The sequence below is a fragment of the Oncorhynchus masou genome, chromosome 14 (assembly GCF_036934945.1).
Source record: "Oncorhynchus masou masou isolate Uvic2021 chromosome 14, UVic_Omas_1.1, whole genome shotgun sequence".
Lineage (NCBI taxonomy): Eukaryota > Metazoa > Chordata > Actinopteri > Salmoniformes > Salmonidae > Oncorhynchus > Oncorhynchus masou.
Window position 1 is genome coordinate 13,030,489 of NC_088225.1, and position 50,772 is coordinate 13,081,260.

General features: G+C 43.1%; 2 protein-coding genes and 1 non-coding gene across 3 annotated transcripts; all 3 read left to right on the forward strand.

Annotated features, from left to right (window-relative positions):
* The first annotated feature begins 1,542 nt into the window (after window positions 1-1,542).
* On the forward strand, window positions 1,543-5,711 carry LOC135554274 (uncharacterized). The gene is made up of 2 exons (XM_064986473.1): window positions 1,543-1,985; window positions 3,287-5,711. Exon 2 carries the CDS (start codon window positions 3,382-3,384, stop codon window positions 4,552-4,554), a length of 1,173 nt encoding a protein of 390 aa, XP_064842545.1. The 5' UTR covers window positions 1,543-1,985; window positions 3,287-3,381; the 3' UTR covers window positions 4,555-5,711.
* Window positions 5,712-10,849: 5,138 nt separating this feature from the next.
* LOC135554275 (filaggrin-like) lies at window positions 10,850-21,506 on the forward strand. The gene is made up of 2 exons (XM_064986474.1): window positions 10,850-11,111; window positions 17,281-21,506. The coding sequence occupies exon 2, from the start codon at window positions 17,785-17,787 to the stop codon at window positions 19,432-19,434; it is 1,650 nt and encodes a 549-aa protein (XP_064842546.1). The 5' UTR covers window positions 10,850-11,111; window positions 17,281-17,784; the 3' UTR covers window positions 19,435-21,506.
* Window positions 21,507-35,875: 14,369 nt separating this feature from the next.
* On the forward strand, window positions 35,876-35,951 carry trnaa-ugc (transfer RNA alanine (anticodon UGC)). The gene has a single exon. It is a non-coding gene; the product is annotated as a tRNA-Ala (tRNA).
* The last annotated feature ends 14,821 nt before the right edge of the window (window positions 35,952-50,772 follow it).

Consider the following 50,772-nt stretch of genomic DNA (forward strand, 5'->3'; position numbering starts at 1 on the left):
CGTACAAAACATTAATAACAACACCTGCTCTTTCCATGACATAGACTTGCCAGGTGAATTAAGGTGAAAGCTATGATCCCTTATTGATGTCACTTGTTAAATCCACTTCAAATTGGTGTAGATGAAGGGGAAGAGACAGGTTAAAGAAGGATTTTTACACCTTGAGACAATTGAGACATGGATTGTGTATGTGTATGTGTCTAGTGGTTAGAGCGTTGGACTAGTAACCGGAAGGTTGCAAGTTCAAACCCCTGAGCTGACAAGGTACAAATCTGTCATTCTGCCCCTGAACAGGCAGTTTACCCACTGTTCCCAGGCTGTCATTGAAAATAAGAATTTGTTCTTTAACTGACTTGCCTAGTTAAATAAAGGTAAAAATAAAATAAAAAAGAGGGTGAATGGCCAAGACTAGATAATTAAGTACCTTTAAACAGGGAATGGTACTGGGTGCCAGGTTGTACCGGTTTGTCAAGAACTGCAACGCTGCTGCATTTTTCATGCTCAACCGTTTTCTGTGTGTATCAAGAATGGTCTACCACCCAAAGGAGATCTGGACAATTTGACACAACTATGGGAAGCATTGGAGTCAACATGGGCCAGCATCCCTGTGGAACGCTTTCCACACCTTGTATACTCCTTGCCTGATGAATTGAGGTTGTTCTGAGGGCAACTAAATACTAAGAAGATTTTCCTAATGTTTGGTATACTCCATGTATGTGTGTAGTTTAACCAATTTAGATTTGAAAAATGTGTCTATCTAATTCCAGATAAAATTCCATAGATGGAAGAAAATGGTTTTAAAATCTATTAATCCTATAGGAACACGACTGACAGCGGGGGAAATCATTTCCTAAAGTCTCAAGCTATTGCCTATGGTCTGGATTTGAAACTAATTCAAGAGAGTCTTTTTTTAAACCCAGGATTTATTTTCATAAGATGCTTGGTGGTCATTTGACTGATGCATACAGTATGTTCCCCTCTAAAAGCTCATGTGACTGCTGAATTCTGCTGTTTTCATGGAACCCCTATGGTTGCAGCCTGGTCTCAGAGCATTTTGTATTATTCTGTAAGTAAATCCAAAACACTTCTTTAGTATGTTCCATTGTGTTATGTAATAGGCCTATACTGTGTTTTTCTGAGATTCTGAGGATATTTCACAAGGCTGGGTCAATCTCTTGGCTTATGTTAAGGAGTTCATTGACACTGTGAAAGATGGATCATTGCATAAGAAGCAATATGGGAAACAGAAAGTATTTCCCTGAACTATATCCCTCCAGACACATACAGGTTTTATTTAGGGATATCTCCTTTATAATGAGAATGGATTCAGTGGAGATCATCATATGCTAGAAAACTGTGAAGTGCTTACATAATGACTGCTGGCATTTTCTTTCTCAATTCTATTCCAACAACTCTGATCTGTCACTCACTCTGACGTGATACCGCGTTTGCCATCCTTTAAAGCTGATTTTTGGTTGAAGAGCATAGGTCTATTGGAAATCTGCAGGGAGAGTGAGAGGGAGCCAGGGATGGCAATATTACTTCATTGTTACGAAAGGATGGGCTAGCGAGTTCAGTTGATGATGCATGAGCAGGATAACGTTATGTGAGCTGTCCCTTGCGGGGTGGGTCTTGGCAGGGAGAGAGGCGGTCTCAGTGAGCGCACCACACATATGCGGCCCATTGGTTCAAGTGAGGATAGGAAACGTCCTCAGCTGAACTTCACCGGGAAAGAAACAAATAGGAGCTGCAGCATTCCAAGTGGAGCAGAAACGCGAGACGCAAGGTGTCAGGGAGACTAGTAGCCTAATATTGAGTAGGCTAACAGTAACCTACTCCGTACAGGAAACAAAGTATCCTGTGTATTCGATGACCCAGTGCTGAATCGAAGCTGCTGAATTATTACGATCGCTCTGTTAAATTGTGACACGTTTCTGAAATTGAAAGATCGGTGTTTTTCTGAGACAACGAGAATCCAACTCAAGGTAATTTCACAATTTTCACTCATGAGGTGTATTTCAACAGTGCCTTCTTTATACTACAGAGAGTATAAATGTAACATTGTTGCCTACAACAGAAGCCTATCAATTATGTAGGCTACGATGATTTGAGGTTAAATAATATAAAATATACCAAGTAAAGAAAACTATAGCCAACTTTCGATTCAGCTTTAGAAGTAAAATAAATGTTATATATACATACATACATACATACATACATACATACATACATACATACATACATACATACATACATACATACATACATACATACACACACACATACATACATACACACACACACACAACTACTCCACAAATGTCATTATTAGGCATCGCCAGTGATCTATTCAGTAGATCACTTTACAGTCAAAATGATGATGAATTGAGATGATCTGAATAGATTTAGTGGAACAGGTGTGCAATTATGCTTAAAAGGACCTTCATTGCAATAGTTTGTTGTAACTTCCATTGCTGTTTCAATACGTTATTTCGTTCCCTTTGTATATCTGACTGGAATTTAGAATGACATCCACTAAACGGTTTAGAGAAGAACCAGTTCAGTCTTCGTTTAGGGATGTACTGTAGCTCGGTTCACAGTTCGATCTATACAGCGAACCAATTGTAAATGAACGGAGGGAATAGCAGTTGGGCGCGGAGTATTATCAACTTGCAAACTAGGCTAGTGCTCTAATAAATGTCCTTGATGCAATTCGATTCCTGAAAGATATAACGTCTGATCGTGAACTCAAACTGTTAAGCCATTTTGTTTTGGTGAAATAAAAAATAGACAAGGCAATCAATGCAGTCATTGCACAGATTGTTCTAGAGATTGATACGGTGTGTTATATAACACTATGTTATTAACCTACATGTAGGGTAACACTGATTTAGTCTGATGAAGCGACTGCAGTTCCAGTCATTGCGTCAGAACAGGGATAATAAATAAAAGCTTTCTTTAGAATTGGGAGGGGAAAAAACAAACCTTTTAGCCTCTTATTTATTAAAGTAATACGAATATAGATCTTATAAGTAACCCTTTAACCTTTAGACTGGCAGGAGCCAACTTTGATTATTATATTGTAAACATTTTCAAAAGAGATCAACATGTCTGTCTAGCACTTAGTACATCATGGTTCTTATTCAATAGTCATGTGGGTTTGTTGTGCAAGTAGCTCCAGTTTAACTGGAAAGATATAATGGGGTTACATAACATTGTGTTGTAACTGGTCTTGCATAACAACTAAATTCCCCTCTCCATTTATTCTTCCTCTTTTGAACGCTAGGTGGGGCTATTGAAACAATTTACCACCATAACATTCCACGACACTGGGTTTTGAGACACTATCTGAAGAACAGAACATCTCAACACAGCAAAATCATGAGTGTGACCAGTGAGATGTTTGAAGAAGATTCTCAAGACATGAGGGAGCAGAGCGGTGGGGAGTCCAGTGCTACACCTGGTGAGACCCTGTCCTTCACAGACGAGGCTGTGTCCATCCTGACCTCTAGCAGTCTATTGGCCCACTCTCTGCTCGGACGCACCTCTGCTCTGAAGCGCACCAATGACCCGCCCACCTCTGGAAACGCCCTCAGACGGAAGCGTGAGTTCATTCCCAGCGAGAAGAAGGATGACGGCTATTGGGACAAGCGCAAGAAGAACAACGAGGCGGCCAAGCGCTCCAGGGAGAAGCGCCGCGTCAACGACATGGTGGTGGAGAATCGCGTGCTGGCGCTGCTGGAGGAGAATGCACGTCTCAGGGCCGAGCTGCTGGCACTCAAGTTCCGCTTCGGCCTGGTCAAAGATCCCTCCAACACACCCATCCTGCCCCTCCCCACAGCCCCCTGTGCTCCACAGACCTTGGCTCCACACTACTATCTGCCCAGTGGACCAGGGAGCCACCCTGCTGCCCACGGGGGCCAGTTCAGCGTGCAAGGCTCCAGGGACGCTGGCAGCATGTCAGAGGACTCTGGATTCTCCACCCCTGGCAGCTCCAGTTTAGGGAGCCCCCTCTCCTTTGAGGACCGACTGAGTGATCATGGCAAACTGTCCCCACACAGAGCAGAGGAGCTGGGCTACGAGCTCCACCACTCCCCTTCAGAGGCCCAGGTGCACCACGGTGGACACTTCCCTGGGGAGCTCTCCAGAGTGATGATGGGGAAAGTGGAGTCTGGGGAGGGCATAAAGAACTTTCCTCACAAAATGCGCTTCAAGATCCTCAGCAGTGGAGAGGACAACAGGCACAGCCCCATACAGTCAATGGGAGTAAGAGATGGTCCCCGGGAGGCAGCCAGCGGACACATCATGTTGGGTGGAGCTGAGGGGGCAGGAGTCTGGCCACATAAGCAGGAGGGAGAGGAGACCAGGAGGGGGCGACAACAGCAAGAGTCCACTCAGTATGTCCACTCAGTATGTACACCCCTACAGGGCCAGACAGAGTCTCATTACCATACAGAGAACAATGTCCTCAAGTCCCACCTCAGCTCCCTCAGTGAAGAGGTGGCCCAGCTCAAGAAGTTGTTCTCAGAGCAGCTGCTGGCTAAAGTGAACTGAGCCCAGGACTGGGTCAGTGGATGCTTGGTGAACTGTCCCATCTCAGAAGAGGAAGCTCAATCTGAGCTAGCATACTAACATAAGCACACACACATAGTGAAAATGAGATGGGGGGAACAGAGACTCTAAACACCACAGTACCATGGCACACTGAGCTGCTACGGTGACAAACCAATGCCCTGGGCCAACTGGACTATGATCCACCCCAACTACTCAATTCCAACTATTTACCTATATGTTTAGGAGTGTGTGTATTTTTACCCTCTAATTTTGAGTTGTCCTGATTTTCTACTCTTAAATCCTAAATGCGTATCTGCGTCTCAATTGAGAACAGTTTCTGTAACAGGGACAAAGTACCATCATCACCTTATTAAAGCACAAAGCTATATGTGTTGGTTCACTTGTGGCCATCTGCCCCATACACTGTGAGACCCTCAAAAACACTCGGACACAAGAGGACACTGCCTCACCTCTCCAGAGGATGCTGTATTATTGACTGTCATCTCCACTCTGCATGTACAACAATGCTGCTTCTCAAGGTCTCACAGCCACAGAAAAACAATGTCAGTGATTGAGACATTGAGGTGAACTGGTGCTGAACTAATGTACACTGTAATTCAACTGGAGCTTCAACAAACTCATTATTAGTGCTGTGGCATTGGCACTAATTGGTTTTGAATATGCATGAGGAAAGAATTGTTTTCAACTGTAAACACAACCATAGAAAGGGCACTGAGGACAGATAACCTGAAAGGTGACGGTCTCCAGTCCCTGAATGGGGACTTTGAACTATTGTCATCTCTTTAATGTATTGCAACACAATGGACTTTGGATGATGACAATTGGAAATCAACTAATACTCTATCATTCCATTGCACAGTCAACAGCATAGCTGTGAGGACAGACACACACCATGTCAATCATTGAAATGTGATATGCTTCATGTAGGACAACACACTGTGTCTGGCAACTAGTGAAAGTGTTTTCATGTCTCAGATGAATACTGTTTGTTAGCCTTGTCCAAAGAATACATGGTCTGTGTAATTACTCGACATGCACTGTAAACTGTATCTAGGTGATGAAAACATTTGTTGTTCTGTGAATATCTGTATGAAAATACATTTTTTTGTACTTGTGAATAAATCTTTGAAATTAAATATTTGTGTCTCATTTTGATTATACACTTTCTAATCATCTAAAAGTCAAGCAGCCACTTGATCAGGGATGGCAGTATCAGGGATGGGCAATGACCTGTGAGCCCATTCAATCTGACCCGCGGGAGGTTTGATTAAAGAGAAAATGTGTGCGACCGTCTGTTGAATTTTGAAATCCCAATGGGGCTCTCAAGCAAAAATGATTGCCCACCCCTGCACTTGATCCTCCCACTGTTAGGACACCATTATATCCACTAAAGCATGCATTATCATAGATTTCCTCCATCTTTTAAGTCACTGAGAAAACAACATGTTGCAGTCTCCACTTAAACTGTGTAAATATGTATCCTGTTTAAAAAAAATATGTATCTTGCTTTGTCTCACATAATCTAACAGATGAGGAGTGATTGTTCTACATTGACTCAAAGATTTCTTCAGGGATTAAGTAGCAGCCTTTTGAGAACATATTTCATCAGTAAACACAAAAGTCAACTATTTAGAATATTCAACCTAAATGAATATCCTCTGTCACATCTTTCTCCTGTCTGAGACCTAACTTACACATAGCTACGTATGTAGGAAGAGCAGCAGTGCAAGACAGATTGGACAAGTAAGACTATAGAGCTTCGTCTATCCAGACAGGAGCAAACGAGTCCTGAGGGGTGGAGTCTGCATGCCAGTCATGAGCTAGTGTGTGTTCGAGGTCACAGCTACAGAGGAATTGCAATTATAGACATTACAGGGGATTTCAGGGGATGTGGGTGGTATGAGCTAGACTGGGTCTGAAGACACATTCACATTAACGAAATAAGATTTCATCATAACAAAATTAATTACACTCCCTACACGGCACCCATAGATTCACTCATCATGCAGATTTTTTACTAAGATATTTACCTACTTAGTCTCAGATGTGTCATACCAATGACATTTTAAAACTATAATTTGTCTGAACAGTATTCATTTCCCATATGAAATCCCTTGACAAACCAAAGTAAATCAGAGCGCAGTTATAAATTTGGTAGCATAATAACTTTAAAAGCCACTAGGTGGCAGCAAAGACTACCATTTGTTGAGTAGGCGAGCTGATGGTACGATTGTTGTCATTCAGAGCACACAGATCGTGACATAGTAGCCTGTGTGTTTATTTCAGTGTCGCAGATTTTATTTGGTGCAGGTGTAGTGGCAAAATTACACCAAGGTTTAATTGCTATGTCACTCAATAACAACACTCAACCCATGAAGTCATTTTATTATTATTTGCCCCTAGTAACCAACCCCTACATTGAATGAGATAGGCCTATCTAAACCAGCATGTGTGTCAATGTGGACAAGTCAAATCAATCAAGATGAAGAGAAAACAAGCTGACAGTAGAACTCTGTACAGGTTCCATGTACTCCATGTATCCACCAGTGCAGAACATCTGCCATTCACTGAGCCCTGTGCTGTTCCAATCTCATTACAAAGGAGAGGCTCTCCTCAACCTGCAGCTGGATTCACAGGTTCCTCAGTCAAATTGGGGATTCCTGTAGTGAGAGTGGGAGGAAGAGGAAGGGTGGGGGTGGAGGAGAGGAGTGAGGCTGGTTAATGAAGCTACTACTGCAGCAGCTCACTACTACACAACAACCCCCAATAACACACCCCTTAAACCGCAACCCCCCTGCTTACTCCCGTTTCCATTCTGTCCCCCCTGTTCATCAGCGGGAGATAACGCCGGTTGCTAGGCAGGAAGTGCGACAGTTACCATGGGAACCCATGCATATGTAGCTAGGAGGGGGAATGGTTGGGTGGGGTACAGAGGGAGTGGGGGGGGGGGGTGCGTCAAGTTCACGGCCAATGCTTCAGCTCTGAACAAAGAGGAATGGGAGAGAGAGGGGTATAATGGAAGCATGGCGGTGCTTGGACCATGTTTGGGGTTCTCTCCAGGTGATGAGATGGCCATAGAGTAGGCAATGAGTGGCATCTTCAGGTAAACAGCAATTACTAGACATAGAAAAATGAGGACCAATCCTCTAAGCCTCCATATGACCCAAATGAATAAAACATGCATTTGCTCTTAAGGTTGTTTCTATCATTGACATGTTTGAGGAAGGTATTGCTGCATGCTCCTCCATTCATTATCCACAATACAAAGAAACACATAGAAAACCTTTCACGAATGGTGAGTCAACCTGCTCATTTGTGAAACAAATGAGGCACATGGAGCTGCACTTGTGTCTGTGACTCTGTGTTCAATAGCACAATGATAAACAATCAAAGGCATGGCATTGCAGGTAGATCCGCAAAATGCATTTGAAAGCTCAAGTGGGTCGGTTGAAGAAAGAGAGAAAGAGAGAGAGAGAAAGACAGAGACAGAGACAGAGAGCATATGCTGAACAAAGATTGAGCCTGAAGTCAGATTTCAACCCTCCATGCCCTGCTGCTCTCTCCGGTCACATGAGAAGGAACCAGGGCCTTGAAGATAATGAGAGAGATCAAATAAAAGCATCTGCAATTGGAAACAGCCCTCTAGGCACCCAGCCAGTCCTTTTGTTCCAATCAAAACTGCCGTGGACACAAAAAATGCATTAAATAATACCATTATCGCTCCAGTTGTTTCCATGGCTCTCTGTGACGCAAGACAGAATAGGCACAGGTTGTAAGGTCAGATAGTGGAGGGCAGCCAACAGGGGGCTTTAATGATCAACTAAGACTTTCATTACTGAATGGTCATGTTTTGCATGTAATGTGCAATGCACATCATTCAGTAATGAAAGTCTTAGTTGATCATTAAAGCCCCCTGTCGTCTTACACCATATAGAAGGTAGCACTTTACATAGTTTTAAATACACAATTGTAACACATTGGTTGTAACATATTGTGTGTTTTCGGTACTTCCCAAATATTGAACTAAAATATGACTGCAATTGTATTTATTGCTGTTATTGCCAGCTCAGAAATGTGTTACCCAGTACAGTAATGACAGTTTAGACTTTTGGAATGTAATCTGTGACCCGTGACAAAAATTATTTGTCTGAAATATCCATATCCTTTTGCTCATTTAATGCATATCTTGACATGGAATGAGCAATATATCTTAGGCCTATGTCCTAGCTGGATATGAAGATGCCATGTAGCTACAGCACGGGGAAGGTTGACTGCTCATTTTCACTCTCATTCTGCTTTTTTCCTGGTAAATGAATTCCAGGTGGGACAGGCTCATGCTTAGGATGTAGACTGTGACCTCCTGTGCTTTGTGATGATTACACCCTCTTCCTCTCTCCAGTCCATCTGCCCTCCACTATCTGACCTTACAACCTGTGCCTATTCTGTCTTGCGTCACAGAGAGCCATGGAAACAACTGGAGCGATAACGGTATTATTTAATGCATTTTGTTGTGTCCACGGCAGTTTTTTTCATTGGAACAAAAGGACTGGCTGGATGCCTCATAAGAGGGAGGATGCCAATAAAGTAGCCTACGGTATAAAGAGGTTTCAATGTCTTTATAAGATGAGAATGAGGTACTGAGCTCTTGAGATTCAAGTGGTTATGCAAAAACTATAACCAGATGCATCGAACCACAAGGCCACAGCTGCTGGAAATGAGATGTCACAACAAAATCAGACAATTTACTGCAATATGTCTACAAATTACTAAAACTAATTTTCATCCTGTTCTTGCTTGGCATAAGTGATCAACCTGGTCTCAGACTAGACGTAAAATGGTAAACGGAAATCTGGAACACTCAAAATAGCATGACATGTTACGTTTGGTATGGTTGCATTTGATTTATTTTTTACATTTTAGTCATTCAGCTGATGCTCTTATCCAGAGCGACTTACAGTAGTGAGTGCATACATTTGAATACTTTTTCGTAGGGTGGATAGGTGGGCATGTAACACGTGATCGAAACTCATCACAAACAACTTGAACATTTTAGCTAATTAGCAACTATTTATTACTTTTTAGCTACATCCATCCCCAAACCCTAACTTTAACTCTTTAACCTAACTCCTAACCTTCACCTCACAGGAGGCTGGTGAGGGGAGAACAACTCATAATAATGTCTGGAAAGGAGTAAATGGAATGGTATCAAACACATGGAAACCATGAGTTTGATTAGTTCGATACCATTCAATTAATTCCATTCCAGACATTACTATCAGCCCATCCTCCCCAATTAAGGTGCCACCAGCCTCCTGTGCTTAACCCTAACCATAACCCCTAACCTAGCTTACGTTAGCCACCTAGCTAACATTAGCGTTAGCCACCTAGCTAATGTTAGCCACAACAAATTGGAATTCATAACATATCTAATGTATTGCAAATTCGTAACATTTTGTACGAATTGCAAATCGTAACATATTGGACGAATTGCAATTTGTAACATATACGAAATGTTATTTGGAACATATCATACGAAATGTAATTCGGAACATATCATACGAAATTGATGATGGACATCCACAAATGAATACATACCATACCAAACATAGCTAATTTGAGTGTCCTGTATTTTTGTTTACTATATTATGTCTACCCCTGAATCCAGGTTGCAGCTATGTGTATGTCACAATTGTATGTGGCCATGTCACAATTGTAACTGATCATTGTAGCTCCTGATAAATGTGTACATTGGATTCAAACCCATGTCACCTGCTCCACATTAAGCTAAAGCCTAGGCCATGTAGACTATGCCTTCAATCTTCTGAATATGAAGAAATAATGCTATGCTAATGGGGGACAATGTGAATAGATTTTGGTTTGCGGATTAGAATAAAACTGAAAAAAATAAAGCTATATTTAAAAAGGAAAAACTGAGCCGTCTGGAGTGATTAGGCCTATCCATTCAATAAAGGGGCACACACTTCTCACCCAAACAACAGCTGTTTATTTATATATCTTCTGCTGAAGGCTTGTTTCTAAAAATGGCTCCCCACCATTCCATTTTTCCAAGTCTCTCTCTCACTCTCTCTATTAACCTAATTAGGGGTATCTCACCCTACATCTCAGCAAGTCTGGCTTATTCCCTCCCCTCTCTCCTCTTCCCCATCTCTCCGCAACAGAATTCGAAGGAGAAGAAAGGGGAGGGGGCAGATACGGAGCGCGCGAGCGAGAAACAAAACGTGACTATGCACCCAAAGACTCCTGTTATGCAACTGCTGACCTACTAACATACAATTGGAGACATTGAGAGAGCAAGGAGGAAATTGTAGCAAGTCCCTAACGTAATAAGAGAACAGATTCAAATTAAGCGACACAGAATTCATGCTCACATACAGGCAATAATCACAGAGCTCGCACTATACTTGAAGGACGATCGCACATTTGAATTCGATAGTAGTCAGAAATAGGAATTGTTGAACAGAAACGTGGCTGTTATATTAGACATCGCACTGTGGGATTTTATTTACACATACACGGTAAGCATTTATTTGATATGGATTGCTTTTAAATGTCCAGTCGATTCATGTATATAATGTGACTTATTATTAGTGAAAACAATTCAATCCAATTGTTTAATAATACTAATTTCACTGTTATTTAGTGGCACATCGATTAGACTATATAATTGTAGTTTTGCATGACTTTCAAGTTCACTGATATATTGTTGCAAACATTTTGGCACAACGGGAAGTGTTTATAATTTTGGTGACGGACGTTGAACCATATGTATGTTCTGTCAAGGCAAGGCGAGGCGTCCCCCCCCGGGGGGTGGATGGAATTCCTTCAGAACAAGGAACGCTGTGTGGCAGAGGCCACAGAAAACACACATATTTGGAGTAGCTTCGCCCCGCCCATCATAGTAGAGTTTTGAAAATATTGAAAGATACAATAACTTGAAATACGGTAAAATTATTTTTCTTTGGATTAATTCCTCTATTATTTAGTAACATAAGTATGGACATTTATTTGAGCAAAATAAACCCATTAATGATGGTCTGAGGACACACTTCTCTCCATCACATGTAGTAAGTAGTTATTTGTGAAAGGTTAGCCAACCCGTTAACCCTTCCTCTGCTCTGTGGGGCAAGCTGAATCTAGAGTAAAGGCTACTGGAGTATTGTGCTGTCCTGCATCTCTGAAAACATTGTTTTGGATATGAATGATAGTCTATAGTATTGTCTGTTTTTGTAAAGTGAGCTGGATATACCGGGCATGTTTATTTCTGTGCTTATTTAGGCTACTGGGTCAAATGTAGGCTACTGGGTCAAAATCTCAAAGTCGTGACAAATTGTTGGATTAGCCTATGGGTAGCGAATGCAACAGGGCAACAAGCTATGTGCAAGAAACTTGCTTTTGCCTTGAATGACTTCCCCGGGGATCTGTTATAATTTGCAAAAGGTACATTTATCAGAGACAAAGGTGGTATGTTCTGAGACACCACAAAGAGTAGTGGTATGTTCAGAGACACCACAAAGAGTAGTGGTATGTTGAAGAGGGCAGAACACTTATGATGTGATGTGGATATGTGCCTGCCGTGTAGGTTATTAGTTATATTGGGAAACAATTTTCGACAGCAACTATGTAACGTGCATTATAGTCTCCAATTCCGTATCAGCAACACTGTTGCGCACTGCATGACCATCTCAACGTTTAACCTATTCAGTTATGAGGCTACATGCATATAAGAATTAATACTGCACACACACTTGTTGTAACTTGTCGTATAAAAGACCACCCTGCTCAGTCTGAATGTTGAAAGTACCCCCACGTGGGAATGATTGTGGAATGTGTGCCCCCGCCAGGTGCTCATACATTTGTTGTTTAGTGATGGCATGCGCTCTTGTGTCTAGCCTACTTTTGGTGCCGTGGTAAGGGTGTAGGCTATTCACGCTATTCATGTTTTTATGAAAAGTCATACCGGGATTATATCTCACGAAAGTTCATCAATACCGTGTGGTTTAGAATTTAGCCTATGGTACAGGTGTGCTATGGTACAGGTGCTATGGTACAGGTGCTATGCACAATGGGAAATTACGCAAAGCATTTGGTTATGCGTTACATTTTTGTAACACATTACACTAAAGGCTGTAGTAATGGTGCGGGCTGCATAATAAATCATTAAAGTAAATTAAAACAGATATAGGAAGGGGAGATGACGGAATCAGCGGAAACCCATTGGTTGGAGCATAAGGTGGACCGCTATGCCAGCTCCAAATGTAGGTCACATTAGTCATAAAGGGGAGGGGTTGTGCTGCAGAGCCCCTTATAATACCAGAATAAAAACCTACCAAAATAAATCCTAGCTGGCTTGGCAAATACACCCAACCCATTCATGCAAAACAGAAACACTGATGGGCAGCAGATAAATGTGCCTAATAAACATTTAGGTTTCCTTCATATCATAGTGATACACAATTAGAAACATATTCATTTTGCCTCACCCTTCTGTGCCACACCCCATTTCTGTAGGATTCATGAATCATCCCTTTAAATTGCTTGTAATTGCAATGATCAGCTACTATATTCCTTATTGTATTAGTAGGCTTACTTATTTTATTGCTAAAAACATGGTAATAACATGGCTATAATTATCATGAGGATGAGATTGCCTATGTTTCACTAGAGCAGCGTGCACTATGTCTTGTTTCACTACTATCGTAGTTGATGGTGAACAATGTGGAGTGGGGTTTACCCTGACCTGCCTGACATTCTCAGGGTTTCCTGGCACAATGAAAGATAATGAAGGATATAGTAGGTGCTTTGTTATTGTGCTGCTGTGGCTGGGAGGGAGAGGCAGAGAAGTAGGTCAAGGGAGCACATGTGACGGGGAAACACATGGACTGCACTGGGTCACTCCCTTTTCCCCTGTTTAACGGAGGCTGATATGGCTGTGTTTATGGAACAAGGAGTTGGCTTGGAACTCCGCCTTCATGTCCAAGAATTTGTACTTTTTCTTGGGAAGATAAACCCAGTCTTGGAATCAGGGTTGGACGATATTTGGGGAGACCCCTTCTACGATGTGCTACTCCAAATATCGCGATATCGTCGTTCTGCACCGTTAATGACTAAATCATTCTAGACTTTACAATTTTTGTACTTATTTGCAATGGTATAGTCGCATTCTCATTAATTAAAAAATAAGGCTTATTCATTTACACGTCATTTTCAACATATTGATACAGCACATCACGATATATCGTCTTGCACTTCACAATATATCGTCAATGTCAAATGTCACTATTCTATTTAATCATATATCAGCCCAACCCTACTTGGAATTTGGGGAAAAGCCATCTATTTGCATTGTTCCCCCCTGGGGGCAGTTCAGTTCCTTAGTCTCAGTAAAATATTGCACCCAGGTCTGGGGGCCTCCTCCTTATTTTACTCCTGCTCCCATTAAGAGCGCAACAAAAACAAGCTTTTGAACTCAAGCCCCATCAAATATAGCTTTGTGTGGTTGTTTGGACCCAATAATTGTAAATGGCATACATTTAGATTCTCTTTGATCACTTCACAAATGTAACCAAGCCCTTTCCTGTGTTAGAATGACTTTATATGTAGTATGTATAACAAGGATGTGTGCTAATGTTAAACAGAGCTATCAGTAACAGATTCATACTCTGAGATGCAGCTTTGGAATAATGGAATTCATTATGGTCTACCACAAGCGTAGGAGTGTTCCATTGAAACACAGAGCCTCGTAAGCATATTAGATGGGTGAAAAGGGAAGCAGTAGAATTTCTTACTATTTGACATTTGTTCTGGCAGGTCACACTACATTTTTCATAAAAACAAACTTTCATTGGCAATCACTCTCAGTACCCTGCAGTTAGATATTTGATACACTATATTGAAGTGGAAAGGTTTGATGCTTAGATGTTCTGATTAGCAGGTAAGGGTGGCATGCAGTGCCCTATTCCTGTAGCAGTAGTGGGAGACTAAGAGCTTGTGATGCATTAATCAGCAAACACTCCAGCTGCATTCATGTCTCCAGCTAATTCCAGCCGCCCGCAGAGGAGATGAGCAGCTTGTTTTGTTTTTTTTACAGTCAATCTGTTTGCGCAGTGGAAGTGTGTTGTTCGATGAGGAGGGATTGATGTTGAGATGATTAGTTGCCCCCTTTTTTACTTTTGTTTCCATAGGTGATATGTTGTTAACGCTGGTACAGTACCCCGTTTGTTTACATCCTGCGAGGGGCTATCATCTGAGCTCATTTCCCCCTTTCTTTTGTCTACCTTCTCTCAATCTCTTCATCCCTCTCGCCGTGCATCTTTCACCTCTATAAATCGAGTACTCTCTAATTCTCTGTATCTCTCTCCCTGCCTCGCCCGTGGTTCCACTGACCTATATTCCAGCTTGCTGTTTAGGCACTTGTCACAGCCAAGTGTTTACTGGGTGATCCCTGGTTTCTGTGGTCTTTCCACTCTTTCCCTCCTGCCCATGAGCCACATGCAAATGGCTTGTGGGAATGAGGACCTTAAAGTACTGCATTTAGAAGTGCGTTATCAGGCCCTGTCTCAACCATTTTCCCAGGCATAATTGTAGCCTGTATCCCTATTTAGTCTCTACTGGGACCCAAATGACCCATACCTAGAAGGCTTGTCATCATTTTGTGGGAAGCAAAACATTTTTAAATATCCCATCTAGATTTGCGCTAATTTTGTTGCTGAATTGTGCCTGGAAAGAAGAATTGTGTTGAACCCACATTTGAAAAGTGCAGAGCAATTGGCAGTTACATAATTTTACCCCAGACTCATGGGAGAATATAACCCATGGAGAAAAAAACAGAATATGAGGTTACAGAGGCAGAGAGAATCAGTGTGTCTCAACTCATGTTGTTCAGTAAGCAAAGTAGAATAAATTAGGTAGGGAGGCAGGGATGAAACAACTCCTGTTGGCCAGCAACTAATTTGATTTAAGTAATTTGATTTTAAAGCATACAAGACCAGTTTAATGGAACCATGGAACAAGGGAACATAGTCTGAATGAGTTCTCAAATGTTCCAGGAAGACTCCATCCTCGATGCCTGTTGAATTCCTTTGCTTGCCTCAAGTCACCTGTATGGAATGTAATTGATATTGAACCAGTTAGTCAGCAACACAGATAAAATAACTGGTACACAACCAGCAGAGACAAATTGGAAACATGAAAAGAGACAGTGCAAAAGCCATTTGGCTTATTCATGAAAATCATACTTAAGTTGTTTGGCTAGTGACACATCTACCTCTGTTTACCTCATTACCAGGAGATTCCCTGCTGAGCAGGTTCCCAGACACTTCATAGTTATGAGGCTGACCACCCTGGTGTCATAATTCAGGAGAGCTTGGTACATTCTCCAGACCCGTCCTTCCTGAGACTTGACCTATATTCATTAATTAACCCCCAACATCCTTACCTTAAATTCCCGTACCCTCTCCACCTCTTTTCCTTGGCACGGATCCATTGTCTTCGTTCACCGCCAGGAACTGGTTGTCCAAATAGAATGTGAATTTTTACATTCATGATAATTTCTATGTAAACGTAGTGGGCTGTTTTGGAATGGTTGTTTTGGAATCTTTCTAGAATCTAGAATTCTAAAATGGAATGAGGGGAAGCCTACAACCACTGCACCTATGTGATTCACTGTCCTGGCTCTTAAAATAAATCTGCCTGAAGGACAATTTAGAACAGCCATGATATAAGTCAATAATGGCTGTTTAAAGCTTACAAATTCAATGTCCAATCATTCCATGTGTTTGAAGGATGTAATTTCGGGGAGCTTACATGGTAGTCATGTGCTCTCGACTTGGTTGCCAGACATGCAGTTATGATTACAAAGGCGGAGGAATAATGTCACAAATAGCAAATGTGTAAGGTCTTACTCAGAAAAAGATAGTACCTCAGAAACTACTATATTGGCCTCATGTTTATTACACCATGCAAGTCAACGTCAACATGCGAGGCTAAACGCGTCCACATGCTTCCCAGCCGAAACAGTTGGGAAGAGTTTGTGCATAAATTGTGTAAGGGTACAGAATCATTTTCATGCACATTTTGTCATTGAGAAATACTGCACCAAACACCCCAGTTAGATGTAAAATTGCTTGACTAAGATCTCTTCTGCAAAAACATCAAAATGATTGACAGAGTTCTTGATTTATCATAGATTCATTCTGACTATTTTGAGGAAGTGTATATTGGCTACGGCATCTCAATATGGACAAAGTACTATTGCCACTTTTTTCCCTAGTTTTCCAAGCGAAGGTATTTTAAGGGAGTTTGCAAGCACACTTGTTCAGTTTGGCAAGTCGCCAGCCGAACTGAAGCATGCTGACACCTTAAGGGGTCATGGACCACCGACAGAGAAGATCAATAGAAGGGCCATGAGGTCAGACAGTGGTTACTAGGGTCTAGTGAATATTCACTGGTTGCCAGGGGTAACAAAGCCAGACATGCAGAACATAGATGAAAAGCAGAAGGATGTGAGAAGGAGCGTATTATTAATTATTCCTCAAAATGATTTGATCACCAGTCATGCCAAAAACTAAAATGGATTTCATTAACAATGACATAAAGAAGATATTACACCTTCAATCTGAATGCATAGTGGTGGACAGCAGTCCACGAGGATTAAGAGTTTTGCCTTTTCTTTCTTTGTCTCCTCAGCCTTTCATCTTGCAACCTACTGGAGAAGGAGAGAGGTAGCGCCCCTCCCAAGGGACTGACAAGCCGAGATAGACTGAGTGACCTACATCCTGCAACACGCCTGGAGCAGTACAACACTTCTCTGTCTGCACAGCACAGCGCTCTCACAGAAAGATAGAAAAGCAAAACAGAGAAAAGAAGGTTAGAGAATTGCTCAGTGAAGCTTGTCACATTCTCCACTCCAGGAACTCTTTTTTTCTCTACAAGGCAGCGTTGACCCACTTTTCTGTCAGAAAGCTGAAGAGACTTGCCTAGAGAAAGGCTGAACATACATTGGATAAATGAGGGGAATTAACGCAGAGTTCCACTGTTTCTTGATCTTCTTGGCCAGTTTAGACACTTGAACTATAAGCTCATTCATTCAGTGAGATATAGCTGAATCCCACTGTTCCTTATCACCCCATTCCTTGAGTTTCCTTTCCAGTGGTTGTAGCAATATTCCAAACCGTCCTCCACTGAGCAACAATGGAATGCCTGAATTCACAACTCCAATCAGCAAGCTCAGAAAAGAACCTGGACAGCCTAGAGACATACTCTAACTACGCAGAGTCTCTCCCATCACCTCAAGGAACCCCCTCTCGCCAGGGGCGTCTCGTCAAGCCCAGCATGAGTTGCAGACGCAAGCGTGAGTTTATCTCTGATGAAAAGAAGGATGCATCCTACTGGGAGAAGCGCCGTAAGAACAACGAGGCGGCCAAACGCTCCAGGGAGAAGCGACGACTGAACGACATGGTGTTGGAAAACCGCGTCATGGTGCTGAATGACGAGAACTGCCGCCTGAAGACGGAGCTGCTGCAGCTGAAGCTGCGCTTTGGCCTTATCAGCACTGCCTCCTACATGGAGAAGAGCCAGCAGCTCACTAGTGGAGGCAACAATGGAGGTACCGGGAGATCCTCCACATCCAATTACTACTCCAGCGGCTACTCCAGCAGCTCCCAGGTGATGATGAACTCTGACTCCTCGGAGACTGAGCAGTCAGGCAGCGGGGGGGGGCATAGTCAACTGGTGACGTACTCCCCCCATGGGTCCCTTTCAGACATGTCAGACGGGTCCTCCCGGGACAGCCCGGAGCCTGCGGTCTACGGGATCAAGCAGGAGGAAAGCAGCCTGGAGATGGACATTGGAAGCAGCATGTTCAACGTCCACCATAGCCTGTCCTCCACACACCACCAGGAGGAGATGGAGTCGGTCTACCACAGCCAACAGCACCACTCCTACCACCACCAGGAGAGCATCACAAGCCAGACCAGTCAGGTCCCTCCACCCACCCAACAGAGGAGTGTCATCCTCTACCGCTCCAGTAGTGCCTCCTACCCTGGGGAGAGCCAAAGGCAGCAGGACATAGATCAACAGACAGCCCAACAGCAGAGTGCTCAGGCCGGCCATCTGGCCCAGGCTCGAGAGAGCCACACAGAAAGCTCAGAGAGACTGGCAGAGGTGACCAATCAGATGGAGAGGAAGACACTAGACTCCCCTCCGTACCACTACTCAGACTGCCACAGCGAGGCAGGAGAGGGGCAGGTGTACAGAGCTCTGCAACAGGAGCAAAAGACCCAGACGGGCCTCGCTCCAGACATCCTCCAAAAACAGGAGGCCGTCACATCCCACCTGTGCCACAACCAGGCGAGTCACTGCTATCTTAGCACCCAGGACGAGGAGCCCCCCATACTGACCTATGAGGGCGGGGCCAGGAGTGAGGGGTACTACCAAGAACATTCAACCTCAGGCAAAGACACCTCCTCTAGTGACAATGACCCCCGCAGCTCTGACAAGGAGACCTCCACGGACGACGAGTCCCCGTCCTCCTCCTTATCTGACACCGGGAGTTACCTCCAGCACCTGTCTGTCTCACACCAGCCAGGGTCCCCTCTGCCCTCCCCGCAGGACTCCTCCCAATGCCAAAGCGGGGACACCCAGGCAGAGGTTAAGGGCACTGCCCTGCCTCACAAACTGCGTCTCAAACACAAAGCCATGAGCTCCCAGCAGGACTCTCCCACCACCCCTCCTCCTTCCTCTATCCTACCCCTGCCCCAGCACCCTTACCTGGCCCTCACGCAACAGCAGAGCGGGAAAGAGAGGGAGAGTGAGAGCCAGCCCCCCCACAGGGTTCTATAAGCAGCCGTCCTCACCTGAGTCAAGGAAGGCGAGTGGGGAAAGGGAGTCGTCAAGCGGACGCCATAACAACAGCCGAGACTAAGTGCCTATAGAACACTTGAGGGCAACACAAATTTGTTGAGGTTCCTTACATTGTGAGGTGTCTCTGATGCTGCCTTAGATCAAAATACGCTCTTTCCCTTTCCCCTCCTCAATCTCAATCCACTATCGTCCCTTTACCCCATCTACACCTCCCTCACCTTCATGTCCTGGGACTAAAAAGCTGTACTGAAGCCCAAAACAGGGCTGGACTTCTGGGGGAACAGTATTCTATGTGTATATATTGTATATACACTTTTCAGTTCTTGCATCTTCTCCATAATTACAGAAGGACTTTTGTTTCTAAATGTGAGGAGGGATGAGACTCTTTCATATCGTTTTTTGTCAAACCACAGTTGGTCATTTCAAATGAGAATATAAGTTGACCATTATAGGAATTGTATTGTCAGCTTTCAGTGCCCCTTCTATGGTGCACATCTGGCTTTAGACAAACATAGCAGCAACATTCTGGGAACATTCCCTTGACCAAAGATGCAACACAATGAGAAGTTCCATCTCTCTTCTCTAACTCTACCTCTACCAATCCATATTTCCCTTCCCATCTCCATGATCTCACACAGCCCCATCCGTCATCTATCTTGTTCAAGCACTCGGTTTGTATATTACTGTAAATTTACCAATAATTTATAAATATATATTTTTGAAGAAAACAAACAAATGTCACAACAATGCGACAAACTGTTGAGGCAAGAAAGGACTTGGCCGTTATCATCCTGTTTTTGTCAGAATTACTGTACAGTCACATTGTGTCTACTGTTGCAAACTCCACTTAAGTTAAAATGCCTTTAATGTCATCACTTCAACTCTGTTTACAGAAACATGGCCGATAGCTTTTGAAATGCAGCTAACCTGTTATTGCAGTAGATCTTTAAGATCTTAGACAGCATTCAATCAAAGTCAATCAGAGACAGAACTAGGCTGCTGGCCTAAAGTTGAGCATCATCAACAGTCTAGACTTCCACTGTTCGTTCCCATCTCTTAGCCCAATGTATTTATTCCTATGCCCACATCTGCAGAAAAGCCAATAGGAACATAGACTAAAATGTGAATGTGTATAAACCTTAACGTATAAAAGCTCAAGTTAAAACCGCAAAGTGGGGAAGTATAGGGGAGGGAGTTATTTTAAATATAGTAATATAATCTAAATGATATCTGTATGATATTTGAACTCTGAGTGAGGCCACCTAGTCTCCTCTGCAAATCAACACACTACACAATGCACTGAGCTCAGAACCTCAGGCTTCTGACCTGACGTCGATCCACTGCCCTTGAGACACGGCGTTAAACCCAGATACTAGGTCATTGGATCTCTGAAACAGAAGCTCACAATTAGCTCATGACATTAGAAAAACCTGGTTTAGAATAATCAGAGCTATTGCAATTAAGTTTTGTAAAAACTAAGGACAATCTCTACTTTGTTAATGAAATAGGGATTTCCCCTTTTTCGAATGTGCCTCTGTAGTGTAATACATGGGGCATCTACCCCCGGCCTTTATTGTCCTCGTATTGGGTGACAATGAGAAGCCTACACTGTACCACACAGTTTATAAAGTATATGTACCATGTTGAGCTTCTTTGCCACTTGTGTATAAATGTAAAGCTTTCCCTCTCTCAGACAACACTGTAATGTTAATGTCATTGTTTTATTTGTTCTGTGTTCTGTTACTATCTTCGTGTGTCTTTCTCCTATTGACCGTGATGATGGATTTGCGCCATACCCCCATCCTCCCTTTTTTCCCAATGTGTTTTAAATCAGTGATGCTTGTGTTTTTGCTGATGGTTTTATGAAAAAGATTCTAAAAAGACAAAGATGCAGATGAGACTTGTGTGGTGTTTAGCAGTAGGTGGTGTCTAGGTCGCCACCACCACCCCTTTTTGACATGGCTGTGTATGTAAAGACACTAATATTCATCATGGAAGATGGATGCATTTCAAGATTGAAAACAATAAAAAAGGATGTTGAATTTCTCAACAAATCGTAAAAATATTGTTAGATTGATCCTTTCTTTACTCGTGTCTATGTGGGTTACACACAGTTCATGATGGGTCTGTTTGAAAATCAGCTGTGCATATGCCAGACAGATAAAGACCAACACCTCTCTGTAGTTATCACTTGATACTGAATACAAACGGGTTCATAGGTTAGATATAACACTGCAAAGAATAATAATAACCATATGCCAACCAGCGTAATAAACAAAAACTAACTCGAATTTATACCAGAGCAGCTGCTGACAACCAACATTCTTCTATGGTCATTTAAATCACTGCCTACTAATTGAACACAGCCACATAGCAGAGCCGCAAGGTACAATGATTAGACAGACACAATCTAAATCAAGACAAGACGCAACTGATGGCCTAACCTAGGTGTTTGTAACCACAGGCATGTTTAACAGAGACTCTGAGTCCTCATCTCTTTCAGCAGGTGTGGGGACACCCTGTTTCCAGTCCTCACAAATAGCTTAGTTACAGTCACTCCCTGGGCTCCTTACTTTCCTGACACACAGGATTAATTTGAAATGAGAGGAGCTTTGGAGTGACACACTGACACATTTTCTAGACAGACCGCCTGTCCGACCCCCCTGATGTAACAGTGGCCCACTTTCTGCCACTAACTCTCTATAAGCCCGTAGACCTACGCACGCAGGGTAGAGATGTCCCGTACGACCACACTAAACACACAAACGCCCTCAGATGTATGAGCACGCACATACACCTACAGATTATGACCCCCCCCCAACAGAACAGAGGACCTCTCTTATGCCCCAGTCCACTTTATAAAGGCCTCATTCAACCTGACACAAACCACTTTACCCAGAGGGAAAACTGGGCAAGCTTCCTCTCCTTCTCTAAGCCCAGTCATAACATACCTCACAGCCTATTCTTATAGGCTCTCACTCAGCAGGCATGTCCATGGCTCTTTGACCTACAAAGTAAGGGCAGAAAAAGTCCATCCCTGCTGCCAACTCTCCAGGCCCAAGTTCAGTGTCACAGCAGACCTGTCAAGAGAAGAATACATGGGGCTGTAAATCAAGGCAGAGCCCGGGTGGCAGCGTCTATTCCTCATCATATCTTCTCTGCCGCCCTCCCAAAACACACAACAACAAGGTTATGTTCATAACAACACAAAGACAAACGGAGGGAGTGACCTGGACTAAGCCTGCAAACAAAGCAGCTCTTTGAGGGCTGACACCTCAATGCCCTTCACAAACGCACAGAAAATATTTTTGACTTGCATTCACCCCATGCATGGTCTGGGTGGTGCGACTGATGTCACCCTGCAATAGTGTCAAGGTGAGATGCCCTGACAACTGCAGCACTCGTCTACTGGATTCTGCTGTTTCCCCTTTTCCTGATTTGATTGGAGTATGGGGTCGCTTGCATAAACAGGTTAGGAGAAAAGTAGGTCAACGTAAGTGAGTGGAACGAGAGAAGGAGGAAGGCATGAGGAAACGAGGGAGAGAGGAGAGAGAGGTGGGGGCTGGGGGACTGGATGTGCGTGTCACAAAATGATTCCTGCAGAATAGACCTCCTGGAAAACAGCACAAACAAGGCTCTCCAGTTACCTGGCTGTCCCTCCCAGCCTGGGGAAGAGGGTCAGTGGAGCAGCCAGCGTGGGAGGGGGCCACAGGATTACACAGCACTGTCTCATGTCCAGTGTGACACGCTGCAACCTTTTCACAAATTTCTGGGGCAGGTTGCAGACACCTCTGGGTTTCACTGCAGGGCAAATCAAAGTCAGATATTAATGTTATAGAGTGGAATTCCCCCAGCTTCTACAGCATGCAACACCTGAACCACACACTGTGGTTGTGAAAGACTATGATACTTACAGTACATATGGACCTACTCGTTTGATGAAAGACGTGTTTAATGGTTAAATACACTGCTCAAAAAAAGGGAACACTTAAACAACACAATGTAACTCCAAGTCAATCACACTTCTGTGAAATCAAACTGTCCACTTAGGAAGCAACACTGATTGACAATAAATGTCACATGCTGTTGTGCAAATGGAATAGACAACAGGTGGAAATTATAGGCAATTAGCAAGACACCCCCAATAAAGGAGTGGTTCTGCAGGTGGGGACCACAGACCACTTCACAGTTCCTATGCTTCCTGGCTGATGTTTTGGTCATTTTTGAATGCTGGCGGTGCTCTCACTCTAGTGGTAGCATGAGACGGAGTCTACAACCCACACAAGTGGCTCAGGTAGTGCAGCTCATCCAGGATGGCACATCAATGCGAGCTGTGGCAAGAAGGTTTGCTGTGTCTGTCAGCGTAGTGTCCAGAGCATGGAGGCGCTACCAGGAGACAGGACAGTACATCAGGAGACATGGAGGAGGCCGTAGGAGGGCAACAACCCAGCAGCAGGACCGCTACCTCCACCTTTGTGCAAGGAGGAGCAGGAGGAGCACTGCCAGAGCCCTGCAAAATGACCTCCAGCAGGCCACAAATGTGCATGTGTCTGCTCAAACGGTCAGAAACAGACTCCATGAGGGTAGTGTGAGGGCCCGACGTCCACAGGTGGGGGTTGTGCTTACAGCCCAACACCATGCAGGACGTTTAGCATTTGCCAGAGAACACCAAGATTTCCACAAAGCATGACCTAAAGGGGCAATTCCTTGCGGTTCATTATTTGAAAAAGACTCAAGCATGGCTGTTATCATACACATTGCTGACAGTGATGGAATAAACATGACTATTAAATAAACATATGAGTATACAAATCTCTGTTTTGAAAACAGTACTCAAACAGGTTACATGGCTCATGCTTCAATATCCTGGTATTGTTTGCCTCTATGCATCAAATCAAAAGAGCATTGGAATTGAATGGAAAGACTCAAACAATTCCTAGCAATAGACATACATTTAACTGTGCAAAAAACGTGAGTAGGTGGAAGGCAGGGGGAGGGAATGAGGGGCTGTGTGTCCCAACTCTGTTACATTATGGTTACGCAATATAACAGCACTCAAACTGGTCCAGAGCGGCTCAGTGAATAGACCTGGGGAGTGGCCCATCTCAAGGTCTACTTCTAACCCCTCCATCCCTGCGTTCAGACCAATTCCTCTCCAGTCACAACCCAACCTCCAATCACAAGTTTAATTTACATAGGTGTGTCTATTGACGTGATATAAGGAGGAGTGTCGTAATGTAAATAAGATAAACGATATGGTTTATACACTGAGTATACAAAGCATTAAGATCTGTTCTTTCCAAGATGTAGGCTGACCAGGTGAATCCAGGTGAAAGCATTGGTGTCAACATGGGCCAGGATCCTTGTGGAATGCTTTCGACACCTTGTGTAGATGCCCCACGAATTGAGGCTGTTCTGGGGGCAAAAGTATTTCAATGATATGTTGGGGTGTTCATTTATTTAATTTCACTTTAGTTGACTGCCAGAGTCCTGGAATTGAATGGTAGGCAGGTGAGGGCTAGAGATTTTACAAAGGAATAAGAGCTCACACTTTCATAATTCCTTACTAAGGACTTACGTGCGCCCAAATCTGTAGCCTCAGGCACTATGGTGCTGGGAGTCTTCTAGTGCCAGCACCCCCTCTGTGAGACAGAACACACAGCAGAGCTGGACTGAATCAGGGTATCAACTGCAGAGACAGTCTTGCTCTTATGTAACCATATAATGTAGCTCTTATTAGAAAGTAGGTCAGAATATATAACAGAGAGAGGGGAACATGTGGAAAACTGAGTCCTACATGGGGAATCAGGGGATGATAGAGAGCGAGAGCGAGAGAGAGAGAGAGAGAGAGAGAGAGAGAGAGAGAGAGAGAGAGAGAGAGAGAGAGAGAGAGAGAGAGAGAGAGAGAGAGAGAGAGAGAGAGAGAGAGAGAGAGAGAGAGAGAGAGAGAGAGAGAGAGAGAGAGAGAGAGAGAGTGAGAGAGAGTGAGAGAGAGAGAGAGAGAGAGAGAGAGAGAGAGAGAGAGAGAGAGAGAGAGAGATCAATGGGGAAAGGAGGGTCAGTAATAGAGTGGAGCATAAGTCTGCGTAATAAAGAGCTGGCTGTGTTGTCTTCCAGTTGGACCCTAGGAGAGTTTCATGAGCTCAGAGGCCATGCGTCACCTAACAGGTGGTGGTGCCCCACCTAAACAACCCTCCCTCTCAGCCAGGTGATCTCTGCTGTTTGGTTTACCCACAGCAGGGGGACAATGGAGAGATTGTGGGCCTCGTGACTTCTATCCTCCATGGCCTCATTTTATACTGGGAAGGAAGTCCCCTACAGAGGAGATGTGCTTATCACTGCAAACAAACACTTTCAATGTGATGAAATCACAGATTAAAACGATAGCTAGCTCTGTAACACTTGGCTACACAAACTAGTACAGCATTGTCAATATGACGCAACTTGTTATGCACAACAAAAACAAATGTGATGTTGAAAACCTTCAAAAGTTACCTTGAAAAGCACTAATAGATACAATTAGTACATTAGTAGACATTTCCAAGACAATATTAAAACTGTCACAATCACGTCCTAGTCTAAAGTGTGATCATTTGCAACTGACAAAAACAAAAGCAGGCAAGCAGCACTATAAAAGTAGTCAAAGTCATAAACAGGACTCTGACAATCTCCTTCAAACATATACTTTATGGTCATCATAACAGTTTATGATACACATTAAAATGTCAGGGATAACCGGTAATGTAGAATAGTTTATTATGCAACCAGACACAACAACAACCAACCAGATATGAAGTTTGTCACTGAGATCAGGGCATACGCCAGACCTAGTTTCGGTGGGGCCTTGGCAATCCTCCAAAAATGTGTGCAATATGCCTGTGAATAGGCAATTTATGAAGGGTTTACTGATCTGGTGTAGAAAACATTACGGGGGTATTAAACAACCTGCTACTGTGTGTTGAGTAACACAGGGCCCTGTGTTTCAGTGTGAAGTGTTACATAGTGTTGTTTTCCATTCATATGGCTCAGTTTTGAAGCCCAGAACAAAGTTCCTCAGCCTGTTGATGGTTGTGTGCATGTGCATGTGTGCAGCGTGTGTGTGCATGTGTGCATAGGGGTCATGCCCATAGGGGGCCCAGGGGCACGTGCTCCATTAAGATTAGTCACATTTGGCTTTTTTCTCTCTGTAATACTAGGCTACTAGCCACTTAGCAATTTTAGAACTTTGGCTATAGCTAGCCCAGGTAGCTTCCCAATTTCCAACCTTACAACTAGCTACCAGGAAACCATTTCCGGCTATCAATCAAGTTACAGTAGCTAGCTTGTCTATCTATTTTAGCTAGCATGCTTGCTGGCAAGGTTGGTAGATTTTAGGACATGGGTATTCAACCGGAGGTCCAGTTATATTAGGAACACCTTCCTAATATTGAGTTGCCCTCAGAACAGCCTCAATTTGTCTGGTCATGGACACTACAAGGTGTAGAAAGAGTTCCTTAGGGATGCTGGACGATGTAGATTCCAACACAGTTGTGTCAAGTTGACTGGATGTCCTTTGGGTGGTGGACCATTCTTGATACACACACAGAACACTGTTGAGTGTGGAAAAACTCAGCAGCACTTAAATATGTTTTCTTGCCCATTTACCTGCTGAATGGCACACATACACAATCCATGTCTCAATTGTCTTCAAGGCTTAAAAATCCGTCTTTAACCTGTCTTCTCCCCTTCATCTACACTGATTGAAGTGGATTTAACAGGTGACATCAATAAGCTTTCACCTGGATTCACCTGGTCAGTCTATGCCATGGAAAGAGTCCCTAATGTTTTGTACACACAGAGTGTGAGTGTGTTTGTGTACACACACACAGTCTTGTACAGTTAACCTTGTGGGAACACACTATTCAGTATCATTCAAAATCCTATTTTCCCTAGCCTACTCTTACCCTAACCTTGACCCGAAACCTAACCCGTACTCTTACCCTAACCTTAACGCAAAAACCTAAACTTAACCCTAAACCTAACCCTAACCTGTACTCTTACTCTTACCCTTACCCTAACCTTAACCCAAAAACCTAACCATCGAAAATGTCCCCAGTTGGTCAGATTTCTGTTTGTTTACTATTCTTTTGGGGACTTCTGGTCCTGGCCGGACCCGAGGAAGAGTAGCTGATACCTTGGCAGCAGCTAATGAAGATCCATAATAAATACAAATATAACAGACTAGTAGAAAATAAGTGCAAAACTTCTAATATTGAGCAAATTACACTAATTGGAGATAATTACACTTGCTGTAACAGCGGGTACTCTGGCTGCTGGCAAGCTTTCTTGACCCGGACATTAACATTTGTCCAAAAAAAAAAAATTGTCACGTGCTGAATACAACAGGTATACAACCTTACAGTGAAATGCTTACTTAACTGCACTTCTAAGGGCTTCTAAGAAAAATACCTTAAAAAAAAAGAAGAAATAAAAGTAACAAATCATTAAAGAGTAGCCTTAGCGAGGCTATATACATGGGGTACCGGTACAGAGTCAATGTGCGGGACTGGTTAGTTGAGGTAATTAAGGTAATATGTACATGTAGGTAGAGTTATTAAAGTAACTATGCATAGATAATAACAGAGAGTAGCAGCAGCTTAAAGGGGGGGGGGATGCAAATAGTCTGGGTAGCCATTTGATTAGATGTTCATGAGACTTATGGCTTGGGGGTAGAAGCTGTTTAGAAGCCTCTTGGACCGAGACTTGGCACTCCGGTACCGCTTGCTGTGTGGTAGCAGAGAGAACAGTCTATAATAGGGTGGCTGGAGTCTTTGACACCACCTGGTCTCTAACACCACCTGGTATAAAGGTCCTGGATGACAGGAAGCTTGGCCCCAGTGATGTACTGAGCCGTACGTACTACCCTCTGTAGTGACTTGCGTTCGGAGGTCGAGCAGTTGCCATAACAGGCAGTGATGCAACACGTCAGGATGATCTCGATGGTGCAGCTGTAGAAACTTTTGAGGATCTGAGAACCCATGCCAAATCTTTTCAGTCTCCTGAGGGGGAATAGGTTTTGTCGTACCCACTTCACAACTGTGTTGGTGTGCTTGGACCACGTTAGTTTGTTGGTGATGTGGACCCCAAGGAACTTGAAGCTCTCAACCTGCTCCACTATAGCCCCATCGATGAGAATGGGGAGTGCTCGGTCCTCCTTTTCCTGTAGTCCACAATCATCTCCTTTGTCTTGATCACATTGAGGGAGAGGTTATTGTCCTGGCATCACATGGCCAGATCTCAAATCAAATTTATTTATATAGCCCTTCGTACATCAGCTGATATCTCAAAGTGCTGTGCAGAAACCCAGCCTAAAACTCCAAACAGCGAGCAATGCAGGTGTAGAAGCACGGGGGCTAGGAAAAACTCCCTAGAAAGGCCAAAACCTAGGAAGAAACCTAGAGAGGAACCAGACTATGAGGGGTGGCCAGTCCTCTAATAGTGTTGATGTGAGCCATGACCAGCCTTTCAAAGCACTTCATGGCTACAGACATGAGTGCTACGGGTTGGTAGTAATTTAGGCATGTTACCTTAGTGTTCTTGGGCACAGGGACTATGGTGGTCTGCTTGAAACATCTAGGTATTACAGACTCGGACAGGGAGAGGTTGAAAATGTCAGTGAAGACACTTGCCAGTTAGTCAACACATGCTCGGAGTACACGTCCTGGTAATCTGTCTGGCCCTGCGGCCTTGTGAATGTTGACCTGTTTAAAGTTTTTACTCACATCGGCTGTGGAAAGCATGATCACACAGTCTTCTGGAACAGCTAATGCTCTCATGCATGTTTCAGTGTTATTTACCTCGAAGCAAGCAATAGAAGTAGTTTTGCTCATCTGGTAGGCTTGTGTCACTGTGGAGCTCTCGGCTGTGTTTCCCTTTGTAGTCTGTAATAGTTTGCAAGCCCTGCCACATCCAACAAGCGTCAGAACCGGTGTAGTATGATTCGATCGTAATCCTGTATTGACGCTTTGCCTGTTTGATGGTTCATCGGAGGGCATAGCGGGATTTCTTAGTCCCACTCCTTTAAAGCGGCAGCTCTGCCCTTTAGCTCAGTAAGGATGTTGCCTGTAATCCATGGCTTCTGGTTGGGGTATGTACGTATAGTCACTGTGGGGACAACGTCATTGATGCACTTGTTGATGAAGCTAGTGACTGATGTGGTGTACTCCTCAATGCCATTGGAGGAATCCCAGAACATATTCCAGTCTGTGCTAGCAAAACAGTCCGGTAGCTTAGCATCTGCGTCATCTGACCACATTGTTTTACCGAGTCACTGGTGCTTCCTGCTTTCATTTTTGCTTTTAAGCAGGAATCAGGAGGATATAATTATGGTCAGATTTGCCAAATGGAGGGAGAGGGGAGCTTTGTACGAGTCTTTGTGTGTGGAGTAAAGGTGGTCTAGAGTTTACAGTCCCCGGCCACTAGGAGTGCCACCTCTGGATGAATGTTTTCCTGTTTGCTTATGGCCGTATACAGCTCATTGAGTGCGGTCTTAGTGCCAGCATCGATTTGTGGTGGTAAATAGACTATAGATGAAAACTCCCTAGGTAGATAGTGCAGTCTACAACTTATCATGTGATACTCTACCTCAGGCGTGCAAAACCTTGAGACTTCCTTAGATATCATGGACCAGCTGTTGTATAGAAATATTAGTAGACGCCCACCCCTTGTCTTACCAGAGGTTGCTGTTCTCTCCTGCCGATACAGTGTATAACCCACCAGCTGTATGTTATTCATGTCATCGTTCAGCCACAAGTTGGTGAAACATAGGATATTACAGTTTTTAATGTCCAGTTGGTAGGATATGCATGCTTTTAGTTTGTCCACTTTATTAGCCAACGATTGTACATTGGCCAATAGTATCGATTGCAAAGACAGATTAGCCACTCATTGCCGGATCCTCACAAGGCACCCTGATCTCCTTCTGCAATACCTCCATCTCCTTCTGCGGATGATGGGGATGAGGGCCTGTTCAGGTGTTTGGAGTAAATCCCTCTCGTCCGACTCATTAAAGAAAAAAATAGGTGAGTAATTGCTGTTCTGATGTCCAGAAGCTCTTTTCAGTATAAGAGATGGTAGCAGTAACATTATGTACAAAATAAGTTACAAACAATGCGAAAAAAAACGGGCCCATAAAACAGCAGCCATCCCCTCCATCGCAAATCTTTCCACAACACATTGCTAAACTTTGTTTAACCAGTAAAACAGCTGCTATTAGCAAACAGCAAGATTATCATATATATCATATACAGGGGTGTCACTAAAGCTGTATTGTATGCATTAGGTATGTTGTAGCTACAATAAAAGTTTGAAGACTCCTGCTTTAGAAAAGCAAGCAATAACTACATGTACTGAATATGACTCAAATTCCTTTGTCTTTTACCCAGACTTTAGCTGAGATGTAGAGAAGCATCTTTAATTTATATATATATAAAAAACACCAGTCAAGAGGCTACAGACAGCTCAAGAGGTATGCTTAGATACGCAGAAAATTTTACATAGTCTTTACGTAGAATTAAGCATAATGATTATGACTACAGGAATTGCATTAAAAAAGCTGTTTCATGTGTTTGAAAAATGCTAAATACCTGGGTGGCCTGCCCCCGTTAGGGCCATCCCACATCCATCCTCACATGCTTTGTGCCCCCTAATATTTTTCGGGGTGCATGATGCCTCTTGCATGTGTGAAAGGGGGCGGGTGTAAAGCAGATTACCCTCCCTTCCCTTTGTTTTCATTTCCTCACCTTTGGCACAAAAATTGTGTCAGCCGTCATGTGTATATATATATGTGTGTGTGTGTGTGTGTGTGTGTGTGTGTGTGTGTGTGTGTGTGTGTGTGTGTGTGTGTGTGTGTGTGTGTGTGTGTGTGTGTGTGTGTGTGTGTGTGTGTGTGTGTGTGTGTGAGAGAGAGAGAGTGAGAGAGTGAGAGTGAGAGGCCCAAACCCCACTCTTACACAAGCCCAAGCCAATGGCAAATACCAGATGCTCAGCAGGCTCTGCTCACACTTACTGGCCTGAGGCCAAACCACACGACCAACAACATTGGACACTTTATGGAACACAAAGCCCTCACTATATCATCCTGGAATATCCAAGGCCTGAGATCATCTGCCTTTGGCCTAAAGAGCAGGAACTCAGACTTCACCAAAGAAATCGGTAATACAGACATTATCATCCTGCAAGAAACCTGGTATGGGGAGACGGACCCATTGGTTGCCCTCTAGGTCACAGAGAGCTGGTAGACCCATCCACCAAACTACCAGGTGTGAAACAGGGAAGAGACTCAGGGGGTATGCTAATTTGGTATAGAGCAGACCTAACTCACTCCATTAAATTAATAAAAACAGGAACATTTTACATGTGGCTAGAAATTCAAAAGGAAATTATTTTAACAGAGAAAAATGTCCTCCTGTGTGCTACCTACAGTGGGGCAAAAAAGTATTTAGTCAGCCACCAATTGTGTAAGTTCTCCCACTTAAAAAGATGAGAGAGGCCTGTAATTTTCATCATAGGTACACTTCAACTATGAAATGAAATCCAGAAAATCACATTGTAGGATTTTTAATCAATTTATTTGCAAATTATGGTGGAAATAAGTATTTGGTCAATAACAAAAGTTTATCTCAATACTTTGTTACATACCCTTTGTTGGCAATGACAGAGGTAAAATGTTTTCTGTAAGTCTTCACAAGGTTTTCACACGCTGTTACTGGTATTTTGGCCCATTCCTCCATGCAGATCTCCTCTAGAGCAGTGATGTTTTGGGGCTGTTGCTGGGCAACACAGACTTTCAACTCCCTCCAAAGATTTTCTATGGGGTTGAGATCTGGAGACTGGCTAGGCCACTCCAGGACCTTGAAATGCTTCTTACGAAGCCACTCCTTCGTTGCCCGGGCGGTGTGATTGGGATCATTGTCATGCTGAAAGACCCAGCCACATTTCATCTTTAATGCCCTCTCATCTTTTTAAGTGGGAGAACTTGCACAATTAGGCAACAACAAATTCAATCCCTTTTAGACAATTTCCTGGGTAAAACGTTCCACTGCAATAGTGAAGGTGTAAACCTGGCCGTAGAAAATCTTAACAGTATATTTGACCTCTCAGCTTCCCTATCAAATATAAAAAATCTCAAATAGAAAACCGAAGAAAATTAACAACACTGACAAATGGTTTGATGAAGAATGCAAAAATCTAAGAAAGACATTGAGAAACCCGTCCAACCAAAAACATAGAGACCCAGAAAACCTGAGTCTACGCCTTCACTATGGTGAATCATTAAAACAACACAGGAATACACTACGGAAAAAGAAGGAACAGCACGTCAGATATCATCTCAATGTAATTGAAGAATCCATAGACTCTAACCACTTCTGAGAAAATTGGAAAACACTAAACAACAACACAAATAATTATCTATCCAAAATGTAGATGTCAGGTTAAACAACTTCTCCAATCTTTTTGGCTCTATAACAAAGAATAAAGAGCAAAAACCTATACAGGATCAAATACAAATCTTAGAATCAACTATTAAAGACTACCAGAACCCACTGGATTCTCCAATTACCGTGAATGAGCTACAGGACCAAATAAAAACCCTCCAACCCCAAAAGGCATGTGGTGTTGATGGTATCCTTAATGAAATTATAAAATATACAGACAACAAATTCCAATTGGCTATACTGAAACTCTAACATCATCCTTAGCTCTGGCATCTTCCCCAATATTTGGAACCAAGGACTGATCACCCCAATGCACACAAGTGGAGACAAATTTGACCCCAATAACTACTGTGGGATATGCGTCAACAGTAACCTTGGGAAAATCCTCTGCATTATCATTAACAGCAGACTCGTACATTTCCTCAATGAAAACAATGTACTGAGCAAATGTCAAATTGGCTTTTTACCAAATTACCGTACAACAGACCATGTATTCACCCTGCACACCCTAATTGACAACCAAACAAACCAAAACAAAGGCAAAGTCTTCTCATGCTTTGTTGATTTCAAAAAAGCCTTCGACTCAATTTGGCATGAGGGTCTGCTATAGAAATAGATGGAAAGTGGTGTTGTGGGTAAAACATACTACATTATAAAATCCATGTACACAAACAACAAGTGTGCGGTTAAAATTGGCAAAAAACACACACATTTCTTCCCACAGGGCCGTGGGGTGAGACAGGGATGCAGCTTAAGCCCCACCCTCTTCAACACATATATCCACGAATTGGCACGGGCACTAGAAAAGTCTGCAGCACCCGACCTCACCCTACTAGAATCTGAAGTCAAATGTCTACTGTTTGCTTGTAACTATCGTCTTCCTCTTCTGATGAGGAATAAGAAGGATCGGACCAAAATGCAGCGTGGTACGTGTCCATGATAACTTTAATAACTCAGAACACGAGAAAATACCAAAAGAACAAAGTGCAGGAAAGAAATGAAAATCGAAACAGTCCCGTATGGTGCAAACACAGAAACGGAAAACAACTACCCACACCTCATAGTGGGAAAACAGGCTGCCTAAGTATGGTTCTCAATCAGAGACAAAGATAAACAGCTGCCTCTGATTGGGAACCATACCAGGCCAAACACAGAAATACAAAAACATAGAACAACACATAGAATACCCACCCCAACTCACGCTCTGAACAAACTAAAATAAAGACATAAAAAAGCAACTAAGGTCAGAACGTGACATTGCTGATGATCTGGTGCTTCTGTCACCAACCAAGGAGGGCCTACAGCAGCACCTAGATATTCTGCACAGATTCTGCCAGACCTGGGCCCTGACAGTAAATCTCAGTAAGACCAAAATAATGGTGTTCCAAAAAAGGTCCAGTCGCCAGGACCACAAATACAGATTCCAAATTCCACCAATTCCATGGCCTAAACATCAACGCCACAGGTAACTTCCACAAATCTGTGAACGATCTGAGACAAGGCAAGAAGGGCATTCTATGCCATCAAAAGGAACATAATTCAACATACCAATTAGGATCTGGCTAAAAATACTTGAATCAGTCATAGAGACAATTGCCCTTTATGGTTGTGAGGTCTGGGGTCCGCTCACCAACCAAGACTTCACAAAATGGAACAAACACCAAATTGAGACTCTGCATGCAAAATTCTGCAAAAATGTCCTCCGTGTACAACGTAGAACACCAAATAATGCATGCAGAGCAGAATTAAGCCAATACCCACTAATTATCAAAATCCAGAAAAGAGCCATTCAATTCTACAACCACCTAAAAGGAAGCGATTCCCAAACCTTCCATAACAAAGCCGTCACCTACAGAGAGATGAACCTGGAGAAGAGTCCCCGAAGCAAGCTGGTCCTGGGGCTCTGTTCACAAACACACCCCACAGAGCCCCAGGACAGCAGCACAATTAGACGCAATCAAATCATGATAAACAAAAAGATAACTACTTGACACATTGGAAAAAAATTACAAAAAAATAGAACAAACTAGAATGCTATTTGGCCCTAAACAGAGAGTACACCGTGGCAGAATACCTGACCACTGTGACTGACCCAAACTTAAGGAAAGCTTTGACTATGTACAGACTCAATGAGTATAGCCTTGCCATTGAGAAAGGCCACTGTTGGCAAACATGGCTCTCAAGAGAAGACAGGCTATATGCACACTGCCTACAAAATGAGGTGGAAACTGAGCTGTACTTCCTAACCTCCTGTCCGATGTATGACCATATTAGAGACACATATTTCCCTCGGATTACACAGATCCACAAAGAATTCAAAAACAATCCCAATTTTGATAAACTCCCATATCTACTGGGTGAAAGTCCACAATGTGCCATCACAGCAGCAAGATTTGTGACCTGTTGCCACAAGAAAAGGGCAACCAGTGAAGAACAAACACCATTGTAAATACAACCCATATTTATGCATATTTATTTTCCCTTGTGAACCCTTAACCATTTGTACATCGTTGCAACACTGTATATATACGTAATATGACATTTGTAATGTCTTTGTTGTTTTGAAACTTCTGTATGTGTAATGTTTACTGTTAATTTGTATTGTTTATTTCACTTTTGTATATTATCTACCTCACTTGCTTTGGTAATGTTAACACGTTTCCCATGCCAATAACGCCCCTCGGCGGTGGAAGGAGATGAGGACCAATACGCAGCGTGGTAAGTGTCCATGATACTTTAATAATCACTGAACACGACAAAATACCCCCCAAAAAAGAAAGTGAATGAAAACCAAAACAGTCCTGCGTTGGTATCAGAAGTCTGATAGCACTATGGTGTGATAAAAGCGTCTGCCAAATGAACTAAATATAAATACTGTATATATATATAAATGAACTATATATATATAAATGAACTATATAAATGTGTGTCCTGTGTGGCTCAGGGGTCCTGTGTGGCTCAGTCGGTAGAGCATGGCGCTTGCAACGCCAAGCGTCGTGGGTTCGATTCCCACTGGGACCACCCATATGTAAAAGTAGTGGCCCCAGCCGACTTGTAAGTCGCTTTGGACAAAAGCGTCTGCTAAATGGGATATATTATTATTATTATTATATTATAAAAATGAACAATTGCAAAGCATGCTAAGTATTATTCTAATGAGTTCCGCCCCAAAACAATACACAATGTGCTTTTTTACATTTCGGTCATTTAGCAGACAGCTTATCCAGAGTGACTTGCTCAACTAAGGTAGATAAACAACAACATATAACATTCATAGCAAGTAAAACTTTTTGTAACCATTACTGAGAATATTGTTGCTGTTTGGGCTGGCTACTTGTAAGTAATTTGTGGTTTATTTTGATACATTGATCTTTATGGTATTCTGTATTTTGTAATTGTATTTTGTCATTTTTGCCCATCCCTGGCTCTGACAGTGTTGACCCACTGGACACAGACGTCAAGTCCACATCTATTCCACGTTGGTTCAAACAACATTGATTCAACCAGTTTGTGCCCAGTGGGACTTTGGAAATGGCCCAGCCATCTTCCCTTTCACTGTGGCAACAGGTGGTATGTGTCCGCATTGAATATAGCCCTGATGAGTGTATTTAGTGGGTGGAACAGGGAGAGACAGTGAGCCTTTTTGAGGGACACAGAGACAAGTTCAACAACTTAACATTCAATACGAAAGAGATTTTTAGCATCCCTCAGACCAGCTGTTATTTTAGAGGTTCCAGAGTGTGTGGAATAACTGGGAATGTGTGTGTGTTGGAGTTCCAGTGAGTCCTGGCTGTTCTTCAGTCTGAGAGACTTTCTGTTAAGGGGAACCCTGTTCTCTTTGTGGTTTTCCTGAGGATCTGCTACAGTACAGTGCTGCTGCAGGCCCAGGCAGAATGTAGGTCAGCCGCACCCTCCCTGTCCATGGCCACGCCTCTCACACCACCACAAAACAAGTTTTCACCAGCAGAACCTTGAGTGAACCCGCTCCATGGCAACGCAGCTGTGGCCTGTCTGGCTGGGGGTAAAAAGGGGGGTTCCCGGCAAAATAGGCCATGGCAGACACTACTCACAATGCCTTCACCCCCTCCGATTTGTCTTCTTTACTTCTGAGGAACTGGTCTCTGGTCTCACTTATCCAGGAATCCTGTCCATATACAGCTCCTAGATTATATATATTGTCACGTTCTGACCTTAGTTCCTTTGTGATGTCTTTGTTTTAGTATGGTCAGGGCGTGAGTTGGGTGGGCAGTCTATGTTCTTTTTTCTATGATTTGGTATTTCTGTGTTTGGCCAGGTATGGTTCTCAATCAGAGGCAGCTGTCAATCGTTGTCCCCGTTTGAGAACTATACTTAGGCAGCCTGTTTTCACCCTTGAGTTGTGGGTGATTATACTTTCTGTTTAGTGTGTGGTGCACCTGACGGAGCTGTTTCGGGTGTGCGGTTTGTTTCTTTGTTAGATGTTGTTCCGTTTTAAATAAATAACATGAACAAATACCACGCTGCACTTTGGTCCTCACCTTCTTCCACCGACGACCGTTACAGATATGCATGTTCTGTTCTGTGTAGTAGAAGAATGTGTTGTCGTGGCCCCTCTCAGGCGAGGCACCCATTATCTCTCAACAGTGTTTTATTTCTCCGTCGTGTTGATACTGTGCCATAACTGTTTGTCTTTTGGGAAATGCGAGAGTGGTAAAACAAGGCAACCTTTTAAGGAGACAAAAACAAAGGGGCGTTTGAGTCTGGTTCATTGAAGGGGAGAGGTGAGTCAGAAGAGGAGAAAAATCAACCTCCCTCACCAAGGGTGGAATGTGAGCAGGCCACTTTTGGGTTGCTGGCAGCTGACTGTCAGGGAGTAGATGAATGACTTCCACTATGAGGCCAGGTCAAACAGTTTCTTAATCAGACCATCATAGGTACTGGGAAAACACCCCATCATCATAGAAATGGCTGCAAGAAATGCTGTATGGCTACGAAGACGGTTGTCTCTGTCTTGCTGATAAAATACACAAACACACACACAGTCTTGTACATCTAACCTTGTGGGGACACACAATTCCGTCCCATTCCAAATCCTATTTTCCCTAGCCTACTCTTACCCTAACCCAAAAATGTAACATTAGCCCTAACACTAGCTCTCAATCCTAACCCTAAAACTTATCCTAGCTCCTAAACCTAATTCTAACCTTAATCCTAAACCCCCTAGAAATATATTTTTGACCTTTTTGACAAAATGTCTCCAGTTGGTCAAATTTTTGGTCCCCACAAGAATAGTTAAAATTGTCCACGCACACACACATGAAATCAGGAAAGCAACACATTGCTGATAGTATGCTTCACCAGATATTTAAATATTTACAGTAGAGGAAGTGTGCAAAATGACTTGTGCGTCACGAGTGTGATTCTAAAATTCTAAATAATTCTTGCAGTTCAAGAATGACAAGGATAAAGCAAAGGCAGAGGCATAGGAGATACAAAACAACAGAAGGGTGCAACAAAAGGTAGATTTTATGATTCAGTCACGTGTGGGTGATTTAGGACCCGTCTTTGCGAACCTGCAGTAGTTCCCACTTGTTGGGTAACAAGGCCAAGCTGGTACCTGAGCTCTTCGATGTACTGCCCCCACTGTTCATCAACACTCAAAACAAAGTGTCTAATTTCAGCCCGGAATTTGAGGCAAATGGCAATAAAAACAAGCATTAATCATATTGAAGTGATGACAGAAGTGCCATTCAAAGCAGCAGACACCAGCACAGCCGTGGTTTACAGATGGAATACGATACCCCGGGAGGAAGGAGGATCTCAAGATAGGCCTGCCTCAATGGAGAATATGATCCCATAGTGAGATACCAGTATGAAACTCCAGAGGCTTGACTGAAAGTCAATCTCATGTTATGTAATATATATATATATTATTATTATTATTTTTTTTACTGTTTTGGGTGTGAAAAGAGGAAGCCTACACTGATCCAGCAGATGGTCATTACAGTAGAGCTTGGTGCTGTATCCCTTCCAAATCAACCAGGCATTGTACATCTAGTTAGTGTAACCAGTCCACTACTTCTTCTGGTGGAGAGACCGGTTATAACTAGTACAACTTGTACATCTGTAAATGAGTAGCAAAGTGTTCTCCGTAATGTCGCTGTGGATGCACATTTATAAACGCCTGCAGATGAATGAGACCTGAGAAAAAATTGAGAAATTCCAGAGCACTCAACCTTGGGGGGTTAGATGTCAGGACAAACCCACACAGACCTTTTCCATTTAAAGCATAGAGGTCACTGCAACTTCAAATATCTCTGTCCGAAGCAGAGCAGCTACTCCACCGGACCACAGTCACACAACACTGACTAGAGTTTGCTTCCCCATGCACGTACAAGATATGACAAGTTATAGCTAGCCTGATTCACAGAGAGACCCTTCACTGTGCTGTATAGTGAAATATCAGTTCTTCTCAACAGATTACAGCCCAAACCACCTGTGAGTGCAGGTGCAACGAACATCATGCTGATTGACATCTTGCAGGATATCTCATCCAGGATATCTTATCTCATCCAGAGGCTGGCTCTCTGACCAACACAAAGGCCTGGGCTGGGGGCCTGAATTCCAGGGGAGCCTCCATGTGGATCTGTGCTATTGTGCCACTGGCAGGCAGTCTCAGGGTCTCACACAAAGCTGTCTCTGTGTGAGACAGTGTCCCTAGTCTCTCTCCTTCTCGCTGACCTACATTCCCTCTCACCAGCCACACAGTCATGCTATCTGCATTAGCTCTCCTCACAGCTTGCAGCATGTGGTTATATGAAAGGAAAAACATTGAAGAAACCCGCTCTGGAAATTAGAGGAGTTAATTACATAATTAGCTTTTCTTTCAGTCTTCTTTGTCTTTAATGTGGTTGCCGGGAGCCATGTGTGGTAGCGGTGGAGGAAATGTAACTTGTTAAAGTGAACTATTTTTATTTCTCAATCTAGCCTACAGTCACAGACTACACACAACAGACTGAATCTAACCTTTGGACGAGACCCTCGATTCTAAAAAATAAAAAATCTAAATTATTTCTTTGTGAATGCGTAATGGGCATTATTGTATCAATCAGTCTCTTCATCTTATACCATAAATATTTATGATAACTTAAATGCTGTGTACTACTGTGGCTAATGAGGCATACTACTCAGTCTGTAATTGGGCAGGGTGTAGTGGGCAGGGTGTAGTGTGAGGGGAGGGGCTGGATGTGCACATGCCCATGTGGGTCAGGGAGGGAGTCCCCACAGGCCTCCAGAGTGTCAGCAGCACTAGGCCCACCTGCCAGGGGCACTCAAGAGACAATCCACTGACCTTTACCACTGAGCTCCTGCTCTTACCACCAATACTGCACTGGCTCCTCTATTACATACCCGCTCACACAACAGGGTAGGTAGGCTTGTAGTAGCTTCCAACCTCTGATTCATTAATGAGTAGCCCAGAACTTTATCTTTGTTTGACAACAAAGTGGCGTGGTGAAATCAGTGCTCTTCTCATAAAGCCATACATAAAGTAGCTTCTGGTATTAGGGCACGGAAGGTTTCACACCGAGTGTGTGTTTCAATATGGGCCATGCCACGCGAATTAAGTCAGACAGACAGTTAGGAGTGACACCACAAAGTCACTGACTCAATTACCTCATACAGTAGATTAGTGTCAACAGGTCCATTCATCTGTTTACAGACACGGATCAAATGACTGAAACGAGAGCACTGTTCTCCTGGACATCCTCCACAGAGTAAGAAACACACAGAGTCGGGGTGGATTACATGACATTACTGGTTGTAGAATGAGACTGAACAGCCCAGGACAAAGGGAGCTCTTTCTGTTTGGTTAGCTTACATAGAATGTCAAAGGGTGGAATGACACTAAAACATACGTGAGGTGCCTGTTGATCTGTTGACAGATCATCAGTAGGACTCGGCAGCTGTCTCACCTTGCATTAAGAGAGACAGCAGCCCCAAGTGCAAACAGCCACTCTCATCGCTGGACAGAGGAGAAAAAGTGATGACAGTAGCATTAACAAAAACAGACCAATAAAGTGTGAGGACCTTTGAGTAGTGAGGGAGCAGGGGCCCATAAATGGACAAACAGACAGGAGAAGAGCCAGTTTACAGGCCAGCCCTCCTCCCTTTTCACTATTATTCTCTTGCCTTACTCCACTAATCCAAACACCTGGAGGGCAGGGAGGAGGGAGAAGGGTGAAGACATGGCCCATGTGACTGGGAGCTCACATGCAGCGTTACGCAACGTGTTACTGTAACACCTTGACTGGAGCCAGGGAGGTTAAGTAAAGCTCGGGCCTGCTCGGCACAATCTGCCAAGGGCACGGGAGGGGGCGGCGGGCCAGCTGGTGGGGTGACATCAAGTCAAAGAAGTCATGCATCAGCTGGTGTGTGCCACCATATGGGTTGTCAGAATCAAACAAATTGTTTTGTGTTCTCAAAAATAGAAGTACTGTACATTAGCTGAACTTTGTAATAATTGTGTTAGTGACATTGCTGACAGATTATGGAACTATATACAGATCACCATCATAAGTTGCATCAATCATTAACTTGTAATATTCACAAATCATATTTATACAAATGAAATGCAAGACTAGGAAAATGTTACATTACTTAGGGGGATTCCATGGTAACAGAGTGATTGATGGTGAGTCTCAAATGTTCACTTTAAAAAACAGTAATTGTAAAAAAAAATCTGTGGAAATTGTTAAAAGTAGTCCTTGTGCATAGAGTTGTATGGTTTGTTTAACTTTATATCATTGTTTTTTGCTTGGCATACATTTTAAAGTGAAAAAGAATCAGTCTCAGCATGTCACATCTGCTCCTGCTACACCCCCTAGTGGACATCCGGTGTCTCCTTGACCTGTAGCCATTCCCCCAGTTTTCTCTCTCTCCTTCTCTCTGTGTGTGTGTGTGATTGTGTGGTTGGAGACAGGTGTGCTGGAGTCAGAGCAGTTCCCCACCAGCTGCAATCTGTTCCATAATCAAGACCTCTACAAATACTCAGTCCTGCCACTTCCACTCTACCAGATTGTAATCTCTGTTCAGTCAGTCATGCTGCTAACTATTTGTTGTTATTTAAGATCCTGTATCCTGCTGTGCCTATTTCCTTGCCTGACGCTGCTCCTCCTCTCACTGCAGTTTTGCTGCTCTGACTCTGGTTCCTGTCTCCTGTTCCACATCTCACCACCCTGTTCCCTTGGATTCCCCTCCTGACCCATTTACCCTGTCCCAACCAAGCTCACTCCAACCTTAGCCTCCACATCTGGCTTCCTACAACTCATCCAAACTTCCCTGGATCTGCATATCATCTCTCCCTGTGTTACAATAAATATCTTGGTTCATTCATCCCTGTTTCCTGGTCTGAGTCTGCTCTTGGGTTCCCCTGTGCTGCTCTGCATAACACAGCATCACTCTGTTACTGTGGAATTGTCTGTAGGTAGGTAAGAGTCCAAGGTAACTATAAAGAAATAACTTATGTAACATTCCTAAACAATGTTGTTTGGCAAGAAAATACTATGGTTTAGGCTTAAGTAGGAAGTACTGCATGACTGCCAGTCCTTACTATATTTCACTGGTTGTTAATGTGGTACAACATAAGGCCTAGATATTGTGTGACTTTACAAGCCAATAAATAACCATAACAGATAAGGCAAAATAAGACCTTTGAAACCATTCAACGTCACCAGTCTCCAGAGTGTGAACATTTCTATTTTTAGAAAAGACTGTCCTCTAGCTCCAGAGGCATGAGTTCAGTGGTGGGGGGGGGCTGGATAAAGTTCACAACGTTGCACAGAAGGGCAGACAGTCAACAGTACAAGGGAAACACACAACACATTTCTGAGGGGATTTCACAAGTCAGGGAGAGGGGTTAAACAGGAGTTAAGGCAGAGAGTATTGAGGTCCACTAAACCTGTAAACCCAGGTTCTCCAGATGATAATATCAGTTCTCGTCAAAACACACTGCTTATACTTGACCTTGTGGAGGTTCAGCCATGGGCAAATAAACACCAAGTAAACAAAACTAGAGATTATCTTGTGAAAGCTTGGGAGCGTATCAGGCCCATCTCTGTGGCGAGAGGATGTGTCCTCACCATTAGAGTGAAAGAGAAAAGAGAGCATGGCTTCTGAGGTTCAGGTTGACATCTTGGCTTTAACATGCTCTGTAGTAAACAGATCTGTGTTATGTAGCTGTGCTTCCGAGTTGCTATTGGATTGAGTTGAGTACACTCACTGCACTGTAGATGCATTTTAGCCTCCAAGCCCGTTCTCATACTCATTCATTTCCAACGATAACTTGATATTCATCTTTCCACTAATAGGCCTATCTCATCTGGTTTATTCCTCTGGGACGTAGTTAATGCATCCTAATCCACACCATCACACTATCGTTTTAGTTCCATTATATTATCTTTACTGTTTCATTCAAATTGATTTCATCTTTATGACATCTAAGCATTTTTACTGAAAATCTTGATGCAAAAAAAGTAAGGAATTCCAAGGGAAAGTATCTCAACCACAACGCAAACTATAAAACGTTTCCTCTGTACTGTAAATACTTCCAAAGTGTGTATGTGAGAGAGATACACAATATGTGACAGAAAGAAGACAGAAGGGAACTTTAAAGTAATCCTGCTCTTTGTTCACTGTTTCAGCAAATATGGGTTATGAACTAATGACTTCCTGGAAAAAAATACAGCTATTGTCCTTAAACCAACCGAGAGAAAGAAAAGGGGACATATGGGTGGGTTGCTAGGGAGAAAATAAAGAGAGAGAGAAAGAGCTAGAAAGAGAAAGTGAGTGAGTAGGAGAGAATGCCAGCACATGAAGTCAGATTGTATGTTGTCTGGGAGCCATCTGCTTAGGCCAAGCCTTTAAGTAAGTGGAGCTGTGACCATCAGAGCAAGAGTCATACTGGAGGAGCCACAGCACCTCCATTCACACACACACAGTTAGAGAAGTCAGAGAATGGAAAACATTAACACACCAGGCCAAATGACAGAATCATGATAGGAAACATTTCCATGTAACTCTTCAATGACAAAAACTGAGGAACGGGAACATGCTCTATACTGGACTAGAGTAGAGGAATAGCCTGACTTGAAACATTGTCATGGCAACAGTGAGACGACCTTTAGGCCACTGGGGTAAAATTCACAACGGTGCACAAAAGGGCAAAATGTAGCAGCGGGGGTTGTACAACCAGTGGCAGCAGCAGAGGCTTGAATGGCAAATGCTGCATTGGCTGAGAAAGCAACAGTGGGTGAGTTAACAGTCTGCAGTTACACCGTGGTAAAGGAGGCACAGGTCAATATGGATGACAACTGAGTGCCTCTCTTTATCTTACCTTCTTCGCACCACTGAGGTGTAAAAATTCATGTAAAAGGTACAGGTAACTGCAAAAATAAAGGAAACACTTGAGTAAATACAAGATAAAGTGTATTGAAAGCAGATGGTTCCAAACAGGTGTGGTTCCTGAGTTAATTAAGCAATTAACATCCCATCATGCTTAGGGTCATGTTTAAAAATGCCCAGATGCCCATTATTTTGGATGCTACGGCTAGAAGAAGAGAACTGTGACTTTGAAAGAGGCGTGTCAAAGGAGCATAGGGGGTTTAAAGTGTGTGTGTGTGTGTGTGTGTGTGTGTGTGTGTGTGTGTGTGTGTGTGTGTGTGTGTGTGTGTGTGTGTGTGTGTGTGTGTGTGTGTGTGTGTGTGTGTGTGTGTGTGTGTGTGTGTGTGTGTGCGCGCCAATGAGGGGATTCTATTAATGCCCAGGGTTAGCATTAATTACATTCAATTTGGAACCGGGCGCGAGCCAAGTGCCACGTTCTGGCCAACGGAGAAGTCGGCTCAAAACAAAAGGTAGGTTAGTCAGTTGGAATAATGAGTAGGATTATGTGGTTTGTGTGTGTGTCTCAGTCACCAGATCTCAAATTAATTGAACACTTATGGGAGATTCTGAAGCAACACCTGAGAGAGCATTTTCCACACCCAGCAACAGATCACCAAATGATCGAATTTCTCATGGAAGAATGGCGTCGCTCCAATAGAGTTCCAGACACTTGTATAATCTATGTCAAGGTGCATTGAAGCTGTTCTGGCTCGTGGTGCCCAAAGACCTATTGGTGGTGTTTCCTTTATTCTGCCAGTTACCTGTATGTACACAACAAAAGGGTGAAGTTTTATGGGATTTACATTTACTGATGTGTGTGCAGTGCCAATATTGACAGTTCCCCTGTGTCTTCTCAGATGTGGCTCCTCCATCAAAGCCCCCATACCTGCATCACTACAGAACTATTTATAATCTCCTCACTACTGTCAGTCTGAGCTCCATCACTGCCCCTACAGCGGAGACGTATTTATTTCTAAGAGTGTAGGCTTATGTAGGCATGCTTGCATGTGTGCATGCTTGGTTCAGTGCATGTCTGGTTATTCTCTAAAACCCCAAGCTTCCTCTTCTCAGAATAGGGAACCAGCCTCTTTTAATCGGAAGCATACAGAGCAGGCACAAACACAGCTCTAGACTGGCTTTACTACAGGTTGCAAGGGGATATCTATTTGTGATGTTTAAAACAGTGACCCCAACACACACAGACTGTCCAGTGTGGCAGGTAGCCTAGCAGTTAAGAGCGTTGGGCCAGTAACTAAAAGATTGCTGTTTCAAATCCCAGAACCGGCAAGGTGGAAAGATCTGCTCCTGGAGTGACATGAATGTTGATTGAGGCAGCACCCCCACCTCTCTGATTCAGTGGAGTTGGGTTAAATGCAGAAGACACATTTCAGTTGAATGTGTGCAACTGACTAGGTATCCCCCTTTCCTTTCCCAGTCTCCACACACTCCTCTGGTTCTATGCAGTAAACATTCTCTTCCATATAGAGAACCAGCCACACTATTCTGAGAAGAGAAAGCTCTGGGTTTTAGATAATAGCCAGACAAACACTGACCCAGGCATGCATACATAAGCCTAACAGTAGGCTGTAAACAAGTCAATGCTCTGTAAATCACAAAGGAGGTTTTTTTTCAGGGGCCAAGAGAAAAGTATTGGCACACTGCCGCCCTCTCTGACAACTTCATGTCATGCTTGATTCTTGAAACGTAATTGTCCATGATTGTTTTGGATTGATTTTGAGTTGGGCATGTTTAATTTGGACTAAAGTTGGCTGCCTATCAAATAATCAGCCGTCTGTGGCTCCTCATAAACCCAGGTAAGGCCCATGACTTAACCTCTTAAGTCTGCAGTGCCTGATTTTGGGAACAAAAATTACTGACAATATATTTACATTACTTATGTTATTAATTTTATTAATTTCACACCGTTTTATAAGTCAGAACACAAAAAAACTAGACAGTTCAAGGACACACAGGATTCTCTCTCGAACGAATGTGTCTCTTGCTCCATCCAGTGGTCGGCTAAATCATTACAATGCAATGCATTTGGTCAGATATTTTTCACGTCAAAGGGGCGGACCTGAGAAAAGCTGCTCTCCTCGTCGACACGCTCAAAAACTCGTGGCTGGTCATCACGCGCGTACACAGTACATTAGTGTATGAGCTGCATCGTGTTTCTCCTCCAGATCTGCTGACCTGAGCAGTTCATTTAACCGTTGTTTCCTTCCTCTGCTCAACACCCAATAGTATAAAGTAGAGCATTGAAGCACTGTTACGCCTTAACAAATTAATCTACACAATATCACTCTGCTGAGTTTGGGCGATCACTAGATAACCATGGATTTTCCTTTTTTTTGTTTCATTCAAGAGAAATAGGAGAGTAAGAGTAAAATAGTAAAATAAAGAAGTGAGTAGCCTCGCTCTGTCGGCTCAAAACACAAGTGATGTAGGTTCAGCACGTGAGTAATGAGTAGGATTCTGTTTTCACGTGCAAAAAATATTGTTTTTTATATATCGTTTTATCTGCATCCCCAATGAAAACTAGTTATAGAAAATAGATGTTGCATTTATTACAATATGACTGAGCGGCTCAGATTACTATTTGATTTGAGAAGGGCACGCCTCCCTCATCGATTTTGCCCGGTCAGGTGATGGCCCAACATTTTTGTGCTGTCGATATGGTTGTCCTTGTTCGATAGAGCCATTGGCCAGGTCTTTCAACCATGTTCCTATCAACGGATTAATTGCTAAATGTACAAGCTGACATTTTTTCCACTCTCTGAAAGACAACTCATTTGGGGCGATGCTTCGTGCCCTGGCCCCGTCCCTCCCCTAAAGCAGACTTATTTGAAAGGGATGCGGACACTAAACATAACAATTATTTGGGAAAAACTGAAAGAACTGACTCGGAAGTAATTCCTTTCATCAACTTGAATTCGAAGATGTAGCAATTTGTTTGCTACATGGTGACATTCAACCATATATTTCAACCGGAATATAGCAAAGAGTTAGCTAAACAACTACAGGTAGCCATATCTATGAGTAAAAGTAGAAGAGGTTTTACAATCAGAGATCTATTGTCTCTCGATTGCAAAATATCTTCTCTTTTCAGTTGTAGATATGGCTACTAAACAGCAAGCTTTAACGTTTACATCCAGCCACCTAAAGCTAGGTTCACCAGCCAACGTTAGCATGACTAGAGTTTGTTAGCTAGTTAGCCTGGCACCGGCTAACTTGTCACTATGCACCAGGCCTCCCGTTTGTAACTTTTTAGCCAATGTGTAACATCAGCAACTGTACATAGTTTTATGAGCTAGCTATGTAACATAATTGACAAGGGTTGACATTGGTTATGATAAATGTCAAAATCATAGGCCATTTTTATTTTTTTATTAAAAAGATTTCACCTTTATTTAACCAGGTAGGCCAGTTGACAACAAGTTCTCATTTACAACTGCGACCTGGCCAAGATAAAGCAAAGCAGTGTGAAAATAAACAACACAGAGTTACACATAAACAAACATATAGTCAATAACACAAGATAAAAAGCAATGCACAGTGCATGCAAATGTAGAAGAGCAGGGAGGTAGGCAATAAAAAGGCCATAGAGGCAAAATAATTATACTTTAGCATTAACACTGGAGTAATAGATGTGCAGATGATGATGTGCAAGTAGAGATAGGGCTAAGTGATAATATGGGGATGAAGTAGTTGGGTATGCTATTTACAGATTTGCTGTGTACAGGTACAGTGATCGGTAAGCTGCTCTGACAGCTGATGCCTAAAGTTAGAGTGGGAGATAGAAGACTCCAGCTTCTGTGATTTTTGCAATTAGTTCCAGTCATTGGCAGCAGAGAACTGGAAGGAAAGGCGGCCAAATGAAGTGTTGGCTTTGGGGATGACCAGTGAAATATACCTGCTGGAGTGCGTGCTACAGTGAGCTGAGATAAGGTGGGGCTTTACCTAGCAAAGACTTATAGATGACCTGGAGCCAGTGGGTTTGGCAACGAATATATAGTGAGGGCCAGCCAACGAGAACATACAGGTTGCAGTGGTGGGTAGTATATGGGGCTTTGGTGACAAAACGGATGGCACTGTGATAGACTACATCCCATTTGCTGAGTAGAGTGTTGGAGGCTATTTTGTAAATGACATTACAAAAGTCAAGGATCAGTAGGATAGTCAGTTTTATGAGGGTATATTTGGCAGAATGAGAGTGAAGGATGCTTTGTTGCGAAATAGGAAGCCGATTCTAGATTTAATTTTGGATTGGAGATGCTTAATGTGAGTCTGGAAGGAGAGTTTACAGTCTAACCAGACACCTAGGTATTTGTAGTTGTCCACATATTCTAGGTCAGAACTATCCTGAGTAGAGATGCTAGTCGGGCGGGAGGGTGCGGGCAGCAATCGGTTGAAGAGCATGCACTTAGTTTTACTAGCATTTAAGAGCAGTTGGAGGCCACGGAAAGAGAGTTGTAATGGCACTGAAGCTCCTTTGGAGGTTTGTTAGCACAGTGTCCAAAGAAGGGCCAGATGTATACAGAATGATGTTGTCTGTGTAGAGGTGGATCAGAGAATCACCAGCAGCAAGAGCGACATCACTGATATACAGCTGAAGTCAGATGTTTACATACACCTTAGCCAAATACATTTAAACTCAGTGTTTCACAATTCCTGACATTTAATCATAGTAAAAATGCCCTGTCTTAGCTAAGTTAGGATCACCACTATTTTAAGAATGTGAAATGTCATAATAACAGTAGAGAGAATGATTCATTTTAGCTTTTATTTCTTTCATCACATTCCTAGTGGGCCAGAAGTTTACATACACTCAATTAGTATTTGGTAGCATTGCCTTTAAATTGTTTAACTTGGGTCAAATGTTTCATTCCACAAGCTTCCTACAATAAGTTGGGTGACTTTTGGTCCATTCCTCCTGACAGAGCTGGTGTAACGGAGTCAGGTTTCTAGGCCTCCTTGTTCGCACACGCTTTTTCCATTCTGCCCACACATTTTCTATAGGATTGAGATCAGGGCTTTGTGATTGCCTCTCCAATATCTTGACTTTGTTGTCCTTAAGCCATTTCGCCACAACTTTGGAAGTATGCTTGGGGTCATTGTCCATTTGGAAGACCCATTTGCAACCAAGCTTTAACTTCCTGACTGATGTCTTGAGATGTTGCTTCAATATATCCACGTAATTTTCCATCCTCATGATGCCATACATTTTGTGAAGTGCACCAGTCCCTCCTGCAGCAAAACACCCCCACATCATGATGCTGCCACTCCCATGCTTCACGGTTGGGATGGTGTTCTTCGGCTTGCAAGCCTCCCCCTTTTTCTTTTTCCTCCAAACATAACAATGGTCATTATGGCCAAACAGTTCTATTTTTGTTTCATCAGACCAGAGGACATTTCTCCAAAAAAGTACGATCTTTGTCCCCATGCGCAGTTGCAAACCGTAGTCTGGCTTTTTTATGTTGGTTTTGGAGCAGTGGCTTCTTCCTTGCTGAGCGGCCTTTCAGGTCATGTCGATATAGGACTCATTTTACTGTGGATATAGTTACTTTTGTACCTGTTTCTACCAGCATCTTCACAAGGTCCTTTGCTGTTGTTCTGGGATTGATTTGCACTTTTTGCACCAAAGTACGTTCATCTCTAGAAGACAGAATGAGTCTCCTTCCTGAGCGGTATGATGGCTGCATGGTCCCATGGTGTTTATACTTGCGTACTATTGTTTTTACAGATGAACGTGGTACTTTCAGGTGTTTGGAAATTGCTCCCAAGGATGAACCAGACTTGGGAGGCCTACAATTGTTTTTCTAAAGTCTTGGCTGATTTCGTTTGATTTTCCCAGGATGTCAAGCAAAGAGCCACTGAGGTTGAAGGTAGGCCTTGAAATACATCCACAGGTACACCTCCAATTGACTCAAATGATGTCAATTAGCCTATCAGAAGCTTCCAAAGCCATGACATCATTTTCTGGAATTTTCCAAGCTGTTTAAAGGCACAGTCAACTCTGTGTATGTAAACTTCTGACCCATTGGAATTGGGATACAGTAAATTATAAGTGAAATAATCTTTCTGTAAACAATTGTTGGAAAAATGACTTGTGTCATGCACAAAGTAGATGTCCTAACCGGCTTGCCAAGTCTATAGTTTGTTAACAAGAAATGTGTGGAGTGGTTGAAACCAGTTTTAGTGACTTCAAACTAAGTGTATGTAATCTTCTGACTTCAACTGTAAAAGGCATTTTAATCGTCTGGTAGGCTCCTGTCACTGGTCAGCTTGCGTCTGGGTTTCCCTTTGTAGTCTGTAATAGTTTTCAAGCCCTGCCACATCCGATGAGCGTCAGAGCCGTTGTAGTAGGATTCAATCTTAATCCTGTATTGACGCTTTGCTTGTTTATGGTTCGTCTGAGGGCATA

Excerpts from the sequence above, each read along its gene's own strand:
- LOC135554274 (XM_064986473.1), top strand. The coding sequence starts at position 3,382 with ATGAGTGTGACCAGTGAGATGTTTGAAGAAGATTCTCAAGACATGAGG.
- LOC135554275 (XM_064986474.1), top strand. The coding sequence starts at position 17,785 with ATGGAATGCCTGAATTCACAACTCCAATCAGCAAGCTCAGAAAAGAAC.